Source organism: Lissotriton vulgaris, chromosome 8, assembly GCF_964263255.1.
Source record: "Lissotriton vulgaris chromosome 8, aLisVul1.2, whole genome shotgun sequence".
NCBI lineage: Eukaryota > Metazoa > Chordata > Amphibia > Caudata > Salamandridae > Lissotriton > Lissotriton vulgaris.
Genome location: NC_141696.1, coordinates 1528184191 through 1528245138, shown reverse-complemented (window position 1 = coordinate 1528245138; position 60948 = coordinate 1528184191). Strand labels below are relative to the sequence as shown.

Here is a 60948-nt window from a genome sequence, read left to right as displayed (position 1 = left end):
GAGAGGTTCCTTGCTTCAAACAAAATAGGTCTTGGAATCAGCTGTAGTACTTTTTCTCTATTCATCAAATTTTTTCCAACTGATTTACAACACAATCAATTTAACATAGACTTTGCTTTATGTCCTCCTTCTAAACTTGCTTCCACCTCTCTTACCTTCAGGTTTGACAATGAATATTAACCATTTCATGCTTTTTTGTAAAGTAAACTCTTGTCTGCATTACCTTCCACTTCCCCTTGAACACAGATGCAGATGTCAGTAGTCAGATGACATTGCTTACCTACTCATGCCAAATACGTCTGGGTAATATAGTGATAGTCCATTCGGAGTTAAAAAAAAAATGACCTAACCTGGATCCCAAAAATATTATTTACCCATTGCACCAGTTAATTGCGGAATGATACAGGACTCCTTAAAACATATCTCTAACATATAAGGTCAAATATCCAGGTCATGCATCTATTTAGTTAAATGGTTAAAATCAAAGTATGAAGACTACAGCTAGCAGCAGGCCGAAATAGCTCAATTGGGAGAGCGTTAGACTGAATATCTAAAGGTCCCTGGTTCAATCCCGGTTTTCGGCAATGTTGAGAGGTTTCTTGTTTCTCACAAAGTAAGTCTTGTAATCAGCTGTAGTACTTTTTTCTCTATCAACATTTTTATCAACTGATCTACAAAATGATCAATTCAACATAGACGTTGCTTTCTGTCCTCCTTTTAAACTTTCTTCCACCTATCTTGCCTTCAGGTTTGACTATGAATGTTTCCCATTTCGTTCTTTTTTGTAAAGTAAACTCTTGTCTGCATCACATTCCACTTCCTCTTGAACACAGATGTCAGTAGTCAGATGACATTGCTTACCTACTCATGCCAAATATATCTGGGTAATATAGTGCTAGTCCATTCAGAGTTAAAAAAACAACTACCTAACCTGGATCCCAAAAATGCTATTTACCCATTGCACCAGTTAACTGCGGAATGATACAGGACTCCTTAAAACATATCTCTACCATATGAGGTTAAAATCCAGGTCCTGCATCTATTTTGTTAAATGGTTCAAATTAAAGTATGAAGACCCCAGCTATCAGAAGGCCGAAATAGCTCAGTTGGGAGAGCGTTAGACTGAAGATCTAAAGGTCCCTGGTTCAATCCCAGGTTTCGGCACAGTTGAGAGGTTCCTTGCTTCTAACAAAATAGGTCTTGGAATCAGCTGTAGTACTTTTTCTCTATTCATCAAAGTTTTCCAACTGATCTACAACACAATCAATTTAACATAGACTTTGCTTTATGTCCTCCTTCTAAACTTGCTTCCACCTCTCTTACCTTCAGGTTTGACAATGAATATTTCCCATTTCATGCTTTTTTGTAAAGTAAACTCTTGTCTGCCTTACCTTCCACTTCCCCTTGAACACAGATGTCAGTAGTCAGATGACATTGCTTACCTACTCATGCCAAATATATCTGGGTAATATAGTGCTAGTCCATTCAGAGTTAAAAAAACAACTACCTAACCTGGATCCCAAAAATGCTATTTACCCATTGCACCAGTTAATTGCGGAATGATACAGGAATCCTTAAAACATATCTCTACCATATGAGGTTAAAAATCTAGGTCCTGCATCTATTTTGTTAAATGGTTTAAATTAAAGTATGAAGACCACAAATATAAGCAGGCCGAAATAGCTCAGTTGGGAGAGCGTTAGACTGAAGATATAAAGGTCCCTGATTCAATCCCGGGTTTCGGCACATTTGAGAGGTTCCTTGCTTCTAACGAAATAGGTCTTGGAATCAGCTGTAGTACTTTTTTCTCTATCAACATTTTTATCAACTGATCTACAAAATGATCAATTCAACATAGACTTTGCTTTCTGTCCTCCTTTTAAACTTTTTTCCATCTATCTTGCCTTCAGGTTTGACTATGAATGTTTCCCATTTCGTCCTTTTTTGTAAAGTAAACTCTTGTCTGCATCACATTCCACTTCCCCTTGAACACAGATGTCAGTAGTCAGATGACATTGCTTACCTACTCATGCCAAATATATCTGGGTAATATAGTGCTAGTCCATTCAGAGTTAAAAAAACAACTACCTAACCTGGATCCCAAAAATGCTATTTACCCATTGCACCAGTTAACTGCGGAATGATACAGGACTCCTTAAAACATATCTCTACCATATGAGGTTAAAAATCCAGGTCCTGCATCTATTTTGTTAAATGGTTCAAATTAAAGTATGAAGACACTAGCTATCAGAAGGCTGAAATAGCTCAGTTGGGAGAGTGTTAGACTGAAGATCTAAAGGTCCCTGGTTCAATCCCGGGTTTCGGCACAGATGAGAGGTTCCTTGCTTCAAACAAAATAGGTCTTGGAATCAGCTGTAGTACTTTTTCTCTATTCATCAAATTTTTTCCAACTGATCTACAACACAATCAATTTAACATAGACTTTGCTTTATGTCCTCCTTCTAAACTTGCTTCCACCTCTCTTACCTTCAGGTTTGACAATGAATATTAACCATTTCATGCTTTTTTGTAAAGTAAACTCTTGTCTGCATTACCTTCCACTTCCCCTTGAACACAGATGTCAGTAGTCAGATGACATTGCTTACCTACTCATGCCAAATACGTCTGGGTAATATAGTGCTAGTCCATTCGGAGTTAAAAAAAAAATGACCGAACCTGGATCCTAAAAATATTATTTACCCATTGCACCAGTTAATTGCGGAATGATACAGGACTCCTTAAAACATATCTCTACCATATGAGGTTAAAAATCCAGGTCCTGCATCTATTTTGTTAAATGGTTTAACCCCTTCCACACTCATGACGAGCTGGGCTCGTCATGGTGTAGCCTCCTCATACACTGATGACGAGCCCAGCTCGTCATAAAACAATGTAAAATAGCAATTCCCAGCACAGGAGGGAAATTGCCTTAGCAGCCATGGAGTTGAATTAAAGTATGAAGACCACAAATATAAGCAGGCCGAAATAGCTCAGTTGGGAGAGCGTTAGACTGAAGATATAAAGGTCCCTGATTCAATCCCGGGTTTCGGCACAGTTGAGAGGTTCCTTGCTTCTAACAAAATAGGTCTTGGAATCAGCTGTAGTACTTTTTTCTCTATCAACATTTTTATCAACTGATCTACTAAATGATCAATTCAACATAGACTTTGCTTTCTGTCCTCCTTTTAAACTTTCTTCCATCTATCTTGCCTTCAGGTTTGACTATGAATGTTTCCCATTTCGTCCTTTTTTGTAAAGTAAACTCTTGTCTGCATCACATTCCACTTCCCCTTGAACACAGATGTCAGTAGTCAGATGACATTGCTTACCTACTCATGCCAAATATATCTGGGTAATATAGTGCTAGTCCATTCAGAGTTAAAAAAACAACTACCTAACCTGGATCCCAAAAATGCTATTTACCCATTGCACCAGTTAACTGCGGAATGATACAGGACTCCTTAAAACATATCTCTACCATATGAGGTTAAAAATCCAGGTCCTGCATCTATTTTGTTAAATGGTTCAAATTAAAGTATGAAGACACTAGCTATCAGAAGGCCGAAATAGCTCAGTTGGGAGAGTGTTAGACTGAAGATCTAAAGGTCCCTGGTTCAATCCCGGGTTTCGGCACAGATGAGAGGTTCCTTGCTTCAAACAAAATAGGTCTTGGAATCAGCTGTAGTACTTTTTCTCTATTCATCAAATTTTTTCCAACTGATCTACAACACAATCAATTTAACATAGACTTTGCTTTATGTCCTCCTTCTAAACTTGCTTCCACCTCTCTTACCTTCAGGTTTGACAATGAATATTAACCTCTTCATGCTTTTTTGTAAAGTAAACTCTTGTCTGCATTACCTTCCACTTCCCCTTGAACACAGATGCAGATGTCAGTAGTCAGATGACATTGCTTACCTACTCATGCCAAATACGTCTGGGTAATATAGTGATAGTCCATTCGGAGTTAAAAAAAAAAAAATGACCTAACCTGGATCCCAAAAATATTATTTACCCATTGCACCAGTTAACTGCTGAATGATACAGGACTCCTTAAAACATATCTCTAACATATAAGGTCAAATATCCAGGTCATGCATCTATTTAGTTAAATGGTTAAAATCAAAGTATGAAGACTACAGCTAGCAGCAGGCCGAAATAGCTCAGTTGGGAGAGCGTTAGACTGAAAATCTAAAGGTCCCTGGTTCAATCCCGGTTTTTGGCAATGTTGAGAGGTTTCTTGTTTCTCACAAAGTAAGTCTTGTAATCAGCTGTAGTACTTTTTTCTCTATCAACATTTTTATCAACTGATCTACAAAATGATCAATTCAACATAGAGGTTGCTTTCTGTCCTCCTTTTAAACTTTCTTCCACCTATCTTGCCTTCAGGTTTGACTATGAATGTTTCCCATTTCGTCCTTTTTTGTAAAGTAAACTCTTGTCTGCATCACATTCCACTTCCCCTTGAACACAGATGTCAGTAGTCAGATGACATTGCTTACCTACTCATGCCAAATATATCTGGGTAATATAGTGCTAGTCCATTCAAAGTTAAAAAAACAACTACCTAACCTGGATCCCAAAAATGCTATTTACCCATTTCACCAGTTAACTGCGGAATGATACAGGACTCCTTAAAACATATCTCTACCATATGAGGTTAAAAATCCAGGTCCTGCATCTATTTTGTTAAATGGTTCAAATTAAAGTATGAAGACCCCAGCTATCAGAAGGCCGAAATAGCTCAGTTGGGAGAGCGTTAGACTGAAGATCTAAAGGTCCCTGGTTCAATCCCGGGTTTCGGCACAGTTGAGAGGTTCCTTGCATCTAACAAAATAGGTCTTGGAATCAGCTGTAGCACTTTTCTCTATTCATCAAAGTTTTCCAACTGATCTACAACACAATCAATTTAACATAGACTTTGCCTTATGTCCTCCTTCTAAACTTGCTTTCACCTCTCTTACCTTCAGGTTTGACAATGAATATTTCCCATTTCATGCTTTTTTGTAAAGTAAACTCTTGTCTGCATTACCTTCCACTTCCCCTTGAACACAGATGTCAGTAGTCAGATGACATTGCTTACCTACTCATGCCAAATACGTCTGGGTAATATAGTGCTAGTCCATTCGGAGTTAAAAAAAAACATAAATGACCTAACCTGGATCCCAAAAATATTATTTACCCCTCGCACCAGTTAATTGCGGAATGATACAGGACTCCCTAAAACATATCTCTACCATATGAGGTTAAAAATCCAGGTCCTGCATCTATTTCGTTAAATGGTTTAAATTAAAGTATGAAGACCACAGATATAAGCAGGCCGAAATAGCTCAGTTGGGAGAGCGTTAGACTGAAGATCTAAAGGTCCCTGGTTCAATCCAGGGTTTCGGCACAGTTGAGAGGTTCCTTGCTTCTAACAAAATAGGTCTTGGAATCAGCTGTAGTACTTTTTTCTCTATCAACATTTTTATCAACTGATCTACAAAATGATCAATTCAACATAGACTTTGCTTTCTGTCCTCCTTTTAAACTTTCTTCCACCTATCTTGCCTTCAGGTTTGACTATGAATGTTTCCAATTTAGTCCTTTTTTGTAAAGTAAACTCTTGTCTGCATCACATTCCACTTCCCCTTGAACACAGATGTCAGTAGTCAGATGACATTGCTTACCTACTCATGCCAAATATATCTGGGTAATATAGTGCTAGTCCATTCAGAGTTAAAAAAACAACTACCTAACCTGGATCCCAAAAATGCTATTTACCCATTGCACCAGTTAAGTGGGGAATGATACAGGACTCCTTAAAACATATCTCTACCATATGATGTTAAAAATCCAGGTCCTGCATCTATTTTGTTAAATGGTTCAAATTAAAGTATGAAGACCCCATCTATCAGAAGGCCGAAATAGCTCAGTTGGGAGAGTGTTAGACTGAAGATATAAAGGTCCCTGGTTCAATCCCAGGTTTCGGCACAGTTGAGAGGTTCCTTGCTTCTAACAAAGTAGGTCTTTGAATCAGCTGTAGTACTTTTTCTCTATTCATCAAATTTTTTCCAACTGATCTACAACACAATCAATTTAACATAGACTTTGCTTTATGTCCTCCTTCTAAACTTGCTTCCACCTCTCTTATCTTCAGGTTTGACAATGAATATTTCCCATTTCATGATTTTTTGTAAAGTAAACTCTTGTCTGCATTACCTTCCACTTCCCCTTGAACACAGATGTCAGTAGTCAGATGACATTGCTTACCTACTCATGCCAAATATATCTGGGTAATATAGTGCTAGTCCATTCAGAGTTAAAAAAACAACTACCTAACCTGGATCCCAAAAATGCTATTTACCCATTGCACCAGTTAATTGCGGAATGATACAGGACTCCTTAAAACATATCTTTACCATATGAGGTTAAAAATCCAGGTCCTGCATCTATTTTGTTAAATGGTTTAAATTAAAGTATGAAGTCCACAAATATAAGCAGGCCGAAATAGCTCAGTTGGGAGAGCGTTAGACTGAAGATATAAAGGTCCCTGATTCAATCCCGGGTTTCGGCACAGTTGAGAGGTTCCTTGCTTCTAACAAAATAGGTGTTGGAATCAGCTGTAGTACTTTTTTCTCTATCAACATTTTTATCAACTGATCTACAAAATGATCAATTCAACATAGACTTTGCTTTCTGTCCTCCTTTTAAACTTTCTTCCACCTATCTTGCCTTCAGGTTTGACTATGAATGTTTCCCATTTCGTCCTTTTTTGTAAAGTAAACTCTTGTCTGCATCACATTCCACTTCCCCTTGAACACAGATGTCAGTAGTCAGATGACATTGCTTACCTACTCATGCCAAATATATCTGGGTAATATAGTGCTAGTCCATTCCGAGTTAAAAAAACAACTACCTAACCTGGATCCCAAAAATGCTATTTATCCATTGCACCAGTTAACTGCGGAATGATACAGGACTCCTTAAAACATATCTCTACCATATGAGGTTAAAAATCCAGGTCCTGCATCTATTTTGTTAAATGGTTCAAATTAAAGTATGAAGACCCCAGCTATCAGAAGGCCGAAATAGCTCAGTTGGGAGAGCGTTAGACTGAAGATCTATAGGTCCCTGGTTCAATCCCGGGTTTCGGCACAGTTGAGAGGTTCCTTGCTTCTAACAAAATAGGTCTTGGAATCAGCTGTAGTACTTTTTCTCTATTCATCGAATTTTTTCCAACTGATCTACAACACAATCAATTTAACATAGACTTTGCTTTATGTCCTCCTTCTAAACTTGCTTCTACCTCTCCTACCTTCAGGTTTGACAATGAATATTTCCCATTTCATGCTTTTTTGTAAAGTAAACTCTTGTCTGCATTACCTTCCACTTCCCCTTGAACACAGATGTCAGTAGTCAGATGACATTGCTTACCTACTCATGCCAAATACGTCTGGGTAATATAGTGCTAGTCCATTCGGAGTTAAAAAAAAAAATGACCGAACCTGGATCCCAAAAATATTATTTACCCATTGCACCAGTTAATTGCGGAATGATACAGGACTCCTTAAAACATATCTCTACCATATGAGGTTAAAAATCCAGGTCCTGCATCTATTTCGTTAAATGGTTTAAATTAAAGTATGAAGACCACAGCTATAAGCAGGGCGAAATAGCGCAGTTGGGAGAGCGTTAGACTGAAGATCTAAAGGTCCCTGGTTCAATCCCGGGTTTCTGCACAGTTGAGAGGTTCCTTGCTTCTAACAAAATAGGTCTTGGAATCAGCTGTAGTACTTTTTTCTCTATCAACATTTTTATCAACTGATCTACAAAATGATCAATTCAACATAGACTTTGCTTTCTGTCCTCCTTTTAAACTTTCTTCCACCTATCTTGCCTTCAGGTTTGACTATGAATGTTTCCCATTTCGTCCTTTTTTGTAAAGTAAACTCTTGTCTGCATCACATTCCACTTCCCCTTGAACACAGATGTCAGTAGTCAGATGACATTGCTTACCTACTCATGCCAAATATATCTGGGTAATATAGTGCTAGTCCCTTCAGAATTAAAAAAACAACTACCTAACCTGGATCCCAAAAATGCTATTTACCCATTGTACCAGTTAACTGGGGAATGATACAGGACTCCTTAAAACATATCTCTACCATATGAGGTTAAAAATCCAGGTCCTGCATCTATTTTGTTAAATGGTTCAAATTAAAGTATGAAGACCACAAATATAAGCAGGCCGAAATAGCTCAGTTGGGAGAGCGTTAGACTGAAGATATAAAGGTCCCTGATTCAATCCCGGGTTTCGGCACAGTTGAGAGGTTCCTTGCTTCTAACAAAATAGGTCTTGGAATCAGCTGTAGTACTTTTTCTCTATTCATCAAATTTTTTCCAACTGATCTACAACACAATCAATTTAACATAGACTTTGCTTTATGTCCTCCTTCTAAACTTGCTTCCACCTCTCTTACCTTCAGGTTTGACAATGAATATTTCCCATTTCATGCTTTTTTGTAAAGTAAACTCTTGTCTGCATTACCTTCCACTTCCCCTTGAACACAGAAGTCAGTAGTCAGATGACATTGCTTACCTACTCATGCCAAATATATCTGGGTAATATAGTGCTAGTCCATTCAGAGTTAAAAAAACAACTACCTAACCTGGATCCCAAAAATGCTATTTACCCATTGCACCAGTTAATTGCGGAATGATACAGGACTCCTTAAAACATATCTCTACCATATGAGGTTAAAAATCCAGGTCCTGCATCTATTTTGTTAAATGGTTTAAATTAAAGTATGAAGACCACAAATATAAGCAGGCCGAAATAGCTCAGTTGGGAGAGCGTTAGACTGAAGATATAAAGGTCCCTGATTCAATCCCGGGTTTCGGCACAGTTGAGAGGTTCCTTGCTTCTAACGAAATAGGTCTTGGAATCAGCTGTAGTACTTTTTTCTCTATCAACATTTTTATCAACTGATCTACAAAATTATCAATTCAACATAGACTTTGCTTTCTGTCCTCCTTTTAAACTTTCTTCCATCTATCTAGCCTTCAGGTTTGACTATGAATGTTTCCCATTTCGTCCTTTTTTGTAAAGTAAACTCTTGTCTGCATCACATTCCACTTCCCCTTGAACACAGATGTCAGTAGTCAGATGACATTGCTTACCTACTCATGCCAAATATATCTGGGTAATATATTGCTAGTCCATTCAGAGTTAAAAAAACAACTACCTAACCTGGATCCCAAAAATGCTATTTACCCATTGCACCAGTTAACTGCGGAATGATACAGGACTCCTTAAAACATATCTCTACCATATGAGGTTAAAAATCCAGGTCCTGCATCTATTTTGTTAAATGGTTCAAATTAAAGTATGAAGACCCCAGCTATCAGAAGGCTGAAATAGCTCAGTTGGGAGAGCGTTAGACTGAAGATCTAAAGGTCCCTGGTTCAATCCCGGGTTTCGGCACAGTTGAGAGGTTCCTTTCTTCTAACAAAATAGGTCTTGGAATCAGCTGTAGCACTTTTTCTCTATTCATCAAAGTTTTCCAACTGATCTACAACACAATCAATTTAACATAGACTTTGCTTTATGTCCTCCTTCTAAACTTGCTTCCAGCTCTCTTACCTTCAGGTTTGACAATGAATATTTCCCATTTCATGATTTTTGTAAAGTAAACTCTTGTCTGCATTACCTTCCACTTCCCCTTGAACACAGATGTCAGTAGTCAGATGACATTGCTTACCTACTCATGCCAAATACGTCTGGGTAATATAGTGCTAGTCCTTTCGGAGTTAAAAAAAAAAAATTACCTAACCTGGATCCCAAAAATATTATTTACCCATTGCACCAGTTAATTGCGGAATGATGCAGGACTCCTTAAAACATATCTCTACCTTATGAGGTTAAAAATCCAGGTCCTGCATCTATTTTGTTAAATGGTTTAAATTAAAGTATGAAGACCACAGCTATAAGCAGGCTGAAATATCTCAGTTGGGAGAGCGTTAGACTGAAGATCTAAAGGTCCCTGGTTTAATCCCGGGTTTCGGCACAGTTGAGAGGTTCCTTGCTTCTAACAAAATAGGTCTTGGAATCAGCTGTAGTACTTTTTTCTCTATCAACATTTTTATCAACTGATCTACAAAATGATCAATTCAACATAGACTTTGCTTTCTGTCCTCCTTTTAAAGTTTCTTCCACCTATCTTGCCTTCAGGTTTGACTATGAATGTTTCCCATTTCGTCCTTTTTTGTAAAGTAAACTCTTGTCTGCATCACATTCCACTTCCCCTTGAACACAGATGTCAGTAGTCAGATGACATTGCTTACCTACTCATGCCAAATATATCTGGGTAATATAGTGCTAGTCCATTCAGAGTTAAAAAAACAACTACCTAACCTGGATCCCAAAAATGCTATTTACCCATTGCACCAGTTAACTGGGGAATGATACAGGACTCCTTAAAACATATCTCTACCATATGAGGTTAAAAATACAGGTCCTGCATCTATTTTGTTAAATGGTTTAAATTAAAGTATGAAGACCACAGATATAAGCAGGCCAAAATAGCTCAGTTGGGAGAGCGTTAGACTGAAGATCTAAAGGTCCCTGGTTCAATCCCGGGTTTCGGCACAGTTGAGAGGTTCCTTGCTTCTAACAAAATAGGTCTTGGAATCAGCTGTAGTACTTTTTTCTCTATCAATATTTTTATCAACTGATCTACAAAATGATCAATTCAACATAGACTTTGCTTTCTGTCCACCTTTTAAACTTTCTTCCACCTATCTTGCCTTCAGGTTTGACTATGAATGTTTCCCATTTCGTCCTTTTTTGTAAAGTAAACTCTTGTCTGCATCACATTCCACTTCCCCTTGAACACAGATGTCAGTAGTCAGATGACATTGCTTACCTACTCATGCCAAATATATCTGGGTAAAATAGTGCTAGTTCATTCAGAGTTAAAAAAAACAACTACCTAACCTGGATCCCAAAAATGCTATTTACCCATTGCACCAGTTAACTGCGGAATGATACAGGACTCCTTAAAACATATCTCTACCATATGAGGTTAAAAATCCAGGTCCTGCATCTATTTTGTTAAATGGTTCAAATTAAAGTATGAAGACCCCAGCTATCAGAAGGCCGAAATAGCTCAGTTGGGAGAGCGTTAGACTGAAGATCTAAAGGTCCCTGGTTCAATCCCGGGTTTCGGCACAGATGAGAGGTTCCTTGCTTCTAACAGAATAGGTCTTGGAATCAGCTGTAGTACTTTTTCTCTATTCATCAAATTTTTTCCAACTGATCTACAACACAATCAATTTAACACGGGTTGCTCACCTGTTTTCATTTGCTAAAGGATTGTTGGACTGCGAGCACGGCGGATTTGCTCTTCCTTCAGCCTTCCTTCTCCACTCCTCGCGGAACCCGCTTCGCGGGTCCCGCATCGCCTGCGGATTCACTGGACTGCGCTGTTTGAATTGCGCTGTGGACAACTGCTGGAAGTGAGACACGAACTACTCTGGTTCATCTTCTGGGGCGGTGGTGTGTGCAGGGCTGCGAGCGAGGGCAGGCGCAGGACTTCAAGTCCCAGGAGCGCCTGACCCTCGGCATTTCCATCAGCTGACACGCTCTCCCTGCTGGCTCCTCCCCCACCTCAGCGCTGCTAAAACCTGTGTGCCAGAGACTCTCGCTGGATTGCTCACCTGTTTTCATTTGCTAAAGGATTGTTGGACTGCGAGCACAGCGGATTTGCTCTTCCTTCAGCCTTCCTTCTCCACTCCTCGCGGAACCCGCTTCTCGGGTCCCGCATCGCCTGCGGATTCACTGGACTGCGCTGTTTGAATTGCGCTGTGGACAACTGCTGGAAGTGAGACACGAACTACTCTGGTTCATCTTCTGGGGCGGTGGTGTGTGCAGGGCTGCGAGCGAGGGCAGGCACAGGACTTCAAGTCCCAGGAGCGCCTGACCCTCGGCATTTCCATCAGCTGACACGCTCTCCCTGCTGGCTCCTCCCCCGCCTCAGCGCTGCTAAAACCTGTGTGCCAGAGACTCGAGCTGGATTGCTCACCTGTTTTCATTTGCTAACGGATTGTTGGACTGCGAGCACGGCGGATTTGCTCTTCCTTCAGCCTTCCTTCTCCACTCCTCGCGGAACCCGCTTCGCGGGTCCCGCATCGCCTGCGGATTCACTGGACTGCGCTGTTTGAATTGCGCTGTGGACAACTGCTGGAAGTGAGACACGAACTACTCTGGTTCATCTTCTGGGGCGGTGTTGTGTGCAGGGCTGCGAGCGAGGGCAGGCGCAGGACTTCAAGTCCCAGGAGCGCCTGACCCTCGGCATTTCCATCAGCTGACACGCTCTCCCTGCTGGCTCCTCCCCGCCTCAGCGCTGCTAAAACCTGTGTGCCAGAGACTCTCGCTGGATTGCTCACCTGTTTTCATTTGCTAAAGGATTCTTGGACTACGAGCACGGCGGATTTGCTCTTCCTTCAGCCTTCCTTCTCCACTCCTCGCGGAACCCGCTTCGCGGGTCCCGCATCGCCTGCGGATTCACTGGACTGCGCTGTTTGAATTGCGCTGTGGACAACTGCTGGAAGTGAGACACGAACTACTCTGGTTCATCTTCTGGGGCGGTGGTGTGTGCAGGGCTGCGAGCGAGGGCAGGTGCAGGACTTCAAGTCCCAGGAGCACCTGACCCTCGGCATTTCCATCAGCTGACACGCTCTCCCTGCTGGCTCCTCCCCCGCCTCAGCGCTGCTAAAACCTGTGTGCCAGAGACTCTCGCTGGATTGCTCACCTGTTTTCATTTGCTAAAGGATTGTTGGACTGCGAGCACGGCGGATTTGCTCTTCCTTCAGCCTTCCTTCTCCACTCCTCGCGGAACCCGCTTCGCGGGTCCCGCATCGCCTGCGGATTCACTGGACTGCGCTGTTTGAATTGCGCTGTGGACAACTGCTGGAAGTGAGACACGAACTACTCTGGTTCATCTTCTGGGGCGGTGGTGTGTGCAGGGCTGCGAGCGAGGGCAGGCGCAGGACTTCAAGTCCCAGGAGCGCCTGACCCTCGGCATTTCCATCAGCTGACACGCTCTCCCTGCTGGCTCCTCCCCCACCTCAGCGCTGCTAAAACCTGTGTGCCAGAGTCTCTCGCTGGATTGCTCACCTGTTTTCATTTGCTAAAGGATTGTTGGACTGCGAGCACAGCGGATTTGCTCTTCCTTCAGCCTTCCTTCTCCACTCCTCGCGGAACCCGCTTCTCGGGTCCCGCATCGCCTGCGGATTCACTGGACTGCGCTGTTTGAATTGCGCTGTGGACAACTGCTGGATGTGAGACACGAACTACTCTGGTTCATCTTCTGGGGCGGTGGTGTGTGCAGGGCTGCGAGCGAGGGCAGGCACAGGACTTCAAGTCCCAGGAGCGCCTGACCCTCGGCATTTCCATCAGCTGACACGCTCTCCCTGCTGGCTCCTCCCCCGCCTCAGCGCTGCTAAAACCTGTGTGCCAGAGACTCGAGCTGGATTGCTCACCTGTTTTCATTTGCTAACGGATTGTTGGACTGCGAGCACGGCGGATTTGCTCTTCCTTCAGCCTTCCTTCTCCACTCCTCGCGGAACCCGCTTCGCGGGTCCCGCATCGTCTGCGGATTCACTGGACTGCGCTGTTTGAATTGCGCTGTGGACAACTGCTGGAAGTGAGACACGAACTACTCTGGTTCATCTTCTGGGGCGGTGTTGTGTGCAGGGCTGCGAGCGAGGGCAGGCGCAGGACTTCAAGTCCCAGGAGCGCCTGACCCTCGGCATTTCCATCAGCTGACACGCTCTCCCTGCTGGCTCCTCCCCCGCCTCAGCGCTGCTAAAACCTGTGTGCCAGAGACTCTCGCTGGATTGCTCACCTGTTTTCATTTGCTAAAGGATTCTTGGACTACGAGCACGGCGGATTTGCTCTTCCTTCAGCCTTCCTTCTCCACTCCTCGCGGAACCCGCTTCGCGGGTCCCGCATCGCCTGCGGATTCACTGGACTGCGCTGTTTGAATTGCGCTGTGGACAACTGCTGGAAGTGAGACACGAACTACTCTGGTTCATCTTCTGGGGCGGTGGTGTGTGCAGGGCTGCGAGCGAGGGCAGGCGCAGGACTTCAAGTCCCAGGAGCGCCTGACCCTCGGCATTTCCATCAGCTGACACGCTCTCCCTGCTGGCTCCTCCCCCGCCTCAGCGCCTCTAAAACCTGTGTGCCAGAGACTCTCGCTGGATTGCTCACCTGTTTTCATTTGTTAAAGGATTGTTGGACTCCGAGCACGGCGGATTTGCTCTTCCTTCAGCCTTCCTTCTCCACTCCTCGCGGAACCCGATTCGCGGGTCCCGCATCGCCTGCGGATTCACTGGACTGCGCTGTTTGAATTGCGCTGTGGACAACTGCTGGAAGTGAGACACGAACTACTCTGGTTCATCTTCTGGGGCGGTGGTGTGTGCAGGGCTGCGAGCGAGGGCAGGCGCAGGACTTCAAGTCCCAGGAGAGCCTGAACCTCGGCATTTCCATCAGCTGACACGCTCTCCCTGCTGGCTCCTCCCCTGCCTCAGCACTGCTATAAATCTCCTTCTAGGCACCGCGACGCGGGAGCGCGCCGGGAGAAGCCCGGGACAAGGGCGGGACCGTCTGAGGCCATCAGAGGCCGAAGTAGGCTGGGCTGGGCCCCCTCCCTTTCATCTTTGGTATTACTTAGTCTGTCAATTTCCTACATATAGCGGTATCGTACTATCAGGGTTGTATTGTGTCTCAGTGCTTTGTAATTTTCTAAATATTCCATTTTCTGTAAATTTTCTCATGACGGCTAAAAAACTTCTGGTCGTGTTCTAGTAGGGAGATCTGGGTCCAAAACGAAATCTAACCCTTTACGTAATAAAATTACGTCCTCAATGCAATTGAAAGGCCAATGTCAGCTTTTCAATTTATGGGATAAAGGGAAGGATAAGTCGGTTGAGATGCAGCCCCCAAGTGAAGCTCTAGAGTATAATGTTTCTGAGCCAGCTAACACGGTTAATAACGTTACCTCTAGTTTGGGCTTGGTTCCCGGTCAATCTCTATTCATACCTGCTAGCCCCGAAATAGTAAGGGGTTCGCCTTTGATATCCACTGATTCACAACTGAAATTTAATCTATCTCTTGAGTCCTCGGGATGTAATGTTCTGAAACCTGACATTATCGTCCCCCCTCAAGCCTCTCTCATGGTAGCTCCCAAAGTTATAGTGAATACTAGTAATTTTTCAGTTTTGCCGGCTAATCCTGCCATCCCAGAGGGCGATTTTACATTACCAGATATTGATTTAACAGCTCATAAAGATCTGATGAGACCTTCACAGGGGAAATCCAGGGCTATTCCAAATACAAACGAAGTTATAACTATTTCAAGTGCGGGCCCTCTAAGTAGTACCCCTTCTAATAAATTAGATTTTTCCCTTGCTCAACTAAATTTTACTTCCTGTTCTGGCCCCAATTTGAACAATTTACCGGAGGGTTCCCCAAGTATTAACGGGAGGCTAATTTCCAATTCATTATCTTCTTTGGAATCTTTATTATCTTCTATTCTGAGTCTACTTGAAAAATTTGTTGGAGGCTCTGAGTGTATTTTTGACACTGTAACTCAAATCTTAAGAGTACTTTTGCAAAATAAGAGTGGACCAGTGTCTGAATGCCTCTCAATGCCCGCTACTCCGTTGGAGATCCCTAATAAGAGATCTCCGAGTGGTCAAGTAGTATTGGACTCAGCTCAAATGCTTCTTCATACGGAAGGCCTAAAAGTAAAGAATCCAGTAGCTCTACCAGCTGACCTTAAGATTTTTAAGGCGGCTTCGGCAGGTGCTAACTGCATAGTTACTCACAATGACAAGATAGATGTAGTACCTACTTCCCCGGCTAACCAAAACTTGGAAACTCCCTCTCTCTTCCCTATATTCTCATTACAGTCAAAAAAAGAGGAGGAGGTCTCTACAGCTAATCCTGGAAATGTTGAAAAATCGGTTCCCCTAAAACAAAAAAAGATCAGAATAAAGAAGAGAAAACCCATTCGAAGATTTTCTAAAAAAAGACAGAGAAAACTCCTGTTTGAAAAAAGTTTGGAACCAATTCTAGAAAATCCCCCCCAGTCTGAGCAGTCCTCCGCCTCTCAGGAAGATATCATTGCTTCCCCTAAGGTGGATCTAACATCTACAGGATCAGGTCCTATAAGTTCCACTAACCCCTTCCTCCCTAATGTTTCTTTACCCCCTGCCAATCCTTTCCTTTCCTCTCTCAATCCCTCAGCAAAGCCTTTCCAAGATGCATCCACAATTGCAGTTATTACTCTGGTGCCTCCTAAGGAAAAAATAAATGTAGATACTTTGTTTCTTGATTTTTCTCCCTTATTTGATACTGATTTAATTCTAAACAGATCTGCCTTACTTATCTGTTTTCAAGAGATTGAAAGCCTAAAATTAATCCAAACGTCTGATTTGGATGTGGTATTTCTTCTTAATTCTTTGGTAGGGAGATCAACAAGGGCGAAATTTCAATCTAAAGTGGTGCTAAATCTTATTCTACAGTGGGCTGAGGAATTACAAATCAGAGGGATAGATGTTACTCCATACTTCGGGGAAAAACGAAATCAAAGTGCTCTTTCCAATTTGTCATCTTCCTCTAATACTGGTTTGATGCTGTCTGATTGGTCCACTTCTAGATCGGAGGACTTAAAAATATGTGTGTCTAGAAATGAAAGGCAAGTTTTGTACAAAAACCCTGCCCCTCTTAAACAAACCTTGAAGGATGATCAGTCTAAATGGAGTTGGTTACCAGGAGTTTTATCGAGTAAATCTTCTTCCTGCCCCAAACCGCACTCAAATTTTTAACAGAGAGCTGAAGCTCATTTCTTGGAATACTGCAGGTTTTAAAGATCACAAGGAGAAACTATGTTTCTTGCGCTCCCTAGAGGCGGATATAATCTGTTTACAAGAAACGTGGGTGGAAGGTAGATTAACTCTAGGAAAAGAGTACTTTGTCCTAGAAGATAGTGCAACCTCCTCCAGGAGAGGCCATGCAAAGAGAGGAATAGCATGTCTGTTATCAAATAGAATAAATTGGAATTACTCTCATTATCTTGATCCAGGGAAATTATTCCAGGCAATAACTTTAAAAAATGTATTCAAGGATTGCCCTAATAGATCTCTTGTTGTGATAAACATTTATTTTCCCCCAAACTGTTGTTTCAATGAAGGTTTAAAAACACTCTTCTCTTTTCTAACTAAAACTATGGATACTACCCCTTCACTTTATGTATTAATGCTTGGGGATTTGAATTGCAACATATCCAATTGTGGACTTGATTTGTTTAGAAACAAATTTAGGGAAGAGTCTCTGAGTATACCCCAGGCCCAGTTCCCGCCTAAAGTTAAATCTAACAAAAGAGGTAAACTAGTCCTAGAAGGTCTACATAAAGTTGATTGTTTAATAGTAAATGGGAGACTCCCCTCTGATACCCCGGCAGCTTTTACGCATAAATCAAATAAGGGAAAATCTATTATTGACTATATAATTGTAGATAATGCTTTCCTTTCCCTGTTGAAAGATATGAATGTCATTGAGACCAATCTTAGTGACCATAATGTGTTGATGCTTACAGTTTCCCTCAGTCCACCAATGGCGGATTCTTGGAGCATTGATACGGATATGGTGAATTTTGACTCCAACTCAGGGAAATGTTTTTGGAATTTTCGTTCCTTTGAAGTTTGGTGTCCCTCTTGAACTCGACTGTCGAGAGTTTATCCCTCTGGGAGGGGAGAGAACTGTTGGGATTTGCTGACTTTTTAGAATTAGTAACTTCTTTAGCTAAAAAGAAATCCTGTGTGAAAAAACCCTTAGCAGTCCCCCAACCCCTTCGGGCAATAAACATAGAAATAAATAAAGTAATAAGGGGGCAATATTTATCATTTACACAAGAAGCCAACCTTAAGTTGGCAATTTTAATAAGAAGGAGATCCAGGCTTAAGGCTCGTTTAAAACGAAATAAGGAAGACTCAATATGGACACAACTTAGGGAAGCTTCTTATAACGGCCAAGCCAAGACTTTCTGGTCTTTAATTGGCAAAGGTTGTGGTACTAGAGTCAGTCCTACACCTATTGCCATTGAGGAACAGATTTGGGTCCAATATATTGAGAATTTGTACAGTAATAATAATTCACAATTACATAATGTGGAATCTTATGTTGACTCACGTGTATTTGATTGTCCATCCGAAAAAGAAATTGAATTTGCTATTAAGAACATGCGCTGCTCTGGTGCGATGGGACCAGACAAAGTCCCCATCTCTGTATTAAAACAACAGAGTGAACTATGGAGCAAAATCCTTTTTCCCGTGTTTAAATTTTGCTTTTCTAGCGGAATAGTCCCCCCTTCCTGGAAAGGGAGTATCCTTGTTCCTTTATATAAAAAAGGGGCAAGAGACCTTCCTCAAAACTATCGTCAAATTGCTTTGCTTGATGCTATTGGTAAGGTTTTCGCAAAATGTATTCTCTCTCTAATTAACAAATGGGTAACTGAGTTCAAAATCCTGCCTCTTGAACAAACGGGTTTCAGGCAAAAGCACGGAACTTTAGACAACTTGATGGCACTGCAGGTTATCACGGAAAAATATGTGAAAGTTCGTGGTGGGCAGGTATATGGTGCTTTTATTGACTTCTCCACCGCATTTGATAAAGTGGACAGAACATTGCTGTGGAGAAAGTTATTTGATTTAGGGATGCCCCCTTTTCTCATTAAGTTAATCCGTGCCCTTTACTCAGATACCTGGTGCAGAGTCCTGCTGGGAGGTGAACGAGGTTTATCTAAAATAATTCCCACATCCAACGGGTTAAAGCAAGGTTGCCTTTTGGCCCCTTTGCTTTTTTCTCTTTATACAGTTGATCTACCTCTTGCACTCTCAGCTTGCTCTGGTATTGCCCCGACCTTGGGGGGCGTTCCGATTGCATGCCTTATGTATGCAGATGACATTTTGATTCTCGATCTTACCCCGAAGGGCCTGAATAACCGCCTGCAAGTGCTTTGTGAATACGCTGAAAACCATTATCTGTTGATAAACACTGCAAAAAGTAAAGTGATGTGTATGGCTGGTAGGAAGAAATCTAAATTTCCTAACTTTCCATGGGTAGTAGGGGGTCAAAAATTGGAAATTGTGAAGTCCTATACCTTCCTTGGTAAAATTGTCACAAGTAATCTAAGTGACAAAGCGCATATGGACAATAACTCCCGGAAGGCTATCTCACAGGGAAAGAGTCTAGTATCCTTGTATAAAGCCACAGGTAGAAGGCATTTTTCTATTTTACTGGATGTATTCAGAGCGAAAGTACCTGCCTCCCTATTATACGGAATAGAGCTAATTGACCAAAAAAAGTGGAGTTTCTTAAACTCCTCGGAAGGAAAAATTTTGCGTAGTTTACTATCTGTTAGCACAGCACATTCTACTGCTTCCTTGAGACAGGAACTCGGCTTACGCAGCAGCTGGGTTCAAGGTTTGGCCAGCATCATACGCTGGGTTGTAAGTATTGCAAAAAGTGAGTCTAATACCTTAGGACATCTCATAAAAAATGAATTGCTGGGAAACTTTAATGACCATTCTTCGATTGTAAAAAGTTTCATATATGCAGTGGCCCTATTGAAATTGGATAGAGAGATTCTATTTTCTATATCCTCTTATCAATTAAAAACCATCTTGAAGTCCTCCACATGGGAACTTGGGTTTAGACAGGATAGAGATTTCCGGTTGTTGAAAAAAGGCCGTACCCCTGTTATTGAGTCCTGTACTCTGAGGAAAGCTCAACCCTACACTCACTGGAACATCTCTCATCGCGTTAGACGCTTAGTGTTTTTAATAAGACAGGACCTGCTTCCGTTGAAATCTCTTTATGCCAGATGGTATGGCCACTCAGCACTCTGTGATTTTTGTCAGATGTATGACCAGGACTTGGTTCATGTCATTTTTGTTTGTCCTGCCTTGATGCCTTTTAGGCGAAGATGGTTAAGACCAATTTGCCTACAACTCAACATTTTATCAGCCTCTTCTTTTCAGGCGGCCCTGATTAATCCACCAAATGAAATGTTTTGCTTTAAACTGTACAGTTTCTTCATATGTTTTTTGGACCTGTATTAAGATGGTAATTTTTCATTGTTGTTTATTTGTTGCTATTGCATAATCGACATTTTATGTTTTAATTGCTTTGGTATGTATATTTTGTCTTTTATGTGGACCTCGTAAAGAGTTCCGTTATCATAATAAATAAAACTTGAAACTTGAAACAATCAATTTAACATAGACTTTGCCTTATGTCCTCCTTCTAAACTTGCTTCCACCTCTCTTACCTTCAGGTTTGACAATGAATATTTCCCATTTCATGCTTTTTTGTAAAGTAAAATCTTGTCTGCATTACCTTCCACTTCCCCTTGAACACAGATGTCAGTAGTCAGATGACATTGCTTACCTACTCATGCCAAATACGTCTGGGTAATATAGTGCTAGTCCATTGGGAGTTAAAAAAAAAAATGACCTAACCTGGATCCCAAAAATATTATTTACCCATTGCACCAGTTAATTGCGGAATGATACAGGACTCCTTAAAACATATCTCTACCATATGAGGTTAAAAATCCAGGTCCTGCATCTATTTTGTTAAATGGTTTAAATTAAAGTATGAAGACCACAGATATAAGCAGGCCGAAATAGCTCAGTTGGGAGAGAATTAGACTGAAGATCTAAAGGTCCCTGGTTCAATCCCGGGTTTCGGCACATTTGAGAGGTTCCTTGCTTCTAACAAAATAGGTCTTGGAATCAGCTGTAGTACTTTTTTCTCTATCAACATTTTTATCAACTGATCTACAAAATGATCAATTCAACATAGACTTTGCTTTCTGTCCTCCTTTTAAACTTTCTTCCACCTATCTTGCCTTCAGGTTTGACTATGAATGTTTCCCATTTCATCCTTTTTTGTAAAGTAAACTCTTGTCTGCATCACATCCCACTTCCCCTTGAACACAGATGTCAGTAGTCAGATGACATTGCTTACCTACTCATGCCAAATATATCTGGGTAATATAGTGCTAGTCCATTCAGAGTTAAAAAAACAACTACCTTAACTGGATCCCAAAAATGCTATTTACCCATTACACCAGTTAACTGCGGAATGATACAGGACTCCTTAAAACATATCTCTACCATATGAGGTTAAAAATCCAGGTCCAGCATCTATTTTGTTAAATGGTTCAAATTAAAGTATGAAGACCCCAGCTATCAGAAGGCTGAAATAGCTCAGTTGGGAGAGCGTTACACTGAAGATCTAAAGGTCCCTTGTTCAATCCCGGGTTTCGGCACAGCTGAGAGGTTCCATGCTTCTAACAAAATAGGTCTTGGAATCAGCTGAGGTACTTTTTCTCTGTTCATCAAATTTTTTCCAACTGATCTACAACACAATCAATTTAACATAGACTTTGCTTTATGTCCTCCTTCTAAACTTGCTTCCACCTCTCTTACCTTCAGGTTTGACAATGAATATTTCCCATTTCATGCTTTTTTGTAAAGTAAACTCTTGTCTGCATTACCTTCCACTTCCCCTTGAACACAGATGTCAGTAGTCAGATGACATTGCTTACCTACTCATGCCAAATATATCTGGGTAATATAGTGCTAGTCCATTCAGAGTTAAAAAAACAACTACCTAACCTGGATCCCAAAAAGGCTATTTACCTATTGCACCAGTTAATTGCGGAATGATACAGGACTCCTTAAAACATATCTCTACCATATGAGGTTAAAAATCCAGGTCCTGCATCTATTTTGTTAAATGGTTTAAATTAAAGTATGAAGACCACAGATATAAGCAGGCCGAAATAGCTCAGTTGGGAGAGCATTAGACTGAAGATCTAAAGGTCCCTGGTTCAATCCCGGGTTTCTGCACATTTGAGAGGTTCCTTGCTTCTAACAAATTAGGTCTTGGATTCAGCTGTAGTACTTTTTTCTCTATCAACATTTTTATCAACTGATCTACAAAATGATCAATTCAACATAGACTTTGCTTTCTGTCCTCCTTTTAAACTTTCTTCCACCTATCTTGCCTTCAGGTTTGACTATGAATGTTTCCCATTTCGTCCTTTTTTGTAAAGTAAACTCTTGTCTGCATCACATTCCACTTCCCCTTGAACACAGATGTCAGTAGTCAGATGACATTGCTTACCTACTCATGCCAAATATATCTGGGTAATATAGTGCTAGTCCATTCAGAGTTAAAAAAACAACTACCTAACCTGGATCCCAAAAATGCTATTTACCCATTGCACCAGTTAACTGCGGAATGATACAGGACTCCTTAAAACATATCTCTACCATATAAGGTTAAAAATCCAGGTCCTGCATCTATTTTGTTAAATGGTTCAAATTAAAGTATGAAGACCCCAGCTGTCAGAAGGCCGAAACAGCTCAGTTGGGAGAGCGTTACACTGAAGACCTAAAGGTCCCTTGTTCAATCCCGGGTTTCGGCACAGATGAGAGGTTCCATGCTTCTAACAAAATAGGTCTTGGAATCAGCTGAGGTACTTTTTCTCTGTTCATCAAATTTTTTCCAACTGATCTACAACAAAATCAATTTAACATAGACTTTGCTTTATGTCCTACTTCTAAACTTGCTTCCACCTTTCTTACCTTCAGGCTTGACAATGAATATTTCCCATTTCATGCTTTTTTGTAAAGTAAACTGTTGTCTGCATTACCTTCCACTTCCCCTTGAACACAGATGTCAGTAGTCAGATGACATTGCTTACCTACTCATGCCAAATACGTCTGGGTAATATAGTGCTAGTCCATTCGGAGTTAAAAAAAAAAATGACCTAACCTGGATCCCAAAAATATTATTTACCCATTGCACCAGTTAACTGCGGAATGATACAGGACTCCTTAAAACATATCTCTACCATATGAAGTTAAAAATCCAGGTCCTGCATCTATTTTGTTAAATGGTTCAAATTAAAGTATGAAGACCCCAGCTATCAGAAGGCCGAAATCGCTCAGTTGGGAGAGCGTTAGACTGAAGATCTAAAGGTCTCTGGTTCAATCCTGGGTTTTGGCACAGTTGAGAAGTTCCTTGCTTCTAACAAAATAGGTCTTGGAATCAGCTATAGTACTTTTTCTCTATTCATCAAACTTTTTCCAACTGATCTACAACACAATCAATTTAACATAGACTTTGCTTTATGTCCTCCTTCTAAACTTGCTTCCACCTCTCTTACCTTCAGGTTTGACAATTAATATTTCCCATTTCATGCTTTTTTGTAAAGTAAACTCTTGTCTGCATTACCTTCCACTTCCCCTTGAACTAAGATGTTAGTAGTCAGATGACATTGCTTACCTACTCATGCCAAATATATCTGGGTAATATAGTGCTAGTCCATTCAGACTTAAAAAAACAACTACCTAACCTTGAACCCAAAAATGCTATTTACCCATTGCACCAGTTAATTGCGGAATGATACAGGACTCCTTAAAACATATCTCTACCATATGAGGTTAAAAATCCAGGTCCTGCATCTATTTTGTTAAATGGTTTAAATTAAAGTATGAAGACCACAGATATAAGCATGCCGAAATAGCTCAGTTGGGAGAGCATTAGACTGAAGATCTAAAGGTTCCTGGTTCAATCCCCAGTTTGGCACAGTTGAGAGGTTCCTTGCTTCTAACAAAATAGGTCTTGGAATCAGCTGTAGTACTTTTTTCTCTATCAACATTTTTATCAACTGATCTACAAAATGATCAATTCAACATAGACTTTGCTTTCTGTCCTCCTTTTAAACTTTCTTCCACCTATCTTGCCTTCAGGTTTGACTATGAATGTTTCAAATTTCGTCCTTTTTTGTAAAGTAAACTCTTGTCTGCATCACATTCCACTTCCCCTTGAAAACAGATGTCAGTACTCAGATGACATTGCTTACCTACTCATGCCAAATATATCTGGGTAATATAGTGCTAGTCCATTCAGAGTTAAAAAACAACTACCTAACCTGGATCCCAAAAATGCTATTTACCCATTGCACCAGTTAACTGCGGAATGATACAGGACTCCTTAAAACATATCTCTACCATATGAGGTTAAAAATCCAGGTCCTGCATCTATTTTGTTAAATGGTTCAAATTAAAGTATGAAGACCCCAGCTATCAGAAGGCTGAAATAGCTCAGTTGGGAGAGCGTTAGACTGAAGATCTAAAGGTCCCTGGTTCAATCCTGGGTTTCGGCACAGTTGAGAGGTTCCTTGCTTCTAACAAAATAGGTCTTGGAATCAGCTGTGGTATTTTTTCTCTATTCATCAAAGTTTTACAACTGATCTACAACACAATCAATTTAACATAGACTTTGCCTTATGTCCTCCTTCTAAACTTGCTTCCACCTCTCTTACCTTCAGGTTTGACAATGAATATTTCCCATTTCATGCTTTTTTGTAAAGTAAAATCTTGTCTGCATTACCTTCCACTTCCCCTTGAACACAGATGTCAGTAGTCAGATGACATTGCTTACCTACTCATGCCAAATACGTCTGGGTAATATAGTGCTAGTCCATTTGGAGTTAAAAAAAAAAAAATGACCTAACCTGGATCCCAAAAATATTATTTACCCATTGCACCAGTTAATTGCGGAATGATACAGGACTCCTTAAAACATATCTCTACCATATGAGGTTAAAAATCCAGGTCCTGCATCTATTTTGTTAAATGGTTTAAATTAAAGTATGAAGACCACAGAGATAAGCAGGCCGAAATAGCTCAGTTGGGAGAGAATTAGACTGAAGATCTAAAGGTCCCTGGTTCAATCCCGGGTTTCGGCACATTTGAGAGGTTGCTTGCTTCTAACAAAATAGGTCTTGGAATCAGCTGTAGTACTTTTTTCTCTATCAACATTTTTATCAACTGATCTACAAAATGATCAATTCAACATAGACTTTGCTTTCTGTCCTCCTTTTAAACTTTCTTCCACCTATCTTGCCTTCAGGTTTGACTATGAATGTTTCCCATTTCGTCCTTTTTTGTAAAGTAAACTCTTGTCTGCATCACATCCCACTTCCCCTTGAACACAGATGTCAGTAGTCAGATGACATTGCTTACCTACTCATGCCAAATATATCTGGGTAATATAGTGCTAGTCCATTCAGAGTTAAAAAAACAACTACCTCAACTGGATCCCAAAAATGCTATTTACCCATTGCACCAGTTAACTGCGGAATGATACAGGACTCCTTAAAACATATCTCTACCATATGAGGTTAAAAATCCAGGTCCTGCATCTATTTTGTTAAATGGTTCAAATTAAAGTATGAAGACCCCAGCTATCAGAAGGCTGAAATAGCTCAGTTGGGAGAGCGTTACACTGAAGATCTAAAGGTCCCTTGTTCAATCCCGGGTTTCGGCACAGATGAGAGGTTCCATGCTTCTAACAAAATAGGTCTTGGAATCAGCTGAGGTACTTTTTCTCTGTTCATCACATTTTTTCCAACTGATCTACAACACAATCAATTTAACATAGACTTTGCTTTATGTCCTCCTTCTAAACTTGCTTCCACCTTTCTTACCTTCAGGCTTGACAATGAATATTTCTCATTTCATGCTTTTTTGTAAAATAAACTGTTGTCTGCATTACCTTCCACTTCCCCTTGAACACAGATGTCAGTAGTCAGATGACATTGCTTACCTACTCATGCCAAATACGTCTGGGTAATATAGTGCTAGTCCATTCGGAGTTAAAAATAAAAAATGACCTAACCTGGATCCCAAAAATATTATTTACCCATTGCACCAGTTAACTGCGGAATGATACAGGACTCCTTAAAACATATCTCTACCATATGAAGTTAAAAATCCAGGTCCTGCATCTATTTTGTTAAATGGTTCAAATTAAAGTATGAAGACCCCAGCTATCTGAAGGCTGAAATAGCTCAGTTGGGAGAGCGTTAGACTGAAGATCTAAAGGTCTCTGGTTCAATCCCGGATTTTGGCACAGTTGAGAAGTTCCTTGCTTCTAACAAAATAGGTCTTGGAATCAGCTATAGTACTTTTTCTCTATTCATCAAACTTTTTCCAACTGATCTACAACACAATCAATTTAACATAGACTTTGCTTTATGTCCTCCTTCTAAACTTGCTTCCACCTCTCTTACCTTCAGGTTTGACAATTAATATTTCCCATTTCATGCTTTTTTGTAAAGTAAACTCTTGTCTGCATTACCTTCCACTTCCCCTTGAACTAAGATGTCAGTAGTCAGATGACATTGCTTACCTACTCATGCCAAATATATCTGGGTAATATAGTGCTAGTCCATTCAGAGTTAAAAAAACAACTACCTAACCTGGAACCCAAAAATGCTATTTACCCATTGCACCAGTTAATTGCGGAATGATACAGGACTCCTTAAAACATATCTCTACCATATGAGGTTAAAAATCCAGGTCCTGCATCTATTTTGTTAAATGGTTTAAATTAAAGTATGAATACCACAGATATAAGCATGCCGAAATAGCTCAGTTGGGAGAGCATTAGACTGAAGATCTAAAGGTCCCTGGTTCAATCCCCAGTTTTGGCACAGTTGAGAGGTTCCTTGCTTCTAACAAAATAGGTCTTGGAATCAGCTGTAGTACTTTTTTCTCTATCAACATTTTTATCAACTGATCTACAAAATGATCAATTCAACATAGACTTTGCTTTCTGTCCTCCTTTTAAACTTTCTTCCACCTATCTTGCCTTCAGGTTTGACTATGAATGTTTCAAATTTCGTCCTTTTTTGTAAAGTAAACTTTTGTCTGCATCACATTCCACTTCCCCTTGAACACAGATGTCAGTAGTCAGATGACATTGCTTACCTACTCATGCCAAATATATCTGGGTAATATAGTGCTAGTCCATTCAGAGTTAAAAAACAACTACCTAACCTGGATCCCAAAAATGCTATTTACCCATTGCACCAGTTAACTGCGGAATGATACAGGACTCCTTAAAACATATCTCTACCATATGAGGTTAAAAATCCAGGTCCTGCATCTATTTTGTTAAATGGTTCAAATTAAAGTATGAAGACCCCAGCTATCAGGAGGCTGAAATAGCTCAGTTGGGAGAGCGTTAGACTGAAGATCTAAAGGTCCCTGGTTCAATCCCGGGTTTCGGCACAGTTGAGAGGTTCCTTGCTTCTAACAAAATAGGTCTTGGAATCAGCTGTAGTATTTTTTCTCTATTCATCAAAGTTTTCCAACTGATCTACAACACAATCAATTTAACATAGACTTTGCTTTATGTCCTCCTTCTAAACTTGCTTCCACCTCTCTTACCTTCAGGTTTGACAATTAATATTTCCCATTTCATGCTTTTTTGTAAAGTAAACTCTTGTCTGCATTACCTTCCACTTCCCCTTGAACTAAGATGTCAGTAGTCAGATGACATTGCTTACCTACTCATGCCAAATATATCTGGGTAATATAGTGCTAGTCCATTCAGAGTTAAAAAAACAACTACCTAACCTGGAACCCAAAAATGCTATTTACCCATTGCACCAGTTAATTGCGGAATGATACAGGACTCCTTAAAACATATCTCTACCATATGAGGTTAAAAATCCAGGTCCTGCATCTATTTTGTTAAATGGTTTAAATTAAAGTATGAATACCACAGATATAAGCATGCCGAAATAGCTCAGTTGGGAGAGCATTAGACTGAAGATCTAAAGGTCCCTGGTTCAATCCCCAGTTTTGGCACAGTTGAGAGGTTCCTTGCTTCTAACAAAATAGGTCTTGGAATCAGCTGTAGTACTTTTTTCTCTATCAACATTTTTATCAACTGATCTACAAAATGATCAATTCAACATAGACTTTGCTTTCTGTCCTCCTTTTAAACTTTCTTCCACCTATCTTGCCTTCAGGTTTGACTATGAATGTTTCAAATTTCGTCCTTTTTTGTAAAGTAAACTTTTGTCTGCATCACATTCCACTTCCCCTTGAACACAGATGTCAGTAGTCAGATGACATTGCTTACCTACTCATGCCAAATATATCTGGGTAATATAGTACTAGTCCATTCAGAGTTAAAAAACAACTACCTAACCTGGATCCCAAAAATGCTATTTACCCATTGCACCAGTTAACTGCGGAATGATACAGGACTCCTTAAAACATATCTCTACCATATGAGGTTAAAAATCCAGGTCCTGCATCTATTTTGTTAAATGGTTCAAATTAAAGTATGAAGACCCCAGCTATCAGGAGGCTGAAATAGCTCAGTTGGGAGAGCGTTAGACTGAAGATCTAAAGGTCCCTGGTTCAATCCCGGGTTTCGGCACAGTTGAGAGGTTCCTTGCTTCTAACAAAATAGGTCTTGGAATCAGCTGTAGTATTTTTTCTCTATTCATCAAAGTTTTCCAACTGATCTACAACACAATCAATTTAACATAGACTTTGCTTTATGTCCTCCTTCTAAACTTGCTACCACCTCTCTTACCTTCAGGTTTGACAATGAATATTTCCCATTTCATGCTTTTTTGTAAAGTAAACTCTTGTCTGCATTACCTTCCACTTCCCCTTGAACACAGATGTCAGTAGTCAGATGACATTGCTTACCTACTCATGCCAAATACGTCTGGGTAATATAGTGCTAGTCCATTCGGAGTTAAAAAAAAAAAATGACCTAACCTGGATCCCTAAAATATTATTTACCCATTGCACCAGCTAACTGCTGAAAGATACAGGACTCCTTAAAACATATCTCTAACATATAAGGTCAAATATCCAGGTCATGCATCTATTTAGTTAAATCGTTCACATCAAAGTATGAAGACGACAGCTAGCAGCAGGCCGAAATAGCTCAGTTGGGAGAGCGTTAGACTGAATATCTAAAGGTCCCTGGTTCAATCCCGGTTTTCGGCAACGTTGAGAGGTTTCTTGTTTCTCACAAAGTAAGTCTTGTAATCAGCTGTAGTACTTTTTTCTCTATCAACATTTTTATCAACTGATCTACAAAATGATCAATTCAACATAGACGTTGCTTTCTGTCCTCCTTTTAAACTTTCTTCCACCTATCTTGCCTTCAGGTTTGACTATGAATGTTTCCCATTTCGTCCTTTTTTGTAAAGTAAACTCTTGTCTGCATCACATTCCACTTCCCCTTGAACACAGATGTCAGTAGTCAGATGACATTGCTTACCTACTCATGCCAAGTATATCTGGGTAATATAGTGCTAGTCCATTCAGAGTTAAAAAACACAACTGCCTAACCTGGATCCCAAAAATGCTATTTACCCATTGCACCAGTTAACTGCGGAATGATACAGGACTCCTTAAACCATATCTCTACCATATGAGGTTAAAAATCCAGGTCCTGCATCTATTTTGTTAAATGGTTCAAATTAAAGTATGAAGACCCCAGCTATCAGAAGGCTGAAATAGCTCAGTTGGGAGACCGTTAGACTGAAAATCTAAAGGTCCCTGGTTCAATCCCGGGTTTCGGCACAGTTGAGAGGTTCCTTGCTTCAAACAAAATAGGTCTTGGAATCAGCTGTAGTACTTTTTCTCTATTCATCAAAGTTTTCCAACTGATCTACAACACAATCAATTTAACATAGACTTTGCTTTATGTCCTCCTTCTAAACTTGCTTCCACCTCTCTTACCTTCAGGTTTGACAATGAATATTTCCCATTTTATGCTTTTTTGTAAAGTAAACTCTTGTCTGCATTACCTTCCACTTCCCCTTGAACACAGATGTCAGTAGTCAGATGACATTGCTTCCCTACTCATGCCAAATACGTCTGGGTAATATAGTGCTAGTCCATTCGGAGTTAAAAAAAAAAATGACCTAACCTGGATCCCAAAAATATTATTTACCCATTGCACCAGTTAATTGCGGAATGATACAGGACTCCTTAAAACATATCTCTACCATATGAGGTTAAAAATCCAGGTCCTGCATCTATTTCGTTAAATGGTTTAAATTAAAGTATGAAGACCACAGCTATAAGCAGGCCGAAATAGCTCAGTTGGGAGAGCGTTAGACTGAATATCTAAAGGTCCCTGGTTCAATCCCGGTTTTCGGCAATGTTGAGAGGTTTCTTGTTTCTCACAAAGTAAGTCTTGTAATCAGCTGTAGTACTTTTTCTCTATCAACATTTTTATCAACTGATCTACAAAATGATCAATTCAACATAGACTTTGCTTTCTGTCCTCCTTTTAAACTTTCTTCCACCAATCTTGCCTTCAGGTTTGACTATGAATGTTTCCCATTTCGTCCTTTTTTGTAAAGTAAACTCTTGTCTGCATCACATTCCACTTCCCCTTGAACACAGATGTCAGTAGTCAGATGACATTGCTTACCTACTCATGCCAAATATATCTGGGTAATATAGTGCTAGTCCATTCAGAGTTAAAAAAACAACTACCTAACCTGGATCCCAAAAATGCTATTTACCCATTGTACCAGTTAACTGGGGAATGATACAGGACTCCTTAAAACATATCTCTACCATATGAGGTTAAAAATCCAGGTCCTGCATCTATTTTGTTAAATGGTTCAAATTAAAGTATGAAGACCCCGCCTATCAGAAGGCCGAAATAGCTCAGTTGGGAGAGCGTTAGACTGAAGATCTAAAGGTCCCTGGTTCAATCCCAGGTTTCGGCACAGTTGAGAGGTTCCTTGCTTCTAACAAAATAGGTCTTGGAATCAGCTGTAGTACTTTTTCTCTATTCATCAAATTTTTTCCAACTGATCTACAACACAATCAATTTAACATAGACTTTGCTTTATGTCCTCCTTCTAAACTTGCTTCCACCTCTCTTACTTTCAGGTTTGACAATGAATATTTCCCATTTCATGCTTTTTTGTAAAGTAAACTCTTGTCTGCATTACCTTCCACTTCCCCTTGAACACAGATGCAGATGTCAGTAGTCAGATGACATTGCTTACCTACTCATGCCAAATACGTCTGGGTAATATAGTGATAGTCCATGCAGAGTTAAAAAAAAAAATGGCCTAACCTGGATCCCAAAAATATTATTTACCCATTGCACCAGTTAACTGCTGAATGATACAGGACTCCTTAAAACGTATCTCTAACATATAAGGTCAAATATCCAGGTCATGCATCTATTTAGTTAAATGGTTAAAATCAAAGTATGAAGACTACAGCTAGCAGCAGGCCGAAATAGCTCAGTTGGGAGAGCGTTAGACTGAATATCTAAAGGTCCCTGGTTCAATCCCGGTTTACGGCAATGTTGAGAGGTTTCTTGTTTCTCACAAAGTAAGTCTTGTAATCAGCTGTAGTACTTTTTTCTCTATCAACATTTTTATCAACTGATCTACAAAATGATCAATTCAACATAGACGTTGCTTTCTGTCCTCCTTTTAAACTTTCTTCCACCTATCTTGCCTTCAGGTTTGACTATGAATGTTTCCCATTTCGTCCTTTTTTGTAAAGTAAACTCTTGTCTGCATCACATTCCACTTCCCCTTGAACACAGATGTCAGTAGTCAGATGACATTGCTTACCTACTCATGCCAAATATATCTGGGTAATATATTGCTAGTCCATTCAGAGTTAAAAAAACAACTACCTAACCTGGATCCCAAAAATGCTATTTACCCATTGCACCAGTTAACTGCGGAATGATACAGGACTCCTTAAAACATATCTCTACCATATGAGGTTAAAAATCCAGTTCCTGCATCTATTTTGTTAAATGGTTCAAATTAAAGTATGAAGACCCCAGCTATCAGAAGGCTGAAATAGCTCAGTTGGGAGAGCGTTAGACTGAAGATCTAAAGGTCCCTGGTTCAATACCGGGTTTCGGCACAGTTGAGAGGTTCCTTTCTTCTAACAAAATAGGTCTTGGAATCAGCTGTAGCACTTTTTCTTTATTCATCAAAGTTTTCCAACTGATCTACAACACAATCAATTTAACATAGACTTTACTTTATGTCCTCCTTCTAAACTTGCTTCCACCTCTCTTACCTTCAGGTTTGACAATGAATATTTCCCATTTCATGCTTTTTTGTAAAGTAAACTCTTGTCTGCATTACCTTCCACTTCCCCTTGAACACAGATGTCAGTAGTCAGATGACATTGCTTACCTACTCATGCCAAATACGTCTGGGTAATATAGTGCTAGTCCATTCGGAGTTAAAAAAAAAATAAATGACCTAACCTGGATCCCAAAAATATTATTTACCCATTGCACCAGTTAATTGCGGAATGATACAGGACTCCCTAAAACATATCTCTACCATATGAGGTTAAAAATCCAGGTCCTGCATCTATTTTGTTAAATGGTTCAAATTAAAGTATGAAGAGCCCAGCCATCAGAAGGCCGAAATAGCTCACTTGGGAGAGCGTTAGACTGAAGATCTAAAGGTCCCTGGTTCAATCCCGGGTTTCGGCACAGTTGAGAGGTTCCTTGCTTCTAATAAAATAGGTCTTGGAATCAGCTGTAGTACTTTTTCTCTATTCATCGAATTTTTTCCAACTGATCTACAACACAATCAATTTAACATAGACTTTGCTTTATGTCCTCCTTCTAAACTTGCTTCCACCTCTCTTACCTTCAGGTTTGACAATGAATATTTCCCATTTCATGCTTTTTTGTAAAGTAAACTCTTGTCTGCATTACCTTCCACTTCCCCTTGAACACAGATGTCAGTAGTCAGATGACATTGCTTACCTACTCATGCCAAATACGTCTGGGTAATATAGTGCTAGTCCATTCGGAGTTAAAAAAAAAATGACCTAACCTGGATCCCAAAAATATTATTTACCCATTGCACCAGTTAACTGCTGAATGATACTGGACTCCTTAAAACATATCTCTAACATATAAGGTCAAATATCCAGGTCATGCATCTATTTAGTTAAATGGTTCAAATCAAAGTATGAAGACTACAGCTAGCAGCAGGCCAAAATAGCTCAGTTGGGAGAGCGTTAGACTGAAGATTTAAAGGTCACTGGTTCAATCCTGGGTTTCGGCACAGTTGAGAGGTTCCTTGCTTCTGAGAAAATAGTTCTTGGAATCAGCTGTAGTACTTTTTTCTCTATCAACATTTTTATCAACTGATCTACAACACAATCAATTTAACATAGACTTTGCTTTATGTCCTCCTTCTAAACTTGCGTCCACCTCTCTTACCTTCAGGTTTGACAATGAATATTTCCGATTCCATGATTTTTGTAAAGTAAACTCTTGTCTGCATTACCTTCCACTTCCCCTTGAACACAGATGCCAGTAGTCAGATGACATTGCTTACCTACTCATGCCAAATACGTCTGGGTAATAAAGTGCTAGTCCTTTCGGAGTTAAAAAAAAAAAAATTACCTAACCTGGATCCCAAAAATATTATTTACCCATTGCACCAGTTAATTGCGGAATGATGCAGGACTCCTTAAAACATATCTCTACCTTATGAGGTTAAAAATCCAGGTCCTGCATCTATTTTGTTAAATGGTTTAAATTAAAGTATGAAGACCACAGCTATAAGCAGGCTGAAATATCTCAGTTGGGAGAGCGTTAGACTGAAGATCTAAAGGTCCCTGGTTTAATCCCGGGTTTCGGCACAGTTGAGAGATTCCTTGCTTCTAACAAAATAGGTCTTGGAATCAGCTGTAGTACTTTTTTCTCTATCAACATTTTTATCAACTGATCTACAAAATGATCAATTCAACATAGACTTTGCTTTCTGTCCTCCTTTTAAAGTTTCTTCCACCTATCTTGCCTTCAGGTTTGACTATGAATGTTTCCCATTTCGTCCTTTTTTGTAAAGTAAACTCTTGTCTGCATCACATTCCACTTCCCCTTGAACACAGATGTCAGTAGTCAGATGACATTGCTTACCTACTCATGCCAAATATATCTGGGTAATATAGTGCTAGTCCATTCAGAGTTAAAAAAACAACTACCTAACCTGGATCCCAAAAATGCTATTTACCCATTGCACCAGTTAACTGGGGAATGATACAGGACTCCTTAAGACATATCTCTACCATATGAGGTTAAAAATCCAGGTCCTGCATCTATTTTGTTAAATGGTTTAAATTAAAGTATGAAGACCACAGTTATAAGCAGGCCAAAATAGCTCAGTTGGGAGAGCGTTAGACTGAAGATCTAAAGGTCCCTGGTTCAATCCCGGGTTTCGGCACAGTTGAGAGGTTCCTTGCTTCTAACAAAATAGGTCTTGGAATCAGCTGTAGTACTTTTTTCTCTATCAACATTTTTATCAACTGATCTACAAAATGATCAATTCAGCATAGACTTTGCTTTCTATCCACCTTTTAAACTTTCTTCCACCTATCTTGCCTTCAGGTTTGACTATGAATGTTTCCCATTTCGTCCTTTTTTGTAAAGTAAACTCTTGTCTGCATCACATTCCACTTCCCCTTGAACACAGATTTCAGTAGTCAGATGACATTGCTTACCTACTCATGCCAAATATATCTGGGTAATATAGTGCTAGTCCATTCAGAGTTAAAAAAACAACTACCTAACCTGGATCCCAAAAATGCTATTTACCCATTGCACCAGTTAACTGCGGAATGATACAGGACTCCTTAAAACATATCTCTACCATATGAGGTTAAAAATCCAGGTCCTGCATCTATTTTGTTAAATGGTTCAAATTAAAGTATGAAGACCCCAGCTATCAGAAGGCCGAAATAGCTCAGTTGGGAGAGCGTTAGACTGAAGATCTAAAGGTCCCTGGTTCAATCCCGGGTTTCGGCACAGATGAGAGGTTCCTTGCTTCTAACAGAATAGGTCTTGGAATCAGCTGTAGTACTTTTTCTCTATTCATCAAATTTTTTCCAACTGATCTACAACACAATCAATTTAACACGGGTTGCTCACCTGTTTTCATTTGCTAAAGGATTGTTGGACTGCGAGCACGGCGGATTTGCTCTTCCTTCAGCCTTCCTTCTCCACTCCTCGCGGAACCCGCTTCGCGGGTCCCGCATCGCGGGTCCCGCATCGCCTGCGGATTCACTGGACTGCGCTGTTTGAATTGCGCTGTGGACAACTGCTGGAAGTGAGACACGAACTACTCTGGTTCATCTTCTGGGGCGGTGGTGTGTGCAGGGCTGCGAGCGAGGGCAGGCGCAGGACTTCAAGTCCCAGGAGCACCTGACCCTCGGCATTTCCATCAGCTGACACGCTCTCCCTGCTGGCTCCTCCCCCGCCTCAGCGCTGCTAAAACCTGTGTGCTAGAGACTCTCGCTGGATTGCTCACCTGTTTTCATTAGCTAAAGGATTGTTGGACTGCGAGCACGGCGGATTTGCTCTTCCTTCAGCCTTCCTTCTCCACTCCTCGCGGAACCCGCTTCGCGGGTCCCGCATCGCCTGCGGATTCACTGGACTGCGCTGTTTGAATTGCGCTGTGGACAACTGCTGGAAGTGAGACACGAACTACTCTGGTTCATCTTCTGGGGCGGTGGTGTGTGCAGGGCTGCGAGCGAGGGCAGGCGCAGGACTTCAAGTCCCAGGAGCGCCTGACCCTCGGCATTTCCATCAGCTGACACGCTCTCCCTGCTGGCTCCCCCCCCACCTCAGCGCTGCTAAAACCTGTGTGCCAGAGACTCTCGCTGGATTGCTCACCTGTTTTCATTTGCTAAAGGATTGTTGGACTGCGAGCATAGCGGATTTGCTCTTCCTTCAGCCTTCCTTCTCCACTCCTCGCGGAACCCGCTTCGCAGGTCCCGCATCGCCTGCGGATTCACTGGACTGCGCTGTTTGAATTGCGCTGTGGACAACTGCTGGAAGTGAGACACGAACTACTCTGGTTCATCTTCTGGGGCGGTGGTGTGTGCAGGGCTGCGAGCGAGGGCAAGCACAGGACTTCAAGTCCCAGGAGCGCCTGACCCTCGGCATTTCCATCAGCTGACACGCTCTCCCTGCTGGCTCCTCCCCCGCCTCAGCGCTGCTAAAACCTGTGTGCCAGAGACTCGAGCTGGATTGCTCACCTGTTTTCACTTGCTAACGGATTGTTGGACTGCGAGCACGGCGGATTTGCTCTTCCTTCAGCCTTCCTTCTCCACTCCTCGCGGAACCCGCATCGCGGGTCCCGCATCGCCTGCGGATTCACTGGACTGCGCTGTTTGAATTGCGCTGTGGACAACTGCTGGAAGTGAGACACGAACTACTCTGGTTCATCTTCTGGGGCGGTGGTGTGTGCAGGGCTGCGAGCGAGGGCAGGCGCAGGACTTCAAGTCCCAGGAGCGCCTGACCCTCGGCATTTCCATCAGCTGACACGCTCTCCCTGCTGGCTCCTCCCCCGCCTCAGCACTGCTATAAATCTCCTTCTAGGCACCGCGACGTGGGAGCGTGCCGGGAGAAGCCCGGGACAAGGGCGGGACCGTCTGAGGCCATCAGAGGCCGAAGTAGGCTGGGCTGGGCCCCCTCCCTTTGATCTTTTGTATTACTTAGTCTGTCAATTTCCTACATATAGCGGTATCGTACTATCAGGGTTGTATTGTGTCTCAGTGCTTTGTAATTTTCTAAATATTCCATTTTCTGTAAATTTTCTCATGACGGCTAAAAAACTTCTGGTCGTGTTCTAGTAGGGAGATCTGGGTCCAAAACGAAATCTAACCCTTTACGTAATAAAATTACGTCCTCAATGCAATTGAAAGGCCAATGTCAGCTTTTCAATTTATGGGATAAAGGGAAGGATAAGTCGGTTGAGATGCAGCCCCCAAGTGAAGCTCTAGAGTATAATGTTTCTGAGCCAGCTAACACGGTTAATAACGTTACCTCTAGTTTGGGCTTGGTTCCCGGTCAATCTCTATTCATACCTGCTAGCCCCGAAATAGTAAGGGGTTCGCCTTTGATATCCACTGATTCACAACTGAAATTGAATCTATCTCTTGAGTCCTCGGGATGTAATGTTCTGAAACCTGACATTATCGTCCCCCCTCAAGCCTCTCTCATGGTAGCTCCCAAAGTTATAGTGAATACTAGTAATTTTTCAGTTTTGCCGGCTAATCCTGCCATCCCAGAGGGCGATTTTACATTACCAGATATTGATTTAACAGCTCATAAAGATCTGATGAGACCTTCACAGGGGAAATCCAGGGCTATTCCAAATACAAACGAAGTTATAACTATTTCAAGTGCGGGTCCTCTAAGTAGTACCCCTTCTAATAAATTAGATTTTTCCCTTGCTCAACTAAATTTTACTTCCTGTTCTGGCCCCAATTTGAACAATTTACCGGAGGGTTCCCCAAGTATTAACGGGAGGCTAATTTCCAATTCATTATCTTCTTTGTAATCTTTATTATCTTCTATTCTGAGTCTACTTGAAAAATGTGTTGGAGGCTCTGAGTGTATTTTTGACACTGTAACTCAAATCTTAAGAGTACTTTTGCAAAATAAGAGTGGACCAGTGTCTGAATGCCTCTCAATGCCCGCTACTCCGTTGGAGATCCCTAATAAGAGATCTCCGAGTGGTCAAGTAGTATTGGACTCAGCTCAAATGCTTCTTCATACGGAAGGCCTAAAAGTAAAGAATCCAGTAGCTCTACCAGCTGACCTTAAGATTTTTAAGGCGGCTTCGGCAGGTGCTAACTGCATAGTTACTCACAATGACGAGATAGATGTAGTACCTACTTCCCCGGCTAACCAAAACTTGGAAACTCCCTCTCTCTTCCCTATATTCTCATTACAGTCAAAAAAAGAGGAGGAGGTCTCTACAGCTAATCCTGGAAATGTTGAAAAATCGGTTCCCCTAAAACAAAAAAAGATCAGAATAAAGAAGAGAAAACCCATTCGAAGATTTTCTAAAAAAAGACAGAGAAAACTCCTGTTTGAAAAAAGTTTGGAACCAATTCTAGAAAATCCCCCCCAGTCTGAGCAGTCCTCCGCCTCTCAGGAAGATATGATTGCTTCCCCTAAGGTGGATCTAACATCTACAGGATCAGGTCCTATAAGTTCCACTAACCCCTTCCTCCCTAATGTTTCTTTACCCCCTGCCAATCCTTTCCTTTCCTCTCTCAATCCCTCAGCAAAGCCTTTCCAAGATGCATCCACAATTGCAGTTATTCCTCTGGTGCCTCCTAAGGAAAAAATAAATGTAGATACTTTGTTTCTTGATTTTTCTCCCTTATTTGATACTGATTTAATTCTAAACAGATCTGCCTTACTTATCTGTTTTCAAGAGATTGAAAGCCTAAAATTAATCCAAACGTCTGATTTGGATGTGGTATTTCTTCTTAATTCTTTGGTAGGGAGATCAACAAGGGCGAAATTTCAATCTAAAGTGGTGCTAAATCTTATTCTACAGTGGGCTGAGGAATTACAAATCAGAGGGATAGATGTTACTCCATACTTCGGGGAAAAACGAAATCAAAGTGCTCTTTCCAATTTGTCATCTTCCTCTAATACTGGTTTGATGCTGTCTGATTGGTCCACTTCTAGATCGGAGGACTTAAAAATATGTGTGTCTAGAAATGAAAGGCAAGTTTTGTACAAAAACCCTCCCCCTCTTAAACAAACCATGAAGGATGATCAGTCTAAATGGAGTTGGTTACCAGGAGTTTTATCGAGTAAATCTTCTTCCTGCCCCAAACCGCACTCAAATTTTTAACAGAGAGCTGAAGCTCATTTCTTGGAATACTGCAGGTTTTAAAGATCACAAGGAGAAACTATGTTTCTTGCGCTCCCTAGAGGCGGATATAATCTGTTTACAAGAAACGTGGGTGGAAGGTAGATTAACTCTAGAAAAAGAGTACTTTGTCCTAGAAGATAGTGCAACCTCCTCCAGGAGAGGCCATGCAAAGGGAGGAATAGCATGTCTGTTATCAAATAGAATAAATTGGAATTACTCTCATTATCTTGATCCAGGGCAATTATTTCAGGCAATAACTTTAAAAAATGTATTCAAGGATTGCCCTAATAGATCTCTTGTTGTGATAAACATTTATATTCCCCCAAACTGTTGTTTCAATGAAGGTTTAAAAACACTCTTCTCTTTTCTAACTAAAACTATGGATACTACCCCTTCACTTTATGTATTAATGCTTGGGGATTTGAATTGCAACATATCCAATTGTGGACTTGATTTGTTTAGAAACAAATTTAGGGAAGAGTCTCTGAGTATACCCCAGGCCCAGTTCCCGCCTAAAGTTAAATCTAACAAAAGAGGTAAACTAGTCCTAGAAGGTCTACATAAAGTTGATTGTTTAATAGTAAATGGGAGACTCCCCTCTGATACCCCGGCAGCTTTTACGCATAAATCAAATAAGGGAAAATCTATTATTGACTATATAATTGTAGATAATGCTTTCCTTTCCCTGTTGAAAGATATGAATGTCATTGAGACCAATCTTAGTGACCATAATGTGTTGATGCTTACAGTTTCCCTCAGTCCACCAATGGCGGATTCTTGGAGCATTGATACGGATATGGTGAATTTTGACTCCAACTCAGGGAAATGTTTTTGGAATTTTCGTTCCTTTGAAGTTTGGTGTCCCTCTTGAACTCGACTGTCGAGAGTTTATCCCTCTGGGAGGGGAGAGAACTGTTGGGATTTGCTGACTTTTTAGAATTAGTAACTTCTTTAGCTAAAAAGAAATCCTGTGTGAAAAAACCCTTAGCAGTCCCCCAACCCCTTCGGGCAATAAACATAGAAATAAATAAAGTAATAAGGGGGCAATATTTATCATTTACACAAGAAGCCAACCTTAAGTTGGCAATTTTAATAAGAAGGAGATCCAGGCTTAAGGCTCGTTTAAAACGAAATAAGGAAGACTCAATATGGACACAACTTAGGGAAGCTTCTTATAACGGCCAAGCCAAGACTTTCTGGTCTTTAATTGGCAAAGGTTGTGGTACTAGAGTCAGTCCTACACCTATTGCCATTGAGGAACAGATTTGGGTCCAATATATTGAGAATTTGTACAGTAATAATAATTCACAATTACATAATGTGGAATCTTATGTTGACTCACGTGTATTTGATTGTCCATCCGAAAAAGAAATTGAATTTGCTATTAAGAACATGCGCTGCTCTGGTGCGATGGGACCAGACAAAGTCCCCATCTCTGTATTAAAACAACAGAGTGAACTATGGAGCAAAATCCTTTTTCCCGTGTTTAAATTTTGCTTTTCTAGCGGAATAGTCCCCCCTTCCTGGAAAGGGAGTATCCTTGTTCCTTTATATAAAAAAGGGGCAAGAGACCTTCCTCAAAACTATCGTCAAATTGCTTTGCTTGATGCTATTGGTAAGGTTTTCGCAAAATGTATTCTCTCTCTAATTAACAAATGGGTAACTGAGTTCAAAATCCTGCCTCTTGAACAAACGGGTTTCAGGCAAAAGCACGGAACTTTAGACAACTTGATGGCACTGCAGGTTATCACGGAAAAATATGTGAAAGTTCGTGGTGGGCAGGTATATGGTGCTTTTATTGACTTCTCCACCGCATTTGATAAAGTGGACAGAACATTGCTGTGGAGAAAGTTATTTGATTTAGGGATGCCCCCTTTTCTCATTAAGTTAATCCGTGCCCTTTACTCAGATACCTGGTGCAGAGTCCTGCTGGGAGGTGAACGAGGTTTATCTAAAATAATTCCCACATCCAACGGGTTAAAGCAAGGTTGCCTTTTGGCCCCTTTGCTTTTTTCTCTTTATACAGTTGATCTACCTCTTGCACTCTCAGCTTGCTCTGGTATTGCCCCGACCTTGGGGGGCGTTCCGATTGCATGCCTTATGTATGCAGATGACATTTTGATTCTCGATCTTACCCCGAAGGGCCTGAATAACCGCCTGCAAGTGCTTTGTGAATACGCTGAAAACCATTATCTGTTGATAAACACTGCAAAAAGTAAAGTGATGTGTATGGCTGGTAGGAAGAAATCTAAATTTCCTAACTTTCCATGGGTAGTAGGGGGTCAAAAATTGGAAATTGTGAAGTCCTATACCTTCCTTGGTAAAATTGTCACAAGTAATCTAAGTGACAAAGCGCATATGGACAATAACTCCCGGAAGGCTATCTCACAGGGAAAGAGTCTAGTATCCTTGTATAAAGCCACAGGTAGAAGGCATTTTTCTATTTTACTGGATGTATTCAGAGCGAAAGTACCTGCCTCCCTATTATACGGAATAGAGCTAATTGACCAAAAAAAGTGGAGTTTCTTAAACTCCTCGGAAGGAAAAATTTTGCGTAGTTTACTATCTGTTAGCACAGCACATTCTACTGCTTCCTTGAGACAGGAACTCGGCTTACGCAGCAGCTGGGTTCAAGGTTTGGCCAGCATCATACGCTGGGTTGTAAGTATTGCAAAAAGTGAGTCTAATACCTTAGGACATCTCATAAAAAATGAATTGCTGGGAAACTTTAATGACCATTCTTCGATTGTAAAAAGTTTCATATATGCAGTGGCCCTATTGAAATTGGATAGAGAGATTCTATTTTCTATATCCTCTTATCAATTAAAAACCATCTTGAAGTCCTCCACATGGGAACTTGGGTTTAGACAGGATAGAGATTTCCGGTTGTTGAAAAAAGGCCGTACCCCTGTTATTGAGTCCTGTACTCTGAGGAAAGCTCAACCCTACACTCACTGGAACATCTCTCATCGCGTTAGACGCTTAGTGTTTTTAATAAGACAGGACCTGCTTCCGTTGAAATCTCTTTATGCCAGATGGTATGGCCACTCAGCACTCTGTGATTTTTGTCAGATGTATGACCAGGACTTGGTTCATGTCATTTTTGTTTGTCCTGCCTTGATGCCTTTTAGGCGAAGATGGTTAAGACCAATTTGCCTACAACTCAACATTTTATCAGCCTCTTCTTTTCAGGCGGCCCTGATTAATCCACCAAATGAAATGTTTTGCTTTAAACTGTACAGTTTCTTCATATGTTTTTTGGACCTGTATTAAGATGGTAATTTTTCATTGTTGTTTATTTGTTGCTATTGCATAATCGACATTTTATGTTTTAATTGCTTTGGTATGTATATTTTGTCTTTTATGTGGACCTCGTAAAGAGTTCCGTTATCATAATAAATAAAACTTGAAACTTGAAACAATCAATTTAACATAGACTTTGCCTTATGTCCTCCTTCTAAACTTGCTTCCACCTCTCTTACCTTCAGGTTTGACAATGAATATTTCCCATTTCATGCTTTTTTGTAAAGTAAAATCTTGTCTGCATTACCTTCCACTTCCCCTTGAACACAGATGTCAGTAGTCAGATGACATTGCTTACCTACTCATGCCAAATACGTCTGGGTAATATAGTGCTAGTCCATTGGGAGTTAAAAAAAAAAATGACCTAACCTGGATCCCAAAAATATTATTTACCCATTGCACCAGTTAATTGCGGAATGATACAGGACTCCTTAAAACATATCTCTACCATATGAGGTTAAAAATCCAGGTCCTGCATCTATTTTGTTAAATGGTTTAAATTAAAGTATGAAGACCACAGATATAAGCAGGCCGAAATAGCTCAGTTGGGAGAGAATTAGACTGAAGATCTAAAGGTCCCTGGTTCAATCCCAGGTTTCGGCACATTTGAGAGGTTCCTTGCTTCTAACAAAATAGGTCTTGGAATCAGCTGTAGTACTTTTTTCTCTATCAACATTTTTATCAACTGATCTACAAAATGATCAATTCAACATAGACTTTGCTTTCTGTCCTCCTTTTAAACTTTCTTCCACCTATCTTGCCTTCAGGTTTGACTATGAATGTTTCCCATTTCATCCTTTTTTGTAAAGTAAACTCTTGTCTGCATCACATCCCACTTCCCCTTGAACACAGATGTCAGTAGTCAGATGACATTGCTTACCTACTCATGCCAAATATATCTGGGTAATATAGTGCTAGTCCATTCAGAGTTAAAAAAACAACTACCTTAACTGGATCCCAAAAATGCTATTTACCCATTACACCAGTTAACTGCGGAATGATACAGGACTCCTTAAAACATATCTCTACCATATGAGGTTAAAAATCCAGGTCCAGCATCTATTTTGTTAAATGGTTCAAATTAAAGTATGAAGACCCCAGCTATCAGAAGGCTGAAATAGCTCAGTTGGGAGAGCGTTACACTGAAGATCTAAAGGTCCCTTGTTCAATCCCGGGTTTCGGCACAGCTGAGAGGTTCCATGCTTCTAACAAAATAGGTCTTGGAATCAGCTGAGGTACTTTTTCTCTGTTCATCAAATTTTTTCCAACTGATCTACAACACAATCAATTTAACATAGACTTTGCTTTATGTCCTCCTTCTAAACTTGCTTCCACCTCTCTTACCTTCAGGTTTGACAATGAATATTTCCCATTTCATGCTTTTTTGTAAAGTAAACTCTTGTCTGCATTACCTTCCACTTCCCCTTGAACACAGATGTCAGTAGTCAGATGACATTGCTTACCTACTCATGCCAAATATATCTGGGTAATATAGTGCTAGTCCATTCAGAGTTAAAAAAACAACTACCTAACCTGGATCCCAAAAAGGCTATTTACCTATTGCACCAGTTAATTGCGGAATGATACAGGACTCCTTAAAACATATCTCTACCATATGAGGTTAAAAATCCAGGTCCTGCATCTATTTTGTTAAATGGTTTAAATTAAAGTATGAAGACCACAGATATAAGCAGGCCGAAATAGCTCAGTTGGGAGAGCATTAGACTGAAGATCTAAAGGTCCCTGGTTCAATCCCGGGTTTCTGCACATTTGAGAGGTTCCTTGCTTCTAACAAATTAGGTCTTGGATTCAGCTGTAGTACTTTTTTCTCTATCAACATTTTTATCAACTGATCTACAAAATGATCAATTCAACATAGACTTTGCTTTCTGTCCTCCTTTTAAACTTTCTTCCACCTATCTTGCCTTCAGGTTTGACTATGAATGTTTCCCATTTCGTCCTTTTTTGTAAAGTAAACTCTTGTCTGCATCACATTCCACTTCCCCTTGAACACAGATGTCAGTAGTCAGATGACATTGCTTACCTACTCATGCCAAATATATCTGGGTAATATAGTGCTAGTCCATTCAGAGTTAAAAAAACAACTACCTAACCTGGATCCCAAAAATGCTATTTACCCATTGCACCAGTTAACTGCGGAATGATACAGGACTCCTTAAAACATATCTCTACCATATAAGGTTAAAAATCCAGGTCCTGCATCTATTTTGTTAAATGGTTCAAATTAAAGTATGAAGACCCCAGCTGTCAGAAGGCCGAAACAGCTCAGTTGGGAGAGCGTTACACTGAAGACCTAAAGGTCCCTTGTTCAATCCCGGGTTTCGGCACAGATGAGAGGTTCCATGCTTCTAACAAAATAGGTCTTGGAATCAGCTGAGGTACTTTTTCTCTGTTCATCAAATTTTTTCCAACTGATCTACAACAAAATCAATTTAACATAGACTTTGCTTTATGTCCTACTTCTAAACTTGCTTCCACCTTTCTTACCTTCAGGCTTGACAATGAATATTTCCCATTTCATGCTTTTTTGTAAAGTAAACTGTTGTCTGCATTACCTTCCACTTCCCCTTGAACACAGATGTCAGTAGTCAGATGACATTGCTTACCTACTCATGCCAAATACGTCTGGGTAATATAGTGCTAGTCCATTCGGAGTTAAAAAAAAAAATGACCTAACCTGGATCCCAAAAATATTATTTACCCATTGCACCAGTTAACTGCGGAATGATACAGGACTCCTTAAAACATATCTCTACCATATGAAGTTAAAAATCCAGGTCCTGCATCTATTTTGTTAAATGGTTCAAATTAAAGTATGAAGACCCCAGCTATCAGAAGGCCGAAATCGCTCAGTTGGGAGAGCGTTAGACTGAAGATCTAAAGGTCTCTGGTTCAATCCTGGGTTTTGGCACAGTTGAGAAGTTCCTTGCTTCTAACAAAATAGGTCTTGGAATCAGCTATAGTACTTTTTCTCTATTCATCAAACTTTTTCCAACTGATCTACAACACAATCAATTTAACATAGACTTTGCTTTATGTCCTCCTTCTAAACTTGCTTCCACCTCTCTTACCTTCAGGTTTGACAATTAATATTTCCCATTTCATGCTTTTTTGTAAAGTAAACTCTTGTCTGCATTACCTTCCACTTCCCCTTGAACTAAGATGTTAGTAGTCAGATGACATTGCTTACCTACTCATGCCAAATATATCTGGGTAATATAGTGCTAGTCCATTCAGACTTAAAAAAACAACTACCTAACCTTGAACCCAAAAATGCTATTTACCCATTGCACCAGTTAATTGCGGAATGATACAGGACTCCTTAAAACATATCTCTACCATATGAGGTTAAAAATCCAGGTCCTGCATCTATTTTGTTAAATGGTTTAAATTAAAGTATGAAGACCACAGATATAAGCATGCCGAAATAGCTCAGTTGGGAGAGCATTAGACTGAAGATCTAAAGGTTCCTGGTTCAATCCCCAGTTTGGCACAGTTGAGAGGTTCCTTGCTTCTAACAAAATAGGTCTTGGAATCAGCTGTAGTACTTTTTTCTCTATCAACATTTTTATCAACTGATCTACAAAATGATCAATTCAACATAGACTTTGCTTTCTGTCCTCCTTTTAAACTTTCTTCCACCTATCTTGCCTTCAGGTTTGACTATGAATGTTTCAAATTTCGTCCTTTTTTGTAAAGTAAACTCTTGTCTGCATCACATTCCACTTCCCCTTGAAAACAGATGTCAGTACTCAGATGACATTGCTTACCTACTCATGCCAAATATATCTGGGTAATATAGTGCTAGTCCATTCAGAGTTAAAAAACAACTACCTAACCTGGATCCCAAAAATGCTATTTACCCATTGCACCAGTTAACTGCGGAATGATACAGGACTCCTTAAAACATATCTCTACCATATGAGGTTAAAAATCCAGGTCCTGCATCTATTTTGTTAAATGGTTCAAATTAAAGTATGAAGACCCCAGCTATCAGAAGGCTGAAATAGCTCAGTTGGGAGAGCGTTAGACTGAAGATCTAAAGGTCCCTGGTTCAATCCTGGGTTTCGGCACAGTTGAGAGGTTCCTTGCTTCTAACAAAATAGGTCTTGGAATCAGCTGTAGTATTTTTTCTCTATTCATCAAAGTTTTACAACTGATCTACAACACAATCAATTTAACATAGACTTTGCTTTATGTCCTCCTTCTAAACTTGCTACCACCTCTCTTACCTTCAGGTTTGACAATGAATATTTCCCATTTCATGCTTTTTTGTAAAGTAATCTCTTGTCTGCATTACCTTCCACTTCCCCTTGAACACAGATGTCAGTAGTCAGATGACATTGCTTACCTACTCATACCAAATATATCTGGGTAATATAGTGCTAGTCCATTCAGCGTTAAAAAAACAACTACCTAACCTGGATCCCAAAAAGGCTATTTACCTATTGCACCAGTTAATTGCGGAATGATACAGGACTCCTTAAAACATATCTCTACCATATGAGGTTAAAAATCCAGGTCCTGCATCTATTTTGTTAAATGGTTTAAATTAAAGTATGAAGACCACAGATATAAGCAGGCCGAAATAGCTCAGTTGGGAGAGCATTAGACTGAAGATCTAAAGGTCCCTGGTTCAATCCCGGGTTTCTGCACATTTGAGAGGTTCCTTGCTTCTAACAAATTAGGTCTTGGATTCAGCTGTAGTACTTTTTTCTCTATCAACATTTTTATCAACTGATCTACAAAATGATCAATTCAACATAGACTTTGCTTTCTGTCCTCCTTTTAAACTTTCTTCCACCTATCTTGCCTTCAGGTTTGACTATGAATGTTTCCCATTTCGTCCTTTTTTGTAAAGTAAACTCTTGTCTGCATCACATTCCACTTCCCCTTGAACACAGATGTCAGTAGTCAGATGACATTGCTTACCTACTCATGCCAAATATATCTGGGTAATATAGTGCTAGTCCATTCAGAGTTAAAAAAACAACTACCTAACCTGGATCCCAAAAATGCTATTTACCCATTGCACCAGTTAACTGCGGAATGATACAGGACTCCTTAAAACATATCTCTACCGTATGAGGTTAAAAATCCAGGTCCTGCATCTATTTTGTTAAATGGTTCAAATTAAAGTATGAAGATCCCAGCTGTCAGAAGGCCGAAACAGCTCAGTTGGGAGAGCGTTACACTGAAGACCTAAAGGTCCCTTGTTCAATCCCGGGTTTCGGCACAGATGAGAGGTTCCATGCTTCTAACAAAATAGGTCTTGGAATCAGCTGAGGTACTTTTTCTCTGTTCATCAAATTTTTTCCAACTGATCTACAACACAATCAATTTAACATAGACTTTGCTTTATGTCCTCCTTCTAAACTTGCTTCCACCTTTCTTACCTTCAGGCTTGACAATGAATATTTCCCATTTCATGCTTTTTTGTAAAGTAAACTGTTGTCTGCATTACCTTCCACTTCCCCTTGAACACAGATGTCAGTAGTCAGATGACATTGCTTACCTACTCATGCCAAATACGTCTGGGTAATATAGTGCTAGTCCATTCGGAGTTAAAAAAAAAAATGACCTAAGCTGGATCCCAAAAATATTATTTACCCATTGCACCAGTTAACTGCGGAATGATACAGGACTCCTTAAAACATATCTCTACCATATGAAGTTAAAAATGCAGGTCCTGCATCTATTTTGTTAAATGGTTCAAATTAAAGTATGAAGACCCCAGCTATCAGAAGGCCGAAATCGCTCAGTTGGGAGCGCGTTAGACTGAAGATCTAAAGGTCTCTGGTTCAATCCTGGGTTTTGGCACAGTTGAGAAGTTCCTTGCTTCTAACAAACTAGGTCTTGGAATCAGCTATAGTACTTTTTCTCTATTCATCAAACTTTTTCCAACTGATCTACAACACAATCAATTTAACATAGACTTTGCTTTATGTCCTCCTTCTAAACTTGCTTCCACCTCTCTTACCTTCAGGTTTGACAATTAATATTTCCCATTTCATGCTTTTTTGTAAAGTAAACTCTTGTCTGCATTACCTTCCACTTCCCCTTGAACTAAGATGTTAGTAGTCAGATGACATTGCTTACCTACTCATGCCAAATATATCTGGGTAATATAGTGCTAGTCCATTCAGACTTAAAAAAACAACTACCTAACCTGGAACCCAAAAATGCTATTTACCCATTGCACCAGTTAATTGCGGAATGATACAGGACTCCTTAAAACATATCTCTACCATATGAGGTTAAAAATCCAGGTCCTGCATCTATTTTGTTAAATGGTTTAAATTAAAGTATGAAGACCACAGATATAAGCATGCCGAAACAGCTCAGTTGGGAGAGCATTAGACTGAAGATCTAAAGGTTCCTGGTTCAATCCCCAGTTTCGGCACAGTTGAGAGGTTCCTTGCTTCTAACAAAATAAGTCTTGGAATCAGCTGTAGTACTTTTTTCTCTATCAACATTTTTATCAACTGATCTACAAAATGATCAATTCAACATAGACTTTGCTTTCTGTCCTCCTTTTAAACTTTCTTCCACCTATCTTGCCTTCAGGTTTGACTATGAATGTTTCAAATTTCGTCCTTTTTTGTAAAGTAAACTCTTGTCTGCATCACATTCCACTTCCCCTTGAAAACAGATGTCAGTAGTCAGATGACATTGCTTACCTACTCATGCCAAATATATCTGGGTAATATAGTGCTAGTCCATTCAGAGTTAAAAAACAACTACCTAACCTGGATCCCAAAAATGCTATTTACCCATTGCACCAGTTAACTGCGGAATGATACAGGACTCCTTAAAACATATCTCTACCATATGAGGTTAAAAATCCAGGTCCTGCATCTATTTTGTTAAATGGTTCAAATTAAAGTATGAAGACCCCAGCTATCAGAAGGCTGAAATAGCTCAGTTGGGAGAGCGTTAGACTGAAGATCTAAAGGTCCCTGGTTCAATCCCGGGTTTCGGCACAGTTGAGAGGTTCCTTGCTTCTAACAAAATAGGTCTTGGAATCAGCTGTAGTATTTTTTCTCTATTCATCAAAGTTTTACAACTGATCTACAACACAATCAATTTAACATAGACTTTGCTTTATGTCCCCCTTCTAAACTTGCTACCACCTCTCTTACCTTCAGGTTTGACAATGAATATTTCCCATTTCATGCTTTTTTGTAAAGTAAACTCTTGTCTGCATTACCTTCCACTTCCCCTTGAACACAGATGTCAGTAGTCAGATGACATTGCTTACCTACTCATGCCAAATACGTCTGGGTAATATAGTGCTAGTCCATTCGGAGTAAAAAAAAAAAATGACCTAACCTGGATCCCAAAAATATTATTTACCCATTGCACCAGTTAATTGCGGAATGATACAGGACTCCTTAAAACATATCTCTACCATATGAGGTTAAAAATCCAGGTCCTGCATCTATTTCGTTAAATGGTTTAAATTAAAGTATGAAGACCACAGCTATAAGCAGGCCGAAATAGCTCAGTTGGGAGAGCGTTAGACTGAAGATCTAAAGGTCCCTGGTTCAATCCCGGGTTTCGGCACATTTGAGAGGTTCCTTGCTTCTAACAAAATAAGTCTTGGAATCAGCTATAGTACTTTCTTGTTTATCAACTGATCTACAAAATGATCAATTCAACATAGACTTTGCTTTCTGTCCTCCTTTTAAACTTTCTTCCACCTATCTTGCCTTCAGGTTTGACTATGAATGTTTCCCATTTCGTCCTTTTTTGTAAAGTAAACTCTTGTCTGCATCGCATTCCACTTCCCCTTGAACACAGATGTATGTAGTCAGATGACATTGCTTACCTACTCATGCCAAATATATCTGGGTAATATAGTGCTAGTCCATTCAGAGTTAAAAAAACAACTACCTAACCTGGATCCCAAAAATGCTATTTACCCATTGCACCAGTTAACTGGGGAATGATACAGGACTCCTTAAAACATATCTCTACCATATGAGGTTAAAAATCCAGGTCCTGCATGTATTTTGTTAAATGGTTCAAATTAAAGTATGAAGACCCCAGTTATCAGAAGGCCGAAATAGCTCAGTTGGGAGAGCGTTAGACTGAAGATCTAAAGGTCCCTGGTTCAATCCCGGGTTTCGGCACATTTGAGAGTTTCCTTGCTTCTAACAAAATAAGTCTTGGAATCAGCTATAGTACTTTCTTGTTTATCAACTGATCTACAAAATGATCAATTCAACATAGACTTTGCTTTCTGTCCTCCTTTTAAACTTTCTTCCACCTATCTTGCCTTCAGGTTTGACTATGAATGTTTCCCATTTCGTCCTTTTTTGTAAAGTAAACTCTTGTCTGTATCGCATTCCACTTCCCCTTGAACACAGATGTCAGTAGTCAGATGACATTGCTTACCTACTCATGCCAAATACGTCTGGGTAATATAGTGCTAGTCCATTCGGAGTTAAAAAAAAAAATGACCTAACCTGGATCCCTAAAATATTATTTACCCATTGCACCAGCTAACTGCTGAATGATACAGGACTCCTTAAAACATATCTCTAACATATAAGGTCAAATATCCAGGTCATGCATCTATTTAGTTAAATCGTTCACATCAAAGTATGAAGACGACAGCTAGCAGCAGGCCAAAATAGCTCAGTTGGGAGAGCGTTAGACTGAATATCTAAAGGTCCCTGGTTCATTCCCGGTTTTCGGCAATGTTGAGAGGTTTCTTGTTTCTCACAAAGTAAGTCTTGTAATCAGCTGTAGTACTTTTTTCTCTATCAACATTTTTATCAACTGATCTACAAAATGATCAATTCAACATAGACGTTGCTTTCTGTCCTCCTTTTAAACTTTCTTCCACCTATCTTGCCTTCAGGTTTGACTATGAATGTTTCCCATTTCGTCCTTTTTTGTAAAGTAAACTCTTGTCTGCATCACATTCCACTTCCCCTTGAACACAGATGTCAGTAGTCAGATGACATTGCTTACCTACTCATGCCAAATACGTCTGGGTAATATAGTGCTAGTCCATTCGGAGTTAAAAAAAAAATGACCTAACCTGGATCCCTAAAATATTATTTACCCATTGCACCAGCTAACTGCTGAATGATACAGGACTCCTTAAAACATATCTCTAACATATAAGGTCAAATATCCAGGTCATGCATCTATTTAGTTAAATCGTTCACATCAAAGTATGAAGACAACAGCTATAAGCAGGCTGAAATAGCTCAGTTGGGAGAGCGTTAGACTGAAGATCTAAAGGTCCCTCGTTCAATCCCGGGATTCGGCACAGTTGAGAGGTTCCTTGCTTCTAACAAAATAGGTCTTGGAATCAGCTGTAGTACTTTTTTCTCTATCAACATTTTTATCAACTGATCTACAAAATGATCAATTCAACATAGACTTTGCTTTCTGTCCTCCTTTTAAACTTTCTTCCACCTATCTTGCCTTCAGGTTTGACTATGAATGTTTCCCATTTCGTCCTTTTTTGTAAAGTAAACTCTTGTCTGCATCACATTCCACTTCCCCTTGAACACAGATGTCAGTAGTCAGATGACATTGCTTACCTACTCATGCCACATATTTCTGGCTAATATAGTGCTAGTCCATTCAGAGTTAAAAAAACAACTACCTAACCTGGATACCAAAAATGCTATTTACCCATTGCACCAGTTAACTGCGGAATGATACAGGACTCCTTAAAACATATCTCTACCATATGAGGTTAAAAATCCAGGTCCTGCATCTATTTTGTTAAATGGTTCAAATTAAAGTATGAAGACCCCAGCTATCAGGAGGCCGAAATAGCTCAGTTGGGAGAGCGTTAGACTGAAGATCTAAAGGTCCCTGGTTCAATCCCGGGTTTCGGCACAGTTGAGAGGTTCCTTGCTTCTAACAAAATAGGTCTTGGAATCATCTGTAGTGTTTTTTCTCTATTCATCAAAGTTTTCCAACTGATCTACAACACAATCAATTTAACATAGACTTTGCTTTATGTCCTCCTTCTAAACTTGCTTCCACCTCTCTTACCTTCAGGTTTGACAATGAATATTTCCCATTTCATGCTTTTTTGTAAAGTAAACTCTTGTCTGCATTACCTTCCACTTCCCCTTGAACACAGATGTCAGCAGTCAGATGACATTGCTTACCTACTCATGCCAAATACGTCTGGGTAATATAGTGCTAGTCCATTTGGAGTTAAAAAAAAAATGACCTAACCTGGATCCCAAAAATGTTATTTACCCATTGCACCAGTTAATTGCGGAATGATACAGGACTCCTTAAAACATATCTCTACCATATGAGGTTAAAAATCCAGGTCCTGCATCTATTTCGTTAAATGGTTTAAATTAAAGTATGAAGACCACAGCTATAAGCAGGCCGAAATAGCTCAGTTGGGAGAGCGTTAGACTGAAGATCTAAAGGTCCCTGGTTCAATCTCGGGTTTCGGCACAGTTGAGAGGTTCCTTGCTTCTAATAAAATAGGTCTTGGAATCAGCTGTAGTACTTTTTTCTCTATCAACATTTTTATCAACTGATCTACAAAATGATCAATTCAACATAGACTTTGCTTTCTGTCCTACTTTTAAACTTTCTTCCACCTATCTTGCCTTCAGGTTTGACTATGAATGTTTCCCATTTCGTCCTTTTTTGTAAAGTAAACTCTTGTCTGCATCACATTCCACTTCCCCTTGAACACAGATGTCAGTAGTCAGATGATATTGCTTACCTACTCATGCCAAATATATCTGGGTAATATAGTGCTAGTCCATTCAGAGTTAAAAAAACAACTACCTAACCTGGATCCCAAAAATGCTATTTACCAATTGCACCAGTTAACTGGGGAATGATACAGGACTCCTTAAAACATATCTCTACCATATGAGGTTAAAAATCCAGGTCCTGCATCTATTTTGTTAAATGGTTCAAATTAGAGTATGAAGACCCCAGGTATCAGAAGGCCGAAATAGCTCAGTTGGGAGAGCGTTAGAGTGAAGATCTAAAGGTCCCTGGTTCAATCCTGGGTTTCGGCACAGTTGAGAGGTTCCTTGCTTCTAACAAAATAGGTCTTGGAATCAGCTGTAGTACTTTTTCTCTATTCATCAAATTTTTTCCAACTGATCTACAACACAATGAATTGAACATAGACTTTGCTTTATGTCCTCCTTCTAAACTTGCTTCCACCTCTCTTACCTTCAGGTTTGACAATGAATATTTCCCATTTCATGCTTTTTTGTAAAGTAAACTCTTGTCTGCATTACCTTCCACTTCCCCTTGAACACAGATGTCAGTAGTCAGATGACATTGCTTACCTACTCATGCCAAATATTTCTGGGTTATATAGTGCTAGTCCATTCAGAGTTAAAAAAACAACTACCTAACCTGGATCCCAAAAATGCTATTTACCCATTGCACCAGTTAACTGCGGAATGATACAGGACTCCTTAAAACATATCTCTACCATATAAGGTTAAAAATCCAGGTCCTGCATCTATTTTGTTAAATGGTTCAAATTAAAGTATGAAGACCCCAGCTGTCAGAAGGCCGAAACAGCTCAGTTGGGAGAGCGTTACACTGAAGACCTAAAGGTCCCTTGTTCAATCCCGGGTTTCGGCACAGATGAGAGGTTCCATGCTTCTAACAAAATAGGTCTTGGAATCAGCTGAGGTACTTTTTCTCTGTTCATCAAATTTTTTCCAACTGATCTACAACAAAATCAATTTAACATAGACTTTGCTTTATGTCCTACTTCTAAACTTGCTTCCACCTTTCTTACCTTCAGGCTTGACAATGAATATTTCCCATTTCATGCTTTTTTGTAAAGTAAACTGTTGTCTGCATTACCTTCCACTTCCCCTTGAACACAGATGTCAGTAGTCAGATGACATTGCTTACCTACTCATGCCAAATACGTCTGGGTAATATAGTGCTAGTCCATTCGGAGTTAAAAAAAAAAATGACCTAACCTGGATCCCAAAAATATTATTTACCCATTGCACCAGTTAACTGCGGAATGATACAGGACTCCTTAAAACATATCTCTACCATATGAAGTTAAAAATCCAGGTCCTGCATCTATTTTGTTAAATGGTTCAAATTAAAGTATGAAGACCCCAGCTATCAGAAGGCCGAAATCGCTCAGTTGGGAGAGCGTTAGACTGAAGATCTAAAGGTCTCTGGTTCAATCCTGGGTTTTGGCACAGTTGAGAAGTTCCTTGCTTCTAACAAAATAGGTCTTGGAATCAGCTATAGTACTTTTTCTCTATTCATCAAACTTTTTCCAACTGATCTACAACACAATCAATTTAACATAGACTTTGCTTTATGTCCTCCTTCTAAACTTGCTTCCACCTCTCTTACCTTCAGGTTTGACAATTAATATTTCCCATTTCATGCTTTTTTGTAAAGTAAACTCTTGTCTGCATTACCTTCCACTTCCCCTTGAACTAAGATGTTAGTAGTCAGATGACATTGCTTACCTACTCATGCCAAATATATCTGGGTAATATAGTGCTAGTCCATTCAGACTTAAAAAAACAACTACCTAACCTTGAACCCAAAAATGCTATTTACCCATTGCACCAGTTAATTGCGGAATGATACAGGACTCCTTAAAACATATCTCTACCATATGAGGTTAAAAATCCAGGTCCTGCATCTATTTTGTTAAATGGTTTAAATTAAAGTATGAAGACCACAGATATAAGCATGCCGAAATAGCTCAGTTGGGAGAGCATTAGACTGAAGATCTAAAGGTTCCTGGTTCAATCCCCAGTTTGGCACAGTTGAGAGGTTCCTTGCTTCTAACAAAATAGGTCTTGGAATCAGCTGTAGTACTTTTTTCTCTATCAACATTTTTATCAACTGATCTACAAAATGATCAATTCAACATAGACTTTGCTTTCTGTCCTCCTTTTAAACTTTCTTCCACCTATCTTGCCTTCAGGTTTGACTATGAATGTTTCAAATTTCGTCCTTTTTTGTAAAGTAAACTCTTGTCTGCATCACATTCCACTTCCCCTTGAAAACAGATGTCAGTACTCAGATGACATTGCTTACCTACTCATGCCAAATATATCTGGGTAATATAGTGCTAGTCCATTCAGAGTTAAAAAACAACTACCTAACCTGGATCCCAAAAATGCTATTTACCCATTGCACCAGTTAACTGCGGAATGATACAGGACTCCTTAAAACATATCTCTACCATATGAGGTTAAAAATCCAGGTCCTGCATCTATTTTGTTAAATGGTTCAAATTAAAGTATGAAGACCCCAGCTATCAGAAGGCTGAAATAGCTCAGTTGGGAGAGCGTTAGACTGAAGATCTAAAGGTCCCTGGTTCAATCCTGGGTTTCGGCACAGTTGAGAGGTTCCTTGCTTCTAACAAAATAGGTCTTGGAATCAGCTGTAGTATTTTTTCTCTATTCATCAAAGTTTTACAACTGATCTACAACACAATCAATTTAACATAGACTTTGCTTTATGTCCTCCTTCTAAACTTGCTACCACCTCTCTTACCTTCAGGTTTGACAATGAATATTTCCCATTTCATGCTTTTTTGTAAAGTAATCTCTTGTCTGCATTACCTTCCACTTCCCCTTGAACACAGATGTCAGTAGTCAGATGACATTGCTTACCTACTCATACCAAATATATCTGGGTAATATAGTGCTAGTCCATTCAGCGTTAAAAAAACAACTACCTAACCTGGATCCCAAAAAGGCTATTTACCTATTGCACCAGTTAATTGCGGAATGATACAGGACTCCTTAAAACATATCTCTACCATATGAGGTTAAAAATCCAGGTCCTGCATCTATTTTGTTAAATGGTTTAAATTAAAGTATGAAGACCACAGATATAAGCAGGCCGAAATAGCTCAGTTGGGAGAGCATTAGACTGAAGATCTAAAGGTCCCTGGTTCAATCCCGGGTTTCTGCACATTTGAGAGGTTCCTTGCTTCTAACAAATTAGGTCTTGGATTCAGCTGTAGTACTTTTTTCTCTATCAACATTTTTATCAACTGATCTACAAAATGATCAATTCAACATAGACTTTGCTTTCTGTCCTCCTTTTAAACTTTCTTCCACCTATCTTGCCTTCAGGTTTGACTATGAATGTTTCCCATTTCGTCCTTTTTTGTAAAGTAAACTCTTGTCTGCATCACATTCCACTTCCCCTTGAACACAGATGTCAGTAGTCAGATGACATTGCTTACCTACTCATGCCAAATATATCTGGGTAATATAGTGCTAGTCCATTCAGAGTTAAAAAAACAACTACCTAACCTGGATCCCAAAAATGCTATTTACCCATTGCACCAGTTAACTGCGGAATGATACAGGACTCCTTAAAACATATCTCTACCATATGAGGTTAAAAATCCAGGTCCTGCATCTATTTTGTTAAATGGTTCAAATTAAAGTATGAAGATCCCAGCTGTCAGAAGGCCGAAACAGCTCAGTTGGGAGAGCGTTACACTGAAGACCTAAAGGTCCCTTGTTCAATCCCGGGTTTCGGCACAGATGAGAGGTTCCATGCTTCTAACAAAATAGGTCTTGGAATCAGCTGAGGTACTTTTTCTCTGTTCATCAAATTTTTTCCAACTGATCTACAACACAATCAATTTAACATAGACTTTGCTTTATGTCCTCCTTCTAAACTTGCTTCCACCTTTCTTACCTTCAGGCTTGACAATGAATATTTCCCATTTCATGCTTTTTTGTAAAGTAAACTGTTGTCTGCATTACCTTCCACTTCCCCTTGAACACAGATGTCAGTAGTCAGATGACATTGCTTACCTACTCATGCCAAATACGTCTGGGTAATATAGTGCTAGTCCATTCGGAGTTAAAAAAAAAAATGACCTAAGCTGGATCCCAAAAATATTATTTACCCATTGCACCAGTTAACTGCGGAATGATACAGGACTCCTTAAAACATATCTCTACCATATGAAGTTAAAAATGCAGGTCCTGCATCTATTTTGTTAAATGGTTCAAATTAAAGTATGAAGACCCCAGCTATCAGAAGGCCGAAATCGCTCAGTTGGGAGCGCGTTAGACTGAAGATCTAAAGGTCTCTGGTTCAATCCTGGGTTTTGGCACAGTTGAGAAGTTCCTTGCTTCTAACAAACTAGGTCTTGGAATCAGCTATAGTACTTTTTCTCTATTCATCAAACTTTTTCCAACTGATCTACAACACAATCAATTTAACATAGACTTTGCTTTATGTCCTCCTTCTAAACTTGCTTCCACCTCTCTTACCTTCAGGTTTGACAATTAATATTTCCCATTTCATGCTTTTTTGTAAAGTAAACTCTTGTCTGCATTACCTTCCACTTCCCCTTGAACTAAGATGTTAGTAGTCAGATGACATTGCTTACCTACTCATGCCAAATATATCTGGGTAATATAGTGCTAGTCCATTCAGACTTAAAAAAACAACTACCTAACCTGGAACCCAAAAATGCTATTTACCCATTGCACCAGTTAATTGCGGAATGATACAGGACTCCTTAAAACATATCTCTACCATATGAGGTTAAAAATCCAGGTCCTGCATCTATTTTGTTAAATGGTTTAAATTAAAGTATGAAGACCACAGATATAAGCATGCCGAAACAGCTCAGTTGGGAGAGCATTAGACTGAAGATCTAAAGGTTCCTGGTTCAATCCCCAGTTTCGGCACAGTTGAGAGGTTCCTTGCTTCTAACAAAATAAGTCTTGGAATCAGCTGTAGTACTTTTTTCTCTATCAACATTTTTATCAACTGATCTACAAAATGATCAATTCAACATAGACTTTGCTTTCTGTCCTCCTTTTAAACTTTCTTCCACCTATCTTGCCTTCAGGTTTGACTATGAATGTTTCAAATTTCGTCCTTTTTTGTAAAGTAAACTCTTGTCTGCATCACATTCCACTTCCCCTTGAAAACAGATGTCAGTAGTCAGATGACATTGCTTACCTACTCATGCCAAATATATCTGGGTAATATAGTGCTAGTCCATTCAGAGTTAAAAAACAACTACCTAACCTGGATCCCAAAAATGCTATTTACCCATTGCACCAGTTAACTGCGGAATGATACAGGACTCCTTAAAACATATCTCTACCATATGAGGTTAAAAATCCAGGTCCTGCATCTATTTTGTTAAATGGTTCAAATTAAAGTATGAAGACCCCAGCTATCAGAAGGCTGAAATAGCTCAGTTGGGAGAGCGTTAGACTGAAGATCTAAAGGTCCCTGGTTCAATCCCGGGTTTCGGCACAGTTGAGAGGTTCCTTGCTTCTAACAAAATAGGTCTTGGAATCAGCTGTAGTATTTTTTCTCTATTCATCAAAGTTTTACAACTGATCTACAACACAATCAATTTAACATAGACTTTGCTTTATGTCCCCCTTCTAAACTTGCTACCACCTCTCTTACCTTCAGGTTTGACAATGAATATTTCCCATTTCATGCTTTTTTGTAAAGTAAACTCTTGTCTGCATTACCTTCCACTTCCCCTTGAACACAGATGTCAGTAGTCAGATGACATTGCTTACCTACTCATGCCAAATACGTCTGGGTAATATAGTGCTAGTCCATTCGGAGTAAAAAAAAAAAATGACCTAACCTGGATCCCAAAAATATTATTTACCCATTGCACCAGTTAATTGCGGAATGATACAGGACTCCTTAAAACATATCTCTACCATATGAGGTTAAAAATCCAGGTCCTGCATCTATTTCGTTAAATGGTTTAAATTAAAGTATGAAGACCACAGCTATAAGCAGGCCGAAATAGCTCAGTTGGGAGAGCGTTAGACTGAAGATCTAAAGGTCCCTGGTTCAATCCCGGGTTTCGGCACATTTGAGAGGTTCCTTGCTTCTAACAAAATAAGTCTTGGAATCAGCTATAGTACTTTCTTGTTTATCAACTGATCTACAAAATGATCAATTCAACATAGACTTTGCTTTCTGTCCTCCTTTTAAACTTTCTTCCACCTATCTTGCCTTCAGGTTTGACTATGAATGTTTCCCATTTCGTCCTTTTTTGTAAAGTAAACTCTTGTCTGCATCGCATTCCACTTCCCCTTGAACACAGATGTATGTAGTCAGATGACATTGCTTACCTACTCATGCCAAATATATCTGGGTAATATAGTGCTAGTCCATTCAGAGTTAAAAAAACAACTACCTAACCTGGATCCCAAAAATGCTATTTACCCATTGCACCAGTTAACTGGGGAATGATACAGGACTCCTTAAAACATATCTCTACCATATGAGGTTAAAAATCCAGGTCCTGCATGTATTTTGTTAAATGGTTCAAATTAAAGTATGAAGACCCCAGTTATCAGAAGGCCGAAATAGCTCAGTTGGGAGAGCGTTAGACTGAAGATCTAAAGGTCCCTGGTTCAATCCCGGGTTTCGGCACATTTGAGAGTTTCCTTGCTTCTAACAAAATAAGTCTTGGAATCAGCTATAGTACTTTCTTGTTTATCAACTGATCTACAAAATGATCAATTCAACATAGACTTTGCTTTCTGTCCTCCTTTTAAACTTTCTTCCACCTATCTTGCCTTCAGGTTTGACTATGAATGTTTCCCATTTCGTCCTTTTTTGTAAAGTAAACTCTTGTCTGTATCGCATTCCACTTCCCCTTGAACACAGATGTCAGTAGTCAGATGACATTGCTTACCTACTCATGCCAAATACGTCTGGGTAATATAGTGCTAGTCCATTCGGAGTTAAAAAAAAAAATGACCTAACCTGGATCCCTAAAATATTATTTACCCATTGCACCAGCTAACTGCTGAATGATACAGGACTCCTTAAAACATATCTCTAACATATAAGGTCAAATATCCAGGTCATGCATCTATTTAGTTAAATCGTTCACATCAAAGTATGAAGACGACAGCTAGCAGCAGGCCAAAATAGCTCAGTTGGGAGAGCGTTAGACTGAATATCTAAAGGTCCCTGGTTCATTCCCGGTTTTCGGCAATGTTGAGAGGTTTCTTGTTTCTCACAAAGTAAGTCTTGTAATCAGCTGTAGTACTTTTTTCTCTATCAACATTTTTATCAACTGATCTACAAAATGATCAATTCAACATAGACGTTGCTTTCTGTCCTCCTTTTAAACTTTCTTCCACCTATCTTGCCTTCAGGTTTGACTATGAATGTTTCCCATTTCGTCCTTTTTTGTAAAGTAAACTCTTGTCTGCATCACATTCCACTTCCCCTTGAACACAGATGTCAGTAGTCAGATGACATTGCTTACCTACTCATGCCAAATACGTCTGGGTAATATAGTGCTAGTCCATTCGGAGTTAAAAAAAAAATGACCTAACCTGGATCCCTAAAATATTATTTACCCATTGCACCAGCTAACTGCTGAATGATACAGGACTCCTTAAAACATATCTCTAACATATAAGGTCAAATATCCAGGTCATGCATCTATTTAGTTAAATCGTTCACATCAAAGTATGAAGACAACAGCTATAAGCAGGCTGAAATAGCTCAGTTGGGAGAGCGTTAGACTGAAGATCTAAAGGTCCCTCGTTCAATCCCGGGATTCGGCACAGTTGAGAGGTTCCTTGCTTCTAACAAAATAGGTCTTGGAATCAGCTGTAGTACTTTTTTCTCTATCAACATTTTTATCAACTGATCTACAAAATGATCAATTCAACATAGACTTTGCTTTCTGTCCTCCTTTTAAACTTTCTTCCACCTATCTTGCCTTCAGGTTTGACTATGAATGTTTCCCATTTCGTCCTTTTTTGTAAAGTAAACTCTTGTCTGCATCACATTCCACTTCCCCTTGAACACAGATGTCAGTAGTCAGATGACATTGCTTACCTACTCATGCCACATATTTCTGGCTAATATAGTGCTAGTCCATTCAGAGTTAAAAAAACAACTACCTAACCTGGATACCAAAAATGCTATTTACCCATTGCACCAGTTAACTGCGGAA

At 39.9% G+C, this 60948-nt stretch overlaps 10 non-coding genes across 10 annotated transcripts; all 10 read left to right on the top strand.

The window, feature by feature from the left end:
- The first annotated feature begins 1091 nt into the window (after positions 1 to 1091).
- Positions 1092 to 1164, top strand: TRNAF-GAA (transfer RNA phenylalanine (anticodon GAA)). The gene has a single exon. It is a non-coding gene; the product is annotated as a tRNA-Phe (tRNA).
- Positions 1165 to 4733: 3569 nt separating this feature from the next.
- On the top strand, positions 4734 to 4806 carry TRNAF-GAA (transfer RNA phenylalanine (anticodon GAA)). The gene has a single exon. It is a non-coding gene; the product is annotated as a tRNA-Phe (tRNA).
- A 6333-nt stretch (positions 4807 to 11139) lies between these two features.
- On the top strand, positions 11140 to 11212 carry TRNAF-GAA (transfer RNA phenylalanine (anticodon GAA)). Its single transcript has one exon. It is a non-coding gene; the product is annotated as a tRNA-Phe (tRNA).
- Positions 11213 to 30625: 19413 nt separating this feature from the next.
- On the top strand, positions 30626 to 30698 carry TRNAF-GAA (transfer RNA phenylalanine (anticodon GAA)). The gene has a single exon. It is a non-coding gene; the product is annotated as a tRNA-Phe (tRNA).
- Positions 30699 to 34710: 4012 nt separating this feature from the next.
- On the top strand, positions 34711 to 34783 carry TRNAF-GAA (transfer RNA phenylalanine (anticodon GAA)). The gene has a single exon. It is a non-coding gene; the product is annotated as a tRNA-Phe (tRNA).
- Positions 34784 to 49474: 14691 nt separating this feature from the next.
- On the top strand, positions 49475 to 49547 carry TRNAF-GAA (transfer RNA phenylalanine (anticodon GAA)). Its single transcript has one exon. It is a non-coding gene; the product is annotated as a tRNA-Phe (tRNA).
- A 496-nt stretch (positions 49548 to 50043) lies between these two features.
- On the top strand, positions 50044 to 50116 carry TRNAF-GAA (transfer RNA phenylalanine (anticodon GAA)). The gene has a single exon. It is a non-coding gene; the product is annotated as a tRNA-Phe (tRNA).
- Positions 50117 to 51775: 1659 nt separating this feature from the next.
- On the top strand, positions 51776 to 51848 carry TRNAF-GAA (transfer RNA phenylalanine (anticodon GAA)). Its single transcript has one exon. It is a non-coding gene; the product is annotated as a tRNA-Phe (tRNA).
- Positions 51849 to 58760: 6912 nt separating this feature from the next.
- TRNAF-GAA (transfer RNA phenylalanine (anticodon GAA)) lies at positions 58761 to 58833 on the top strand. Its single transcript has one exon. It is a non-coding gene; the product is annotated as a tRNA-Phe (tRNA).
- A 496-nt stretch (positions 58834 to 59329) lies between these two features.
- On the top strand, positions 59330 to 59402 carry TRNAF-GAA (transfer RNA phenylalanine (anticodon GAA)). Its single transcript has one exon. It is a non-coding gene; the product is annotated as a tRNA-Phe (tRNA).
- Positions 59403 to 60948: the final 1546 nt, after the last annotated feature.